Source organism: Nerophis lumbriciformis, linkage group LG01 (genome assembly GCF_033978685.3).
Source record: "Nerophis lumbriciformis linkage group LG01, RoL_Nlum_v2.1, whole genome shotgun sequence".
NCBI lineage: Eukaryota > Metazoa > Chordata > Actinopteri > Syngnathiformes > Syngnathidae > Nerophis > Nerophis lumbriciformis.
Genome location: NC_084548.2, coordinates 77,202,871 through 77,265,370, shown reverse-complemented (window position 1 = coordinate 77,265,370; position 62,500 = coordinate 77,202,871). Strand labels below are relative to the sequence as shown.

The window sequence follows — 62,500 nt, the reverse complement described above, 5'->3', positions numbered from 1 at the left end:
TTAGCTTGTACACAACATGGTTAGCATTAGCTTGTACACAACATGGTTAGCATTAGCTTGTACACAACATGGTTAGCATTAGCTTGTACACAACATGGTTAGCATTAGCTTGTACGCAACATGGTTAGCATTAGCTTGTACACAACATGGTTAGCATTAGCTTGTACACAACATGGTTAGCATTAGCTTGTACACAACATGGTTAGCATTAGCTTGTACACAACATGGTTAGCATTAGCTTGTACACAACATGGTTAGCATTAGCTTATACACAACATGGTTAGCATTAGATTGTACACAACATGGTTAGCATTAGCTTGTACACAACATGGTTAGCATTAGCTTGTACACAACATGGTTAGCATTAGCTTGTACACAAGATTGGCTCCAGTCCTGATCTTCAAGTGGTTGAGGTCCAAATGACAGATGCTATTTATGAGTGGATGGTGAGAGGCTACGTTCACACTGCAGGCGACCATTCACATTGTTTTCTTTCTGTGGAGTTCTTCATACGTCTGGCAACCTTTGGCCTCCTAATCATCCATTCCAACTCCTGGGGTGACCATTCCTTTTGCTATCACAATTATCATCAAACTTTTTTAAAACAGGTTACAGCTTCAAAAAAGTTCCTTCTGATTGCAAAATGGCCTAAAAAACTCTTTTTAAAAACAGAATAAAATTATATATATATATATATATATATATATATATATATATATTTTTTTTTTTTAAATCCATTTTAGAAAATGTTTAATGGATTTGGAATTGGGATGAAAAAGAATGAGGATGCAGGTGTGAATCAGTGTTTTTGTGTACCACTAGTACTGGTACACATTGTCTACTAGGAATGTGTACTACTAGTACTTGTACACATTGTCTACTAGGAATGTGTACTACCAGTACTTGTACACATTGTCTACTAGGAATGTGTACTACTAGTACTTGTACACATTGTCTACTAGGAATGTGTACCACTAGTACTGGTACACATTGTCTACTAGGAATGTGTACTACTAGTACTTCTGCACATTGTCTACTAGGAATGTGTACCACTAGTACTGGTACACATTGTCTACTAGGAATGTGTACTACTAGTACTTGTACACATTGTCTACTAGGAATGTGTACTACTAGTACTTGTACACATTGTCTACTAGGAATGTGTACCACTAGTACTGGTACATATTGTCTACTAGGAATGTGTACTACCAGTACTTGTACACATTGTCTACTAGGAATGTGTACCACTAGTACTGGTACACATTGTCTACTAGGAATGTGTACTACTAGTACTGGTACACATTGTCTACTAGGAATGTGTACTACTAGTACTGGTACACATTGTCTACTAGGAATGTGTACTACTAGTACTTGTACACATTGTCTACAAGGAATGTGTACTACTAGTACTTCTGCACATTGTCTACTAGGAATGTGTACCACTAGTACTGGTACACATTGTCTACTAGGAATGTGTACTACTAGTACTTGTACACATTGTCTACTAGGAATGTGTACCACTAGTACTGGTACACATTGTCTACTAGGAATGTGTACTACTAGTACTTGTACACATTGTCTACTAGGAATGTGTACCACTAGTACTGGTACACATTGTCTACTAGGAATGTGTACTACCAGTACTTGTACACATTGTCTACTAGGAATGTGTACCACTAGTACTGGTACACATTGTCTACTAGGAATGTGTACTACTAGTACTGGTACACATTGTCTACTAGGAATGTGTACTACTAGTACTGGTACACATTGTCTACTAGGAATGTGTACTACTAGTACTTGTACACATTGTCTACAAAGAACGTGAATCTTGCACAACTTACAATTGGACTCAGAAAGGATTCTCCATTGAAATGGATCCTAGGAATATATCATGTGGCATAAAAAGTACAATAAAACCTTTTTCAAAAAGGTTACAAAAGCTCCTCTTGTCTGCTGACAGGATGCACTGTAGTATTATTATTGTATTATTACTGTATTATTACATGTGCGGCCATTAAGTGCAGAGATGGCCTAAAAAGGTTATAAAAAGGTATTTTTTGAGTAGATTTTTGTAAAAGAGGAATCTATTTGCAATGGGAATAAGAATGAGGATTGCGAGGTGAATGAATGCTAAAAAGGGACTTGACCTGTGGTGTGAACGTAGACAAAGTTGTGTTGCACCACCATTCAGATAAAAAAAGGTATATTGACTCTCATGTCATGTCAAATGTCACATGTTGGATGTGTGCATTGTACAGCAAATGTCACATGTTGGATGTGTGCATTGTACAGCAACGTTCACACACTTTGTGGGACATTTTTGCTCTTTTCTTTGACACTGGCACCACTTGAACAAAAAACACTTCCAAGTGTGGACTATGCAAAATGTTTGAGTGTGAGTCCCCCACATGTTTATTATATCATGTACATAAGCACATGTACATGTACACTATGTTGATGATATCATGTACATAAACACCTCTTTTTCTTACACAACTTGAAAGGAGACATTTTGACCTTCTTTCTTGCTCCTGAAAATGTATTTGACGAGTTTTCTTGAAATAAAAAATGTTCCAAGTGGAGTGTGTGGATGATTATTATTTCTCTTCTTAAAAAGTTATTACTGGACAGCAGCACATATGGAAAGAAAATAGGAAAAATACAGCAAAAAGGCACAATATTATATATATATATATATATATATATATATATATATATATATATATATATATATATATATATATATATATATATATATATATATATACTTTAATAATCTCCTTGGGGAAATAAAGGTATCACATTTGATATATGTGTATATATATATATAGTGTATAAATACTGTATATGACAGGGGATGCAAAACAATAGCAATTTTTTTTTAAGTGCAATACATTTTCATAACATGGTCACTACTGCCTAGTTTCTCTTGTTATATTCTTATTGTTGCTTTTTATGTTTATTCTTATTGTTTTATTTTCTATTTTAATTCCATTTATACCCTCATTATTGACTTTTTACTTTTTAAATTTGTTCTGAATTCTGTACACTGCTGCTGGAAGTTTAATTTTCCTGAGGGAACTCTCCTGAAGGAATCAATAAAGTAATATGTAACTATCGAGATCAGTGGTTCTTAACCTTGTTGGAGGTGACGAACCCCACCAGTTTCATATGCGCCTTCACCCAACCCTTCTTTAGTGAAAAATACATTTAAAAAAATTCAAATTCAAGACAAAGTTATATGTTTTTTTTTACTGGTGCACAAAATGAAGTGTGCATGAACATCACCTTGTTCAAAGAACAACACAAACACACTCACAACAAATGACACACCTGCAAATCAGATGGAAAATTAGGGAACATTGTTTGAGGGTATCCATAATACGCCGATAGGGAGAAGTTTTTATTTACACAATGAGTCGGTTGTGTCTTGACCTCCGCCGAACCCCTGAGGCCGACTCACCCAACCCCTAGTGTTCCATCCAACCCAGGTTAAGAACCACTGATCTATATAAATATATATATAGAGGATTTATACATATGTACATTTATAGGTATAAATATGAATATATATACTGTATATAGTTGATATATATATGGTATATATACATCCATTGAATATATCAATATTGAGAGCTATATATTTAATGCTCTGACATGTGTAATAATAATATAATATAATAATAATATTGAGAGCTTTATATTTAATGCTCTGACATGTGTGTAATAATATATGACATGTGTAATAATATAATATAATAATAATATTGAGAGCTATATATTTAATGCTCTGACATGTGTGTAATAATATATGACATGTGTAATAATATAATAATAATATTGAGAGCTATATATTTAATGCTCTGACATGTGTAATAATATAATATAATAATAATATTGAGAGCTATATATTTAATGCTCTGACGTGTGTAATAATATATGACATGTGTAATAATATAATATAATAATATTGAGAGCTATATATTTAATGCTCTGATGTGTGTAATAATATAAGGGCAATGAGCTCAGTGTTTAGTGTTTCATTGCAGAAAGTTTGGGCAGACAGAAAGAAAAAGTTGTTGAGTCTACAAGAGCATCAACCTTCAAACCATTACAGTAAGTGGACACTGTCAATGGTCTTTTGAGCAAGGCACATATGTGCTGGTGCACTTCTCGTCAACACATGAAGTATCACTGACAACATGACACTAATCTAACCTGCTGTGACGTCACCATGACAACATCTCTATTGAAGAAAAGATATCCTGGACAATATTATGTTAATATTATTATAATATTCATGTGTGCTGCATTTTAAAGATGTGCTGTTTGCATTTACACTGGATGAAACAAATGTTGAAAAGGAATTTGACCTTTGCAAGCTCATTATACTATTGGCTAAGTTTTATATTCATAAATGTAAGTTTCTCAATACCGACCTCTTTTTTGTGCCTTTAAAAAAGAATTAGAAATGTACTTTAAAACACTTTCTATCTCTAAAAAGCAAAAAGCTGTGAAAACTATGATGCTGTGTTCCAAATTTAAATTATTTACTGAAAATGTGTGAGCCTATGGCTTTACACTTTGTTATATATATATATATATATATATATATATATATATATATATATATATATATATATATATATATATATATCAGTGACGTGCAGTCACTGGAGGCAGGTGAGGCGGGGCCTTATGTGCCATCATGGAAAGAAAAAAAATGTAAAAAGATACAAAATTAATTAAATTATACTATAAAGTTATTTTCCATTTAACTTCACCAGTTTTAGATTATTTTTATTCAAAATCGCTGAATTTTCACATTTGCCGTTCAAATACTGAGAAGAGACGGTGCGGTGATCAGCAGCCAGTTGAGGCACGTCACTCAGTGCCTCAACATGGATTGCGGACTCGGCTAACTGCTGGCCTGCTGTGCAGTGAGACCGTATTGCTATATGAATTATATTATACATTTCCATAGTTTAGTTAGCTGAGGTATATAATGTACAGTGTATTTTGTCAACAACTGTATGTGTGTAAAGTATTTCTTGTGCTGAGCGATCATAAAACTGCTGCGAAGACGCACTGTGTGAGGCTCGCAGTAATCCCGCCTCCTGGTGCCGGTTAATGCACCCCCGCGCAGAATGCACCCCCCGACAGGAGCACCACACCAACTAAAGCTCACACCCAAACCCTCCACGTGCAAGACCGAATCCACCCAAAAAAGTCACTTAATAAGAAGCCAAAAAGTGCAAAAACAACAACGACTGCAGGGACACAACATTAGGTACACCTGCAGACTGCAGCACGGATTTCATATTTCATTCATTCACAACTCCTCCAACACCAACACCACTGTTCCCGCACTTATAAGTAAAGGTAAGTGTAACGCAGGTGCCAAATGTATACCTTTTTGTATTTGACTGGTATGCTCTTGCTTACTAGTTACTCTTTGAGCGCTGTGCGTGCTTCCTGGTCACGTGACTGCCGCGGTCCAATTAGCTGGGCTTATAAGCCGGTAGCAGGAAGTTGCCAGCTGACAGATCGATTGTTTGCTCGAGGTAGGTTTTTAATCCTCCTTTTTACCTGGAATATTGTGCTAACTAAGTAGAAACTCAAATGCCTCATTTGTAACTTTATAGAGCCGACTACCAGCGCCGGAGTCTCTCATTAAGCTGTTGGTGAGTCCATATTTATGAACATAGCACAGTTAGCATTTATCCCTCTTCGATTGTTTTCATTGCAAGTCTTTGTAGCATATTATCAATCGTCTGTATACAATTAAACCTTTTGATAACTATTTGTGTGTTAAATGTACTTTTAAATGTGTTTTGATAATAAGCATGTTTAGTGCACTGATGCTGCTAATAGTTATTTTGACATTTTATTGCATATTGTGATTTTGATGTTATTGATTTATATTGTACAATATGGAGGAAGAAGATATGTTGGATTTAAAAGAATGTTCCTGGCTCTTACACAGGCCAGGCTTCTCTTGTTTTGATGGCGAGCTAAAGAAAGGAGCATCTAGTCCAAGGAGTATTCTTGGAGGATTCCAGCCAGAAACCCCACCACCTGTTCGGTTTGGGCGGGTAGGAGGCTCTCGAGCCGACCCTTTACGTTTTTTCCCCATCTTTAACCTGCAGTACACGAGCTGTACTGCCATCCTTTTTTTTTCTAAGAACTCTAAGTCTGAACTGAGATTTATTCAGATCCAGAAATATTAATTAATGAAATTAGAATTGTATGTATGTATATAGTCACTGTTGTCCCGATTTATTTCATGTTGAATGGCCATTCAACTTATTGTGTGTATATATCTGCTGTCCCTCACAAATGGTTTAAATACCGTATTTTCCGCACTATAAGGCGCACCGGATTATTAGCCGCACCTTCAATGAATTTCATATTTCATAACTTTGTCCACCAATAAGCCGCCCCGGATTATAAGCCGCGCCTACGCTGCGCTAAAGGGAATGTCAAAAAAAACAGTCAGATAGTTCAGTCAAACTTTAATAATATATTGAAAACCAGCGTTCTAACAACTCTGTCCCAAAATGTACGCAAATGTGCAATCACAAACATAGTAAAATTCAAAATGGTGTAGAGCAATAGTAACATAATGTTGCTCGAACGTTAATGTCACAACACACAAAATAAACATAGCGCTCACCTTCTGAAGTTATTCTTCATTCGTAAATCCTTCGAATTCTTCGTCTTCGGTGTCCGAATTGAAAAGTTGCGCAAGCGTGGGTTCCAAAATGGCCGGCTCCGTCTCTTCGAAGTCATCGGAGTCAGTGTCACTGTTGTCCAGTAGTTCTGTGAATCCTGCCTTCCGGAAAGCTCGGACCACAGTTGTGACCGAAATATCTGCCCAGGCATTTACGATCCACTGGCAAATGTTGGCGTATGTCGTCCGGCGCTGTCTGCCCGTCTTAGTGAAGGTGTGTTCGCCTTCGGAGCTGTGTGAAAAAAGCCACCCGGCCTCTTCGCGTAAACTTCCCTTAACCACTCGCTCATCTTTTCTTCATCCATCCATCCCTTCGAGTTAGCTTTTATGATGACGCCGGCTGGAAAGGTCTCTTTTGGCAAGGTCTTCCTTTTGAATATCACCATGGGTGGAAGTTAGCATGGCAAGCTAGAACCACAGTGAAGGATGACTTCTCATTCCCTGTGGTGCGAATATTCACCGTACGTGCTCCCGTTGTATCCACAGTGCGGTTCACAGGAATATCAGTTGCTGTGAAATACGGTAGTAATCCGTGTGCGGATGGAGAGATTGCGTCTTTTTATGAACCGGATCCTTGTCGCTTAGTAGGAGCCATTTTGTGGTCTTTACAGATGTAAACAGGAAATGAAACGTACGGTGATATCCGCGCGTTTTTTCTTCTTCTTCCGGGGGCGGGTGGTTGCTTACAGTAGAAGAAGAAGCGCTTCCTGTTCTATGGGGGCGGGTGCTTTCCTTGGCGGTTGCTTGCGTAGAAGAAGAAGCGCTTCCTGTTCTACCGGGAAAAAAGATGGCGGCTGTTTACCGAAGTTGCGAGATCGAAACTTTATGAAAATGAATCGTAATAAAGCGCACCGGGTTATAAGGCGCACTGTCAGCTTTAGAGAAAATTTGTGGTTTTTAGGTGCGCCTTATAGTGCGGAAAATACGGTACACGGTGTCAACCAAACTACAGTTTAAGCTCTGCCTTCTCTCTCCAAGTCGAAACCCTAGACTTCTGTTCTGAGCCCATAAAACCCCGTATATACAGTATTGCATTAAATTTGTAGTACGTATAGGTTACATAAGACCATAATAACATTTTTTTATTAAATGTGCTTTTTTGTGTGCTACAGTTTGTATGTGTAAAGTTAAAGATAAGTTAAAGTAGCAATGATTGTCACACACACACACTAGGTGTGGTGAAATGTGTCCTCTACCCCGTGGGGTGATCAAGAGATGAGGGGAGCAGCGGCGCCGCACCCGGGAATCATTTTTGGTGATTTAACCCCCAATTCCAAGCCTTGATGCTGAGTGCCAAGCAGGGAAGAATGCTGGTATGAGCTTTTAAACATAACCCGTTAACTGCTGCCAATCAAATGGTGAATAAGATACTCTTTAGGGTTCATATGTTTGTAAATCTGACTGTGATGAAGTCAGTGCCTCACCAGCCATCAACCTCACCGCACCTCACTGATATATATATATATATATATATATATATATATATATAGCATTCTATTTTAGTTACTTTATTGAGTTTACAACCCCCTGGCGCTGATTTGTACTGTTTTTGTACTTGTTTTGATTATTATTAATTCTCGATTGTTTGTAAATATTGCAATTTATAAATAAAGGTTTATAAAATTTAAAAAAAAAGAAAGAAAATACATGTCATTCTACTATGTGCAATGCAATTGTGTTTTCTTTGAAAGGCTCCTCGCAGCGAAGTTTTAGCAGCACAAAGTATTTAGAACATGAAGTTTTAGCAGCACAAAGTATTTAGAACATGAAGTTTTAGCAGCACAAAGTATTTAGAACATGAAGTTTTAGCAGCACAAAGTATTTAGAACATGGTCTCAGACATGCGGCCAGAGAGACGTTATTTTGCGGCCTGCACCTTAATATGAAAATGTAATGTTAGTGCGGCCCGTCACTTTTATATGAATGATGTTTGACAGTTTTATATGAATGATGTTTGACAGTTTTATATGAATGGTGTTTGACAGTTTTATATGAATGTAGTTTGACAGTTTTATATGAATGTAGTTTGACAGTTTTATATGAATGATGTTTGACAGTTTTATATGAATGTAGTTTGACAGTTTTATATGAATGATGTTTGACAGTTTTATATGAATGTAGTTTGACAGTTTTATATGAATGTAGTTTGACAGTTTTATATGAATGTAGTTTGACAGTTTTATATGAATGTAGTTTGACAGTTTTATATGAATGTAGTTTGACAGTTTTATATGAATGTAGTTTGACAGTTTTATATGAATGTAGTTTGACAGTTTTATATGAATGGTGTTTGACAGTTTTATATGAATGTAGTTTGACAGTTTTATATGAATGTAGTTTGACAGTTTTATATGAATGTAGTTTGACAGTTTTATATGAATGTAGTTTGACAGTTTTATATGAATGTAGTTTGACAGTTTTATATGAATGTAGTTTGACAGTTTTATATGAATGTAGTTTGACAGTTTTATATGAATGTAGTTTGACAGTTTTATATGAATGTAGTTTGACAGTTTTATATGAATGTAGTTTGACAGTTTTATATGAATGTAGTTTGACAGTTTTATATGAATGGTGTTTGACAGTTTTATATGAATGTAGTTTGACAGTTTTATATGAATGTAGTTTGACAGTTTTATATGAATGTAGTTTGACAGTTTTATATGAATGTAGTTTGACAGTTTTATATGAATGTAGTTTGACAGTTTTATATGAATGTAGTTTGACAGTTTTATATGAATGTAGTTTGACAGTTTTATATGAATGTAGTTTGACAGTTTTATATGAATGTAGTTTGACAGTTTTATATGAATGTAGTTTGACAGTTTTATATGAATGTAGTTTGACAGCCTCATACTTGCCAACCCTCCCAATTTTTCCGGGAAACCCCTTGCAGCCCTAACTCTTCCGGGCTAGAATATACACACCAGCTACCACCAAACCTCGCCCCCCCTTTGTGTGTCGGTTGAGGTGGTAGCTGGTGTGTATATTCTAGCCCGGAAGAGTTAGGGCTGCAAGGGATTCTGGGTATTTGTTCTGTTGTGTTTATGTTGTGTTACTGTGCGGATGTTCTCCCGAAATGTGTTTGTCATTCTTGTTTGGTGTGCGTTCACAGTGTGGCGCACATTAGTAAGAGTGTTATAGTTGTTTATACGGCCACTCTCAGTGTGACCTCAATGGCTGTTGATCAAGTATGTCTTGCAGTCATTACGTGTGTCTGCAGAAGCCTCATACAACATGTGACGCTCTTTGTATTGTGAAGAAGCGACGCGACGACAGGTTGTAGAGGACGTTAAAGGCTGTGCCCTTAAAATTGATGTCCGGGTGAAAATGGGGACAAATTGGTGAGAATGGTTGCCCCGGCAGATTGTCGGGATGGGGCACTGAAATTCGGGAGTCTCCCATAAAAATGGTGAGGGTTGGCAAGTGTGTTGCGAGGGCGGGAGAACCATTCAAAGAAGGTGAATTCATTAAAAAGTGCATGTTAGATTTTTTTTAAGAAATCTTTTCTTGCAGCCCAGCCTCACCCACTTTCTGCATCCGGTGGCCCCTGGTCAATTGACTTTGAGACCCCGGATTTAGAACATCAAGTCTTAGCAACTTTTGGGTCATCTGCCAGGCCTGCGCATGACGTCATGATGTTTGCTCACATGCAACGGTGCTGCCCCCTGGCGGTCTGCGGCACAAGTGCAGCCTTCACTGGCCTCTGTGACGTTGTGACGTCACAATTGTACAGCTGCTGACTCGGCACTTAACTTAACTTAAGAGGACGACTCGGGGAGTATTTTAGAGCTGCTGACTCAGCACTTAAGTTAACTTAAGAGGACTACTCGGGGAGTATTTTAGAGCTGCTGACTCAGCACTTTTAACGCGGAGGAATTATCCCGAGTTATTTCCGCTTATCTGGCCCAAGTTCCGCAGACAAGCGGAAGTGGCGTGTAACCAATCAGGTGTTAGGACACGCCCACTGAGTTTGACAGACAAAAACGCTGATTAACTCTAACATGATGAAATAAACTCTAACATGATGAAATAAACTCTAACATGATGAAATAAACTCTAACATGATGAAATAAACTCTTAACATGATAAAAGCAATGATACATGAAATGATTATATTAATCTTTAAATATTGGAATAATTGATGAAATATTGAAATGTACATTTAATAAAGTAATGACATTTATTAGCACATGTAGGTATTTAACTCAAATTTAAATGACTTAGTAACACATTCGGGTAATTACTTAAAGATGTATTTAATTTGTCAGTGTTTATTGTAGTATGACAGGCAGTGCTAGGACGCCCCCTGGTGGCCAACAACCCTCATCTACTAACTTGATGCTGGAAGTCGATCTTTTTCATCCTTTTTGCAGCCATTGAAAACATGCGAAGGCACAAAACCAGCAGATATCATTCACAATTCAACTCATCAGACAGTAAAAACTCGTTTTTGCAATTGTTGGATATGACTTTAAACCATAACCAATATAGTAGATGTACTGTATCAATATAGGTCTTGTCTCAAAGTAGATGTACTGTATCAATATAGGTCTTGTCTCAAAGTAGGTGTACTGTATCAATATAGGTCTTGTCTCAAAGTAGATGTACTGTATCAATATAGATCTTGTCTCAAAGTAGGTGTACTGTATCAATATAGGTCTTTTCTCAAAGTAGATGTACTGTATCAATATAGGTCTTGTCTCACAGTAGGTGTACTGTATCAATATAGGTCTTGTCTCAAAGTAGATGTACTGTATCAATATAGGTCTTGTCTCAAAGTAGATGTACTGTATCAATATAGGTCTTGTCTCAAAGTAGGTGTACTGTATCAATATAGGTCTTGTCTCAAAGTAGATGTACTGTATCAATATAGGTCTTGTCTCAAAGTAGGTGTACTGTATCAATATAGGTCTTGTCTCAAAGTAGGTGTACTGTATCAATATAGGTCTTGTCTCAAAGTAGGTGTACTGTATCAATATAGGTCTTGTCTCAAAGTAGGTGTACTGTATCAATATAGGTCTTGTCTCAAAGTAGATGTACTGTATCAATATAGGTCTTGTCTCAAAGTAGGTGTACTGTATCAATATAGGTCTTGTCTCAAAGTAGGTGTACTGTATCAATATAGGTCTTGTCTCAAAGTAGATGTACTGTATCAAGATAGGTCTTGTCTGAAAGTAGGTGTACTGTATCAAGATAGGTCTTGTCTCAAAGTAGGTGTACTGTATCAATATAGGTCTTGTCTCAAAGTAGATGTACTGTATCAATATAGGTCTTGTCTCAAAGTAGATGTACTGTATCAATATAGGTCTTGTCTCAAAGTAGATGTACTGTATCAATATAGGTCTTGTCTCAAAGTAGATGTACTGTATCAATATAGGTCTTGTCTCAAAGTAGGTGTACTGTATCAATATAGGTCTTGTCTCAAAGTAGGTGTACTGTATCAATATAGGTCTTGTCTCAAAGTAGATGTACTGTATCAGTATAGGTCTTGTCTCAAAGTAGGTGTACTGTATCAATATAGGTCTTGTCTCAAAGTAGATGTACTGTATCAATATAGGTCTTGTCTCAAAGTAGATGTACTGTATCAATATAGGTCTTGTCTCAAAGTAGATGTACTGTATCAATATAGGTCTTGTCTCAAAGTAGGTGTACTGTATCAATATAGGTCTTGTCTCAAAGTAGATGTACTGTATCAATATAGGTCTTGTCTCAAAGTAGGTGTACTGTATCAATATAGGTCTTGTCTCAAAGTAGATGTACTGTATCAATATAGGTCTTGTCTCAAAGTAGATGTACTGTATCAATATAGGTCTTGTCTCAAAGTAGGTGTACTGTATCAATATAGGTCTTGTCTCAAAGTAGATGTACTGTATCAATACAGGTCTTGTCTCAGAGTAGATGTACTGTATCAATATAGGTCTTGTCTCAAAGTAGGTGTACTGTATCAATATAGGTCTTGTCTCAGAGTACCGGTAGATGTACTGTATCAATATAGGTCTTGTCTCAAAGTAGATGTACTGCATCAATATAGGTCTTGTCTCAAAGTAGGTGTACTGTATCAATATAGGTCTTGTCTCAGAGTAGGTGTACTGTCACGACCTTTCACATCACACCCTGACTTATTTTTTTTCTCTTTTGTTGGTATTTTCCTGTAGCAGTTTCATGTCTTCCTTTGAGCGATATTCACCGCACCTGCTTTGTTTTAGCAATCAAGAATATTTCAGTTCTTGCTATCATTCTTTGTGTGGACATTGTTGATTGTCATGTCATGTTGGGATGTACTTTGTGGACGCCGTCTCTGCTCCACAGTAAGTCTTTGCTGTCGTCCAGCATTCTGTTTTTGTTTACTTTGTAGCCAGTTCAGTTTTAGTTTGGTTCTGCATAGTCTTCCCTAAGCTTCAATGCCTTTTCTTAGGGGCACTCACCTTTTGTTTATTTTTGGTTTAAGCATTAGATACCTTTTTACCTGCACACTGCCTCCTGCTGTCGTCTGCATGTTGTGATCACCACAAACCATCGTCGTCTCACACGACGAGTTTCCCACATCTACAAAGCAATTATCTACCTGCTGCCACCTACTGATATGATATGGTATTACAGGGTTACTCTGCCCAGCTCTAGACAGCACCGACACTCAACAACAACAACAACACATTATTTGCAGACTATAATTACTGCTTTGCAAGCAAAAAATATTTTTAACCCAATTAGATGAAACTGCATAATCTCCCCACGGCACACCAGACTGTATCTCATAGTGTGCCGCGGCACAGTGGTTGAAAAATACTGCTGTATGGAATGCGACCTTGAAGAGGAAAAATAGTGCAAATAATTGGAATTGTAGAAGAAGAAGGAAATGTTGTGAGGGAGATGACAGCAAACGCGTGTGAATGATTGCAAGCATCAAAGAGTGAAAGCTTCATATCAAGTATGGATGGATCACTTTAATCCACCTTTCACCTCCCAGCAAATGAAAGCTTCATATAAAGTATGGATGGATCTCTTTAATCCACCTTTCACCTCCCAGCAAATGAAAGCTTCATATAAAGTATGGATGGATCCGTTTAATCCACCTTTCACCTCCCAGCAAATCCTGGCCATCTTTTAGATGCAACATTTAGGATGTGTCCTTTCACTGCCATCAAGTGTGGACTTAGACCTTCATCTCTGAGTCCTATTTGTTCTGGCCTCACGGGACATCTTATATTCCCAATACCGTCAACAAGAAGATCCACAATCCTCACAGGGAGACTTGATGTAGAAACGTCATGAAACAGTCTAATGTGTCCTCCATGTTTACTCTGAATTACTGTCAATGGAAAATGGCCACCGCTGTTATTTTTATGACAGCTTTTTACTGCTAAATCTAGCAAGGTTTTTACAGTGCATGGATAAAAACTGTTATTTTCTAATAATATCTAGTACCGTATTTTCCGCACCATAAGGCGCCCTGGGTTATAAGCCGCGCCTTCAATGAACGGCATATTTCAAAACTTTGTCCACCTATAAGCCGCCCCGTGTTATAAGCCGCATCTAACTGCGCTAAAGGAATGTCAAAAAAACAGTCAGATAGGTCAGTCAAACTTTAATAATATATTAAAAACCAGCGTGATGTGGGCGCGCATGGAGTCGTATATCAACATGGACGGAGCTGCGTGAAAAAAGCCACCCGGCCTCTTCGCGTAAACTTACCTTAACCACTCGCTCATCTTTTCTTCATCCATCCCTTCGAGTTAGCTTTTATGATGACGCCGGCTGGAAAGGTCTCTTTTGGCAAGGTCTTCCTTTTGAATATCACCATGGGTGGAAGTTTCTGGCCATTAGCATGGCAAGCTAGAACCACAGTGAAGGACGACTTCTCATTCCCTGTGGTGCGAATATTCACCGTACGTGCTCCCGTTGTATCCACAGTGCGGTTCACAGGAATATCAAAAGTCAGTGGAACCTCGTCCATGTTGATAATGTTCTCTGGCCGGATCTTTTTTTCAGCTATCTTGTTTTTACAATATGCACGGAAAGTAGCCAGCTTTTCTTGAAAGTCTTTAGGCAGTTGCTGTGAAATAGTAGTCCGTGTGCGGATGGAGAGATTGCGTCTTTTCATGAACCGGATCCCTGTCGCTTAGTAGGAGCCATTTTGTGGTCTTTACAGATGTAAACACACAAAGGAAATGAAACGTAATATCCGCGCACTTCTTCTTCTTCTACGCGGGCGGGTGGTTGCTTACAGTAGAAGAAGAAGCGCTTCCTGTTCTATGGGGGCGGGTGCTTACCTTGGCGGTTGCTTGCGTAGAAGAAGAAGCACTTCCTCTTCTACGGGGAAAAAAGATGGCGGCTGTTTACCGTAGTTGCGAGACCGAAACTTTATGACAATGAATCTTAATATGAATCCATATATAAAGCGCACCGGGTTATAAGCCGCACTGTCAGCTTTTGAGTAAATTTGTGTTTTTTAGGTGCGGCTAATAGTGCGGAAAATACGGTACAATGATAATGCAGCATTTACAAACCACTGATTTTTTACCTGATTGACAGTGCTCTGTAAAAACTCATCTGGAGATTTTCCAGAAAAAACAAATAGCCAGAAATGAACAGTAAAATCTCCAATGTTTTTTTTTTTTTACACAATTACGGTACAACAGTTATTTTTACGGTAAAATTCTGGCAACTGAGCTTCCGGTATGATACTGTAAAATCTATTGATTTTTATTGATCTATAGCGCTCTGTCAAAAACGTTTTTTTTTTTGCAGATTTTACGGTAAAAACTGTCAGCTCAGTCCCATGAAAATGATGGCGTTTTTCATTTGAATGACTGTAAATTGGAAGTCAGTATTTTTACAGTAAAGTTCTGGCGACTGAGCTGCCAGTTTTCTTTACTGTGACATCTACAGACTTTGTTTTTACAGTGCATTCCTGTAAATGGAACACAGTTATTTTAATGAACATACTACTACTAGTAATAATAATAGTATACTGATTTTTTATTTACAGTGCACTGTAAACAAATCTACATTTTACAGTAAAAAAAACCTGGCAGCTCAAAGGCTAGAATTGCACCATTTTTTTCTTTTTACAATGAATTACAGTGAATGTGAAAACCATACAACTGTTATTTTGAGGGCCAAATTGTAACAATTGAGATAGCAGTTGTTTATCGTTAAATCTCCAGACATTGTTTTACAGTGGAAATGGAAAAACAATACAACGATTATTTTTGCAGTAAAATTCTGACAACCACTATTCTACCGTACAATCTACTGTTTTATATCTTCATTTACAGCGCCTTGTTAAAAGATAGCAGTACATTTGAGGGTCAAATGAAGAGTATTATTTGACTAGCAGACTATATTTGTACGCTCACATTCTGGCCACGACGCTGACAATTTTTTCTAACCTGAGGTGGTTTTTACAGTGCATTACTGTAAATGGAAAAACAGTTTTTTTTGTAATATCATTATTATTAATGCATAATTATATTTCTTATCAGAATTTTACTGTCACGTTCAAACACTGAGGACATCTATTAAACAAGACAAAAGGCAAGGAATCAAACAGAGACAGAATTCAATTTGGACTCAATATTGAGGAGAGACATGGCCACTGCACTCTCTGTACAGTCCTGCACCACGCTCTGACCAAGAAGGTTTTCGTCTCCTCATTTATTCAGATGTTCAATGTTCACGCACCAACACATGTCACAGCAGGAACGGGAAGTATGTAAAACAGTCATTGTTTTCGGTCGCTTTGAAGTCCAAGAAGAGGATTTCTCGGGCTTGGGCTCTTCCTGGATCCAGCTGGGGCAGGTGTTGGAGGACAATGGATAACCCCTCCCGTCTCCTGACCACAGGGACTTCAAGAGGGCAGCGGGTCGTAAATAGCGTTGACCTCGGTTACCAAATAGTTGGAAGAGAGTTTGTGAAATATTTCAAAGAGAGTTCGTTTAACACTTCAAAGAGAGTTCCTCTGGAAGTTGAGCAGATCCTGCCATCTGTCCGTGTTGAAATCACAGTGGCGTTTCACGAGCCTTCTTCCTCTTGTTAGGCCTCGAAAGACAGCATTCATAATACAACGTTTCTTTTGTGATAACTTACAAACAATTATTCCAACATTTACCACACACTATACAGTGTTTATTTTGTTTTTTTTACAGTGAAGTCTGTCTGTCAAAAAAAGTTGGTGGAAAAAACAACTTTCCCACTTTACAGGAGTACACTGTAAAAAGATCAGAAGATTTTAGGGTAAAAACCGCTCGCCAGAATTGTTTTGACACCAAACTACTGTCAATGTTAAATCTCTTCTTTTTGCAGGAGAATTCTGCCACTTTTTACTGTTAAATCCACAGATGTTGTTTTTACAGTGCATCCATTTTCTACCGCTTGTCCCTTTTGGGCTGGCTGGAGCCTATCTCAGCTACAATCAGGCAGAAGGCGGGGTACACCCTGGACAAGTCAGTGCACCACTGTAAGTGGAAAATCTCTACCACTTTATTTTCAAAGCAAAATTCTGGCGTTTCAGCGTAAAATCTACAACTTATTTTCCCAGTGCACTCTAACAAGATTTGACGTCAAGAAAGTGGCAGCTGAGTCCTCAGAATTTGAGCATAAACTCGGTGGCCTAGTGGTTAGAGTGTCCGCCCTGAGATGGCTAGGTTGTGAGCAGGGCCGGCCCGTGGCATAGGCCGTATAGGCAAATGCTAAGGGCGCCGTCCATCAGGGGGCGCCACGCCAGTGCTACAAATGTTAGAGAGAAAAAAAAAAAAAAGAGAAAAAAAGGTGGTACTATTATTTCTAAATACAAAAAATAATCCCACGTTAATTAAAATGCAAAGTAAAGCCTATTTATTAGAAATATTATTTGTTACAACATCCCCACCCCCCCCGCACGGTGCGCCCTCTCCCTTCCCGTATCATGACTCTTTTTGGACGTCACCACATCAAAAAATCAACACAAGATGTCAAAACGGCCAAAACTGTCAGGTGCCCAGGGAAGAAAAAAGAGAAAAGAAGAGGAGGAGAAACGAGAAAAAGACAAGAGGTAGCAGGTAGGTAACGTTAGCCTACATGAAATTATTTGTCTGTTACAGAATGTGATAGTAACCTGGCTTTTTAGCATTAAGCTAATGTTACATGAGTCGGCAATTGCTAATCAATAAATAGCTAGTTCTGTTTTAACGTCGGGTTAATATTGTGGAGGGGGCTAAATTGTTATGGAAAATAATAATGTAACGTTAGGTAATTACAGTACTCCCACCTTACATTCCTCAGGGACATTTGTATTAGATCTTTTAAGCAGGTGTTTTTTGTTTACATTGTTATTGCCTTCTGGTTAGCTAATGTTTGCCCTGCAGGTAATAGTCACTTTTCCACCCCTTTATATATTAGGTATAGTTGTAAGTAAAAAAAAAAGGTCAAAGACAAAGCTATTCGGGTTCTTGTGAGTATATACACTTCACTGCCGATGTGGGGTGGGGGCGCCGCCACCTAAAATCTTGCCTAGGGCGCAAGATTGGTTAGGGCCGGGCCTGGTTGTGAGTTCAAACCCCGGCCGAGTCATACCAAAGACTATAAAAATGCGAGCCATTACCTCCCTGCTTGGCACTCAGCATCAAGGCTTGGAATTGGGGGTTAAATCACCAAAAATGATTCCCGAGCGCAGTCACCGCTGCTGCTCACTGCTCCCCTGAACAAGGGTGATGAATCAAATGCAGAGGACACATTTCACCACACCTAGTGTGTGTGTGACTATCATTGCTACTTTAAAAATAACAGTGGTACACATTTGTAATCCACATTCATTCGCTGTAAAAAACACTGCTGAAATTCTGGCGACAGAAAATATAAAATCATTTTTACATGTGAAAAATGAGAGTGTATTCCTGTAATTGTAAAGCGTGTGCGTGTTTGCAGGAGGAACCAGACAAGGGCAGCCTGACGAGCTGCTGATTAGACATGTGACCTCATCACACATTTGAAAAGGTGTGATTGCAGCTGAAAGGATGAAACGGGACCTTGAAGGAAGAGACGAATGATTGGGAGGAAGCTGATTGCAGCCAACAATGTGGACAAATAGGATTTGCATGGCCAAGTGTCTGCTGTCCTTGAGCAAGACTTGAGTCGTAGCTCCTGCGTCACAGAACAATATAGTCATTTTATTACAAGCTAAGGGTAGTCAATGTACAGCTTGTACCCTATTTTCATGGCATCATCCACTCAATTTGACAAGAAGAACAAGTTTCCGCACCGCAGCTAGACACCTTGTGAAATGAGTTATTTACACAGAAGTATTTTGTAAATGTTTATTTACATACCTTAAAGGTGTCTGTAACATGGCAGTAAAACGGCTGATCAAACAAAACAGAAGTCATGGTCATGGACACTGTTAGAATAATTATATATACGTTATCACACTTGCTCTAGTTACTATCGATTGTGCTCAAGCTGTACTTTTTCTTCTCGTGCAACTTGTTATCTTCCACTGCAATGTGAGGAGTGGCCTCACCACACATGTTTCTGTCTTTCACAGCCTGCTAACAGCCAAGGACGAACCAGCACCTCAACGAAGATAAGGCGACAGCAGGCAGACAAAGCAGAGACAGGGCGCAATCACAAGGCCCCCAGCACATTTCCGTTGTGAATAATCAGGTATTGTGCGTACTGAGCTGCTGCTGGCATAATGTGTGACCCCTCCCTTTTGAAGCCATGTAACTAGGGAACTCCCAAACTGAATAAATAGAGGAGCACGTGGGCTGTGCCTCAGAGCATAGGGTGAGACTGTAACTGAGTGTGCAGGGCCATACCTTCTCCTCATGAGCAAAATTTAACTCTGTCTCTGCCTGATTCCTTGCTTCTTGTTCTGTTTAATAGATAGTTCGGTGCTTAAACCCGACAACACACTAGCTGCGCAAGCTAGCTCTCCAATCAAACAGACTCAATAACTCCACGGTGACGTTTTGCTGACCTTACTGAGGAATTTGTGTAAGTGAAACAATAGAAAAAGAATGCCATTGTAAGTTAATAATACTAACACAGACACTTGTAAACATGTTAGCATATTAGCTCATGCTAATGCCGCTAGCTTGATTACATTACAAATATGCATGAAAAGACTCGTCCAGACATCACACATGGGATGCTTTAGGAAGTAAGAATTGTTTTAGTTATATTGTAAAACGTACAAACGTTGTTCGGAGTGATGAATGAAGAATTATTTCGAGCAAAACCGCCACGGATGCTAATTTCCGGTTACTTGGTTAAAACAGGAAGTATATTTTCAACACCTGCAGTGAACAAAGTCGTCCAAAAGATGGCGCCACAGCACAACAATAACACACCATTTCAGTCCTTGGCTTGGTAAAAAGTATTGATCACAAAACATTACGGAAAAAAAAACATTCATAAATTAGCCGCTCCGTTTTATAAGCCGCAGGGTTCAAAATCTTGGCGAATGAACAATATATTTACTAAAAACACACATCCAATGAATGAATTAAGAATATATTTAGTAAAAACACACATCCAATGAATAGCTAGCATGACATTGCTAGCATATGTATTTATGAGGCCTGGAGTCCTTCTCCAGCGAGGGCCGCATAAATACAAATTGGAGGCTGCAGGGGCCACTTTGTTCTACAAAATCCCTGTTGGGGTGATTTCCACACGTGAGAGCAAAAAAAAAAGGTTTTGATTTCCCTCGACTGGCTGCTACTTACTGCTTGTTTGCCGCCAAACACTCAAGTCAACAGGAAGCGGAAAAGGCCGTTAGGTGTAGACATTTATTTTGAAGGGTCGCAGCAGATGTGCTTGCCATGAGCGCTAATACAAAAACTTTGATTATTTCCGCTCGCTTTCCTCCCAGGCTAATAAACAATGGCCTCGTTAAGAAGCATTTCCACACAGACCAGCGATGTTGAGCCGGGTGTTGTGGGTGTGGACGCTGCTGCTCTTTTGTTCGGAGCGCAGTCGTCACACACCCGCTGCTTTATGTCAAGCTGCTAATGAAGCTAGCGTTAGCATAGCTGTCACGTGATCAGCCCTTATGGCGCGCTGATTTATGAGCAAACAAAATGTCGCCTCGCCTCCAATTAGATACAAGACACACTTTGAGACAATCAACTACAGTTACTGTTTATATATATATATATATATATATATATATATACACATATGTATTTATATACATATGTATATATACATATGTATGTATATATATATATATATATACACATATGTCTGTGTATATATATATATATACACAGACATATGTATGTGTGTGTATATATATATATATACAAATGTGTGTATATATATATACATATGTATATGTATATATACATATGTATGTGTATATATACAGTACATACATACATATGTACATATATATATATATACATACATATGTATATATATATATTTATACATGTGTATGTGTATTTCTACAGTACATACATACATATGTACATATATATATATATACACATACATATGTATGTGTATATATATATATACATATGTGTATACATACATACATATGTATATACATATGTATGTATATATTCAACTACGGTATTCCAAATTCCACTTAAGTGTTATTTGTTGTTCAGTTTTCTAATAAACTATGACTGAATAGCATCTATATTTCTCCTACTTGTGTTTAAAATAAAATGTTATCCATCCATTGATTTCTACCTTCTTGTCTGTTATATTTTTGCTATTTCACTTGCCAGATGTATCCGTGTTACAGAATAGGAAACATTGATAATTTGGCTACAATAAACTTGGTTCATGTCCCATGTTGTGAAAAGGTTCAAATTAGCCTCCAATGTGGCGTTTTTGCAATTATCGATCGTACAGAGGGTGAAACTATTTATTGGACGTCTGGCAACGTTGTATTGTGAATGTGACCACGCCCCTACATGATGCAACACTGCCACCCAGTGGCCGTTAAAAGAAGTAGCAGTGTGTTGAACAGGAGTTCAAATATTTTCATTAATTGATGACATATTCTTGATCAGTTTACAGTACTAAAAGTTATTAAAGGTATATGACTCTTGTTGATTTATGGCTCAAAAAAGAGACAAGTTAAGTGCAGAGTAATTCATTGTCAAATAGCAGAAGAACAATACAAAACAGCCGCACGCTGTGAAAAGAGAAGTGGTTTAAATAAAAATAATAATGTACATCCACCTTCCCAGCTCGCACTTCTCCATGACAGAAGCAAACATAAACATACATTTGTAACATACAGATCTTATCATTCTAACATGGATGCTGTATTGCTTCTTTTTTTAAGGCAACTAAGCACAATCATTCCCGTAACAGATGGCTTTTTTAAAAAATGAATAAAGGTACCCTGCCAAAAAAGAAAATGTTCCTCTAGTTACGTGCTCAACTTCATCAAAGTCTTCTTTAAAGAAACCTTCCCGCCAGCAGATATGGAAGCCCATTTGTCCTCGTTAAAATAAATCCACTTAAGATTAATGCTAGAGAGCTTGACACTCATTTCTGTCAAATCAATTAAAATGTGAGTAAATAAACATTTGTCATCCATTCAGACAATCAGCATTTGGAATTATTGTTGCAAAAAAACTTTTAAAACTTGCTTTACATTCATTTTAAAAGACAGCATGTGGGATGTTTAGCGTGTAGTTGGAAGCAAGCGCTGTGAAAAGATGGGAATGTGATCCCGTCGTCACCGCGTTGCCTTGACGACGAGCATGACATAAGGTGCTAAGATGTTGCGGACTCTAACCTTCTTGATCCAGTCTTTGGTTCAGCAGCACTTGGTGGCAGCAAACACATTTGGAGAAAATCCCTGAAGAGCACTTGCTTCTTGTCAAGTGTCGAGTGGGGGGGGGGGGGGGGGGGAGAAGCTGCTGGTTGAGAAAAGAAGGAATGTGTCCTCTTCACCCCAGAGAAGAGTCCAAAGTCCAGGTGGAGGTGCAGAGCAGTGAAGGCAGCAGGAAGCAATCTTCTCCAAAAGGAAGTCCTTGGTTCATCTCTTGGTGGACTTCATGTAGGTGGGAATAGATCCTCTGGCTGTGAGGCCTTCAAAGCGCTTGTAGGTGTAGTTGATGAACACCCAGTCCTTGTTCTTCAGGTCCGTGTCCGAGTGGTTGGACACTTGAGTGGCTGCAACACACAAAGGCAACACTTCAAGTTCTAGGCAACGACTCCCATGCAAACCTACACTTTGTCTGCTAAATAGGAAAGGATAGATAGATAGATAGATAGATTGTGTTTGTGTATCTAGCCAGCTGAATTAGGGGAGTTTGAATAATACACAATGGTTGGTAACAAGAAACTGACCTGTTTATTCAAGGATAAACACAAAATAGACAAAATGATACATGACAAACAGAAATGGCATCATTGAACTAGGGCTGGGCGATATGGCCTTTTTTTAATATTGCCATATTTTAAGGCCATATTGCGATACACAATATATATCTCCATATTTTGCCTTAGCCTTGAATGAACACTTGATGCATATAATCACAGCAGTATGATGATTCTATGTGTTTTGATTGAGACTTTTATTAGTAGGTTGCACAGTGAAGTACATATTCCGTACAATTGACCACTAAATGGTAACACCCCAATAAGTTTTTACACTTGTTTAAGTCGGGGTCCACTTAAATTGATTGATGATACAGATATATACTATCAGATATATACTATCATCATAATACAGTCATCACACAAGATAATCACATTGAATTATTTACATTATTTATAATCCAGGGTGTGGATGTAAGTGTCAAAAAGACAGCCAAAAGAGTTTGATATGAGAATAAATCTAAAGTTAAAATATAGGGTAGAAATGCACCCATTTGCAGGAAATGTAGTCTTGATTTTCAACATTTTCTTTCAAGGCTTGCATGTCTACATTCAAACATTCTTCTTCATACTGCATTAATATATGCTACTTTCAAACTTTCATGCAGAGAAGGAAATCACAACTAAAAAAATCACTAAATTTTTTCATACGGTGTTGATCTGGAAATTTTTGCCTCGGCATTTTGATGGTGTGGACGTGTGGCACCGAATGGAGATAAGCGTCTCGACAGACGTCACAATATTTGAACAATGATGACGAAAACTGTTTTCTCTGTCGTGTCCGTGTGTCGAAAATTGTTATGCGCTTATTTTTTTATTTGATTTTGTGCGCGGCATAGATTTGCTATGCACAGAGGACGCTTGAACAGTGCACAATTGCACAGGCGAGCACCTTAGAGGGAGCGTTGCTCGCACGGCTGCGCTAGCATCACAGCTAACGTTAGCCATGCTGCTACCTCTCTGCTCGGGGAGGACGTATACGTATGTGACGTATGACGTGACAGTATGTGACGTATGACGTGACAGTATGTGACGTATGACGTGACAGTATGTGACGTATGACGTGACAGTATGTGACGTATGACGTGACAGTATGTGACGTATGACGTGACAGTATGTGACGTATGACGTGACAGTATGTGACGTGTGTAAGAAGGTGCGCTTCCTGTCTGTGAGAGGGAGACACAGGAAAGAGTGAGAAGAGCCTGTCGTGTAATGCCAGCAGCTAAAAGCAACTGCGTGAGAATTCACAGACCTGTGGATGTGTTGAAGGTGTGCTGGAAAATGCGGAACGGAAATTAGGGAGCAGCAGAAAAGTGGAATGTATTATTTAAATCGGTGCGTTGGAAAACACGCACCGGAGTTTTTTTAAAAACTGGATCTGGATCGGCATTTTCCCATGCCTTGCTGATACGCAATTTTTGGCAAATATCGGCAGCCGATCCGATCCAAATATCGGATCGGGACATCCCTACTCCAGAGGGGGTATATATATATATATATGTATATATGTATGCATGTATGTATGTGTGTATGTGTGTGTGTATGTATGTGTGTATGTATGTATGTATGAGTCAACCAACCAATTGGTGTGAGGATATCAGAAAAAGTCAACCAACCAGTTGGTGTGAGGATATCAGAATCTGGGAAGTCATCAAAGTTTGAAGTGTCATCGATGCTTTTGATCTCAATGGGGATGGCTGCTGGTCTCTCCCTGCACAACAAGACAGTTGTCATGGTTACCTGTTTGCTGTCAACTGATCCTCACAGTTGTATTGTGTTTCCAAATTAGTATTCAAAGTGTTGACTTGCTACTTTTGTTTAAGCACTGGGTGTGTTTCATAAAAGGAGGTGTGGTCAGCCAACACGGTCACCACATTGTCATCCTTGCTCTTTTCTTTCAATCACTTACTACATATAATCTAATACATCATCAAGTACTATCTATCTACATATACAACAATACATACACACACACACACACACACACACAAATATATATATATATATATACACAGTATATATATATATATATATATATACAGTATATATATATATATATATCCATCCATCCATCCATCCATTTTCTACCGCTTATTCCCTTTGGGGTCGCGGGGGGCGCTGGAGCCTATCTCAGCTACAATCGGGCGGAAGGCGGGGTACACCCTGGACAAGTCGCCACCTCATCGCAGGGCCAACACAGATAGACAGACAACATTCACACTCACATCCACACACTAGGGCAAATTTAGTGTTGCCAATCAACTTATCCCCAGGTGCATGTCTTTGGAGGTGGGAGGAAGCCGGAGTACCCGGAGGGAACCCACGCAGTCACGGGGAGAACATGTAAACTCCACACAGAAAGATCCCGAGCCCGGGATTGAACCCAAGACTACTCAGGACCTTCGTATTGTGAGGCAGATGCACTAACCCCTCTGCCACCGTGAAGCCCTATATATATATATATATACACACACATTAGAGATGCGCGGTTTGCGGGCACAACCGCGGAGTCCACGGATTATCCGCGGATCGGGCGGATGAAATTAAAAAAAATTAGATTTTATCCGCGGGTCGGGTCGGGTCGGGCGGATGAAAAAAAAAAAAAAAAAGATTTTAAATAGATTCAGGCGGGTGGCAGTTAAACCAATTGGTAAATATATATACATAGTTAAATGTTGTTACCCACATACGAAAAACGAGCAGGCACCTGCAGCATATGCCACAACAGAAGAAAAAAAAAAAAAGAGATGGACACTTTTACGGAGCGGAGAAGGGACGCCTCGCCGGGGTCCGGGACCGAGGCCCCTTCCCCGAGAGGGCCCCACCGGGAGCCGAAGCTGAGGCGATCCGCGAGAAGGGCCCGACGCACGTCCAGGGTCACCACCGCGCCCACCGCACCGACACCCCGCCTCGTCCGCCTTCGCCGCAGCCGGCGTCACGCGCAGCAGGTAAGCAGCTTACCTGCCCGCCATCTCCGTGGCCGGGGGCTCGTAACAGGGGTCACTCCGCGCGCTCCGCCCGCATAGCTTACCTGCCCGCCACCCCTGTTGCCGGGGGCTCGTAACAGGGGTCACTCCGCGCGCAGTGCGCTCACGAAAGGGGTGGGGCTCACCCTGGTTGATATAGACAGCAGGACGGTGGCCATGGAAGTCGGAATCCGCTAAGGAGTGTGTAACAACCCACCTGCCGAATCAACTAGCCCTGAAAATGGATGGCGCTGGAGCGTCGGGCCCATATACCCGGCCGTCGCCGGCAGCGAGACGCACTTGGAGGTGCGCTCAGCGCGGCTCCCATATGATTGCGCACTGGTGTGCGTCTGGGCCGTGACAGCGTGCCACGCGAATGTCTGTGCTGCATTGGATCAGTCTCCTTTCTTTAACAGGCAAAAGCTTTATAACCTCACTAATGCCTTGCATCGTCTATATTAGATATATAACAACGGGCGGGTGCGGGCGGGTGTGGTTCTGATCAAATGTTACATCGGGTGGATGGCGGATGGTTGACGACTTTCTGATGCGGTTGCGGATGAAATAATTGCCTATCCGCGCATCTCTAACACATATATATACGGTATATATACATATATATATATATATATACACACACATATACACATATGCATATATATATATATATATAAGTAAATAATGTGAAATAACTGAAAACATGTTTTATATTCTAGTGTCTTCAAAATAGCCACTCTATGCTCTGATTACTGCTTTGCACACTCTTGGCATTCTCTGCATGAGCTTCAAGCACACCTGTGAAGGGAAAACCATTTCACGTGACTAACTCTTGATGTGAGAAATATACACGCAGGAGTGGATCCAGTTATTAATGTGAGGAATATACACGCAGGAGTGGATCCAGTTATTAATGTGAGGAATATACACGCAGGAGTGGATCCAGTTATTAATGTGAGGAATATACACGCAGGAGTGGATCCAGTTATTAATGTGAGGAATATACACGCAGGAGTGGATCCAGTTATTAATGTGAGGAATATACACGCAGGAGTGGATCCAGTTATTAATGTGAGGAATATACACGCAGGAGTGGATCCAGTTATTAATGTGAGGAATATACACGCAGGAGTGGATCCAGTTATTAATGTGAGGAATATACACGCAGGAGTGGATCCAGTTATTAATGTGAGGAATATACACGCAGGAGTGGATCCAGTTATTAATGTGAGGAATATACACGCAGGAGTGGATCCAGTTATTAATGTGAGGAATATAGGCATATACACGCACGGATCGCTAGATAAGAATAAATCTCCCAAATGAAGCTTATAAAGGGTTTAAATGTGTTTTCCTAATTGTGTTGATAATACAGTTGATCTAGTACATTACAATCTAGATCTAGAAACACTGTCAGTAATACCTGATATGGTCGTAGTCCACGCCCTCAAAGAATGGATTGGACTTGATTTCGTCCACACCAGCAGCACCAATCCTGTGTTCCTCTTCACAGCAGAACCTGCACGCACAATGTCCACTTTATCATCACACTCAAACACATCCAACCTCACGCTGTGCCAGGTCACACCTGAGGATGAGGTCTTTGGCCTTCTCTGAAATAGGCACTTCTGGAGGAAAGGTGAGCGTCTCGCGCCAGTTCATCACCTTCCTGTACGTCTCCTGGGGGGTCTCGGAGCAGAAGGGGGGATAACCTGAAGACACGTACATGGTACATGTTCATGAGCCCCCAGGTGAGGCTGCGTGCGGGATGAAGACTTACCGATGAGCATCTCGTACATGATGACACCCAGGCTCCACCAGTCACACAGCTTGTTGTAGCCGTTCTGCATGAACACCTCGGGGGCGATGTAGTCCGGTGTTCCCACCGTGGAGAAAGCCTGAGAGGACAGAACCAGGTTCTAAGAGCCCGCAGCTCATTTTTATGGTACATTAAAAAAAAAGAGGTGTAACAGAGAGGAATGTGACTTTTTTTTTTCTTCAAAACTTTCACTGCTCAAAATCAATGTTGCTATTATTAAACACTCCAAATCTCCAATAAATCTAATCTTCCACTTTCAGAAATGTTTTGGGGAAAAATATTGTATATGTAAAAACAAAGGTTTTCTTTGACAAAAAAGGGCTTAAAACATAAATAATAATTAAAAAAAACTTTAACCTGAAAGTTGAACTAAAAGATTCAAACATTCAAAGAAATAAAACAAAAGAGATGTATGACATATTTTCAACAGTTTAATAAACTTTATGGATCCCCAACACCTTTTAGTGGGATTTCTTTTTTTGAAAACTCATTGTTCAAAAAGTCCATCCAATTTCTGCCGCTTGTCCCTTGCTCAAAACGTAAACATTCTAAATCAATGTTCTGAATTATTCACCAATTTAAAGGCGAATTTTGCAGAATATTTGAATATTAGCCAAGTATTAGTGATATTGTTTTTATAAATGCTAACGCAGACAAACTATTTATAGCGGCGGCATAATCACTTCCTGCGTCCCCATATTGACATCATCGACTGATCAGCTGCTTCCTCGCTTCCCTGCTCCCTGGAGATCATAAATCATGCACCTCACCTGGATAGTATAAGGCTGAGGACGCATTCGCGACAAGTTGGTATGCTTTGACAGCCAATTTAGACCCGGGAATGATGAAAACGACACAAAAAAAAGCCTGGACCACCCACCCTTTCTCCGTGAGGATTGTGAGTCATTCTTCATCTAAATGGGGATATATAAACATCCTGGCAGTCGGCATCCTAATGAGAGCAGACCTTGTACAGTAAGTGATTGTTTTATTATGTTTGTTGTCTCCCTTTAAGTCTGCAGTGAGTAATAATCAGTGAGGAATTAAAAAAAAAAAAAGTGAACGTCGTGATTAGTTTTTTAAATTAATGCGTTGAGTATGCTTAAAATGGTCAAATACTTAAATATTATAAATGTTACTACATTACAAATATACCGTACTTACATCATGTATATCCATCCATCCATTCATTCATTTGCTACCGCTTGTCCCTTTCGGGGTACATCATACATCAAATATGTTATTATGAATGTTACTACATGACATATATACTTACATCATGTATATATTACATGTTATTATGAATGTTACTACATGACATATATACTTACATAATGTATATATTACATGTTATTATGAATGTTACTACATGACATATATACTTACATCATGTATATATTACATGTTATTATGAATGTTACTACATGACATATATACTTACATCATGTATGTATTACATGTTATTATGAATGTTACTACATGACATATATACTTACATCATGTATACATTACATGTTATTATGAATGTTACTACATGACATATATACTTACATCATGTATGTATTACATGTTATTATGAATGTTACTACATGACATATATACTTACATCATGTATATATTACATGTTATTATGAATGTTACTACATGACATATATACTTACATCATGTATATATTACATGTTATTATGAATGTTACTACATGACATATATACTTACATCATGTATATATTACATGTTATTATGAATGTTACTACATGACATATATACTTACATCATGTATATATTACATGTTATTATGAATGTTACTACATGACATATATACTTACATCATGTATATATTACCGTACATGTTATTATGAATGTTACTACATACATATATACTTACATCATGTATGTATTACATGTTATTATGAATGTTACTACATGACATATATACTTACATCATGTATATATTACATGTTATTATGAATGTTACTACATGACATATATACTTACATCATGTATATATTACATGTTATTATGAATGTTACTACATGACATATATACTTACATCATGTATATATTACATGTTATTATGAATGTTACTACATGACATATATACTTACATCATGTATATGAAACATTAATGGAGGTGTTTGGATGTTTTTAAAGGCTTTATAGGCATAATGGGCTCTATTGTAAGCAGACGTTTGATCGCACTAATTTAATACCGTATTTTTCGGACTATAAGTGGCAGTTTTTTTCATAGTTTGGCCGGGGGTGCGACTTATACTCAGGAGCGACTTATGTGTGAAATGATGAACACATTATAATATTATTTATCTCATTCACGTAAGAGACTAGACGTATAAGATTTCATGGGATTTAGCGATTAGGAGTGACAGATTGTTTGGTAAACGTATAGCATGTTCTATATGTTATAGTTATTTGAATGACTCTTACCATAATATGCTACGTTAACATACCAGTTGGTTATTTATGCCTCATATAACGTACACTTATTCAGCCTGTTGTTCACTATTCTTCATTTATTTTAAATTGCCTTTCAATTGTCTATTCTTAGTGTTGGCTTTTATCAAATACATTTCCCCCAAAAATGCGACATATACTCCAGTGCGACTTATATATGTTTTTTTCCTTCTTTATTATGCATTTTCGGCCGGTGCGACTTATACTCCAAAAAATAGGGTATTTAGAATGCATTAAAAAAATTAAAAATACATCTGTCGTCATGTCTTTAATAATGATTGTGAACGATAGGCAAAATTCCCAAAAAAGGGCAGTTCCCCTTTAATATTCCCCAAACTTGATATATTGTGTTGGTTTTAAAATGAAAAAATATCAAAACGGCATCCTTTGTCAGTGGACACCCCTGATCTAGGATGTGGTCTATAGCCAGGTTTCAAGATGTCAATAAAAAACAGGAGTGTCACTGTAAAGAAACACCATCTTGTCTTGCAGCTCACCACCTTGTAAATATTTTGCTATTGTGATGTTTAATGAGTCTCAGGTTTGGCGGACACGTGTTAGTTAACCTCTAATATTCATAATAGCCAATACATTTGCAGACATTTTGTTGCAGAGTTCATACCAGCTGCCTCCTGTTCCTCTTCCACGTCTCTGCTTTCCTCTTGGAGTTCATGTTCTGAAAGGCTGTGGACAGACAAGCAGGCAGTATTACAACTAGGGAGCATCAAACATTGAACACATCATTATATGAGGAATGATGTAGGAAAAATAGCAGCGATAGATGACCAAACAGTGTGGCAACACTACTTGTACTGTTGACGGGTTAGGGTGAGCAAATCAAGCGCTCCCTTTCATAAATGTCCTCTGAGCTCATTGTAAACAAACATGGTGTTTCAGATGAGTACACCGTTTGCAACAAATGTTCCACAAATATTGCGTGAGGAGGGGGAAAAACACATCAAACCTTATTAGCCAGACGTTTTTTGAAAGCCTACAAAAAGGCCTGTTCTGCTAAGGAAGAAAAGTGTGCTCACACTACAGTTAACATTACATTTGAAAAATAAATAGGAGTCTTGAGAAGCAGGACGTTAAGAACAAAAGAATGATAAAGCTGTTATGACTCAATGACTTGTACAATATGGAAACCAAATGTTTGACAGACTTTGTTCAAAGAGTATTAAGAACCAACATACATATGCCAAATAATGACTCCTAACACCATATGAAAAGAAACCAGAGACAGTATTTAACTACAGTTAAAACTAAGGCTGGACTAATATGGCAAAAATTAGGTTTATTTTTGAGTTATATTGTAATCATGATTATTCATTCATTTGAAAACAGGAGTACTGTACCACCAAAACAACTTGAAATTTCATTTTTGGATTTTTTTCTTGCCCTGATGTGGGATCTGAGCTGAGGATGTCATTGTGGCTTGTGCAGCCCTTTGAGGCACTCGTGATTTAGGGCTCTATAAGTAGACTTTGATTGATTGATTGAAAAGAACAAACAAATATGAATTAGTAACAAATAAACAAGTAAAATAATAAGCTTTTCTCAGGTTGACAAATGAGATTCGAGGCCGTTTAATAAACTGCTGTCCTGTTTGTACAAAAGCCAAAAGCAGTGAAGTTGTCACGTTGTGTAAATGGTCAATAAAAAGAGAATACAACAACTCCTTTTCAACTTATATTCAATTGAATAGACTGCAAAGACAAGATACTTAACGTTCGAACTGGTAGACTATAATTTGTTGCAAATATTAGCTTCTTTGGAATTTGATGCCTGCAACATGTTTCCAAAAAGCTGGCACAAGTGGCAAAAAAGAGTGAGAAAGTTGAGGAATGCTCATCAAAGACTTATTTGGAACACCCCACAGGTGAACAGGCTAATTGGGAACAGGTGGGTGCCATGATTGGGTATAAAAGCAGCTTCCATGAAATGCTCAGTCATTCACAAACAAGGACGGGGCGAGGGTCACCACTTTGTCAACAAATGCCTGAGCAAATTGTTTAAGAACAACATTTCTCAACAAGGAATTTAGGGATTTCCCCATCTACACTCCGTAATATCATCAAAAGGTTCAGAGAATGTGGAGAAATCACTGCACGTAAGCCATGATATTACACACCTTGGATCCCTCAGGCACTACTGTATCAAAAAGCCACATCAGTGTGTAAAGGATATCACCACATGGGCTCAGGAACACTTCAGAAAACCACTGTCAGTAACTACAGTTGGTCGCTACATCTGTAAGCGCAAGTTACTCTACTATGCAAAGCCAAAGCCATTTATCAACAACACCCAGAAACGCTTCGCTGGGCCCGAGCTCATCTAAGATGGACTGATGCAAAGTGGAAAAGTGTTCTGTGGTCAAATTGTTTTTGGAAACTGTGGAGCAAAGAGGAAAAGAAGCATGGGGACTGTTCTAGGGTGAAAGTGTAAAAGGCAGCATGTGTGATGGTATGGGGGTGTATTAGTGCCCAAGACATGGGTAACTTACACATCTGTGAAGGCACCATTAATGCTTTAAAGGTACATACAGCTTTTGGAGCAACATATGTTGCCATACAAGCAACGTTATCATGGACGCCCCTGCTTATTTCAGCAAGACAATGCCAAGCCACGTGATACAAGAGCGTGGCTTCATAGTAAAAGAGTGTGGGTACTAGACTGGCCTGCCTGTAGTCCAGATATTGAAAATGTGTGGTGCAATATGAAGGCTAAAATATGAGAAGGGAGACTGTTGAACAACTTAAGCTGTACATCAAGCAAGAATGGGAAAGAATTCCATCCATCCATCCATTTTCTACCGCTTGTCCCTTTCGGGGTCGCTGGAGCCTATCTCAGCTGCATTCGGGCGGTAGGCGGGGTAACCCTGGACAAGTCGCCACCTCATCCACTTCAAAAATGTGTCTCCTCAGTTCCCAAATGTTTACTGAGTGTTGTTAATTTCAATTTCCTTTATTTAACCAGGTGAAGACTCATTGAGACTAAAATCTCTTTTTTAAGAGCGACCTGACAAAGAGGGCGGCACAAACAAAGTTACAATAATAATTACAACAAGACAATACAACAGAACAGCTCAAAAATAATTTCAAACGATTAAGTAATAACTCAATTTAAAGGCAAGTACATTTCCCAAAAGAACTGCTTTCTCCATCTTTTAAAATGGACTTAAACTCCCCCAAAGTGATTAATTCTGGTAGCTTCAGATCTTTCTGGATGTCATTCCATGACCAGGGAGAAGCACAACTGAAGGCTGCTTTTTCAAGTTCTGTGTTGGCTCTAGGAACCAACATGTGGAGGACATCCTGTGAGCGTAGGCTAAAAAGGAAAGGCCATGCAACATAGTGGTCAAAATGCCCCATGTGACAACTTTTTTGCCAAAAAAGAAGTTTCTCAGTGTGAACATGAAATATCTTGTCTTTGCAGTCTATTCAATTGAATATAAGTTGAAAAGGATTTGTTGTATTCTCTTTTTATTGACCATTTACACAACTTCACTGCTTTTGTACATTGATGTTACATCCATGATGTCGTTCACAACAACACAAGCAGATGAGATGTGTTGTGGCAGCATGGATTGTTCTTCCGAGTTTAGTGGCTGTGTCCACATTGTTTAGTTCAGGACGTGTTTCAGGGATGAATGACACATTATTTCCCCAAACAAAGGTTCCTTCTCCTCACAATGACAACATTTCACTCACATTTATGTCAAGTTCCTTGATATTCTGCGTTTAATAGCGATTGCGTGCTATTAGCCAATTCCGTGATTACATATGCCTTACTTTTTTGTTGAGTTTAGTGATAATTGATTAGGCATACTAGTGCTGCGTCAAATAAAACGTAAACGCACGCTTACTCATCCATTTCACCGTATCAAGCTCAGAAATTTGCATGCACATAGCCCCATTATTTATTCCTTTTAATGATATTTTGATGATTGTGAGAAAAAGAGATTAAAATATGATGAATTGTAATGCTCATGGACGACTACAACGTAGCTTTAATTGTTGCTTGTACCAAACACACAAACACATGGTGCGTCCCCCAGGCAGGATAGAATAACTTCTCAAAATGATTTCATATCTGAAGAATTTGCAAGCATTGTGTTATTTGATGTTATATATGTATTGACAAGACTTCCATTTTTCAAGTTGACGTCAATCTTTGAAAGATTTGCACATAAAGCAAGGCTGTGGTTTCAAAGGTGACTAGCAGCTGTCCTGCACAGGAGGAAGGTAACATTGAGAGCAAAGGAAAAGTGTTGCCTGACTTTGCTTACTGAGGTCACTGGGCAAGCTATGGTTCAGGTTCTTGTAGAATTCTGTGCGGTGCGCCCTCTTTAGTCCCGTGCACAGTCCGAAGTCAGACAGCTTCACGTGACCCTGAAACCACAACACATGGTGTAATTGTACACTACTTTTGTACAAAGTCTACATCGCAGCTCTGTCCTCATGATGTCCTTTATCCTATTATTAATATTGAAGTCTATTTTGTGGACAGACAAGTAGGAATGTTTGTCAAACACTTTCATTTGTTACACCTCAACAAACTAGGAGTGTCCTGATACAACTTTTTCACTTCTGATACGTACTCAGTGTATTGGCCGATACCAACATTGATCCGATGCGAAATTGGCAGAAATCCTACACAGTTTCATTATTTGGTAGTGTGGAATGTTAGGAAAGGCTTGGTCAAACAGATCAATAGTATGTATGAAAACCACTAACCTATTTATTTATGTATGGAATGGATTGAAGTTAAGTGGAGTGATAATTATTTTTTGGCAACACCTAGTAGTAACAATAACTCACGACGCAGTAATTTGATTTATACGGACACGTGTGTTACTGGACTTTCTAATACGCTTCTGCCCTGCAGATTTTGTATGCGTAAGCAACTATAATTATTTGATACTTGTTTAAGTTGACAAATGTGCTGTTTTAAACTGCAATATTGTTCAATTAGCATTAATTAAACATTAGCATGTTTACCTTTTGTAAAAGACTTGAGAAAAACAGAAGAAATTGTGAGCTTATTTGGATGTTAACTTTGCACAAGTCAACATTCCAACAGAGATGTTACAGGCAAGCTGATATTATTTGATACAATCACCCCCATCTTTAAATGCCTTCATTACAGATGACTTGTTTCCTCCTAATTGCATTGAACAACAACTCTCAAGTGATGACAAGACAGGATAACTCACCCTGGAGTCCAGCAGGAGGTTGTCTGGTTTGATGTCTCTGTGGATGAAGCCTAGCTGGTGGATGGAATCGATGGCCAGGACCGTCTCTGCGATGTAGAACTGAGTGGCCTCTTCTGTCAGAGTGTCTTTCTTCATCAACAGGGTCATCATGTCTCCTACGGGAATAAGGACAGCAAGCATGACAAGCATGATGGTGACAGTTAGCAGTGTGACTCCTACCCCCAGGCAGAAACTCCATGATGAGGTAGAGGTTCATCTTGTCCTGGAAGCTGTAGAACATCTTGACCACCCACAGGCTGTCTGCCTCCACCAGGATGTCCCGCTCAGCACGTATGTGACCCACCTTGGACCATCAAAGGGGACATTAGAGGGAGTAATGGCTGCTTCGACTGTGCCTCACCTGTTCTTTCTCCAGCATGTCGGCTTTGCGAAGGATCTTCATGGCATAGACATGGCCGGTGTCCTTTTTCTGTACCAGGCGCACCTGCAGGCCAACAAAAAGATGACGTCTCCAACATCAAGTCTTTAGCTAAATACATTTGGGACTTTACCTCTCCAAAAGCTCCACGGCCGATCACCTTCAGCGACTCAAAGTCTTCCAGACCGAGTCGGGTTCGCTTCAGACGAAGAAACTCGGTTTCTTTCCTGGCATGCTGAGAACGGCGAATGCGTTTCTGCAGGGAGCACAATGACGAACAACTGACTTTGTTAAAGCTCCTTTCATCATCTATAGTTTCTGCAGGGAGCACAATGACAAACAACTGACTTTGTTAAAGCTCCTTTCATCATCTATAGCTCAACCAAAGTGCTCCACAACAATGCAAGAAAAAGACAAGAGCACATAAGAAATAGAAGAAAACATGAAGTTAATATTTGAACACGTCTGGACAATAAAACAATATCAATATATACGTAATCAATATCAATAACCAATATGTTCAATCATTTTTTTGCCCCACCTAGGTGGTGTTAATGCCCCCCCCCCCCCCCCTTGCAAGATGTTTGCATAACATTTGGTGCATATAAGTCAACATGTTTGTTTACGCTGAGCTCAGAGGAAGTTGACAACTTCCTTTGAGGTAGGAGAAAAGAGTGTTTGATTTATTCACACTAACGCACCTAGTGCTTTATAAATAAACTTGATTTGATTTGATTAGTACAGGTCATCTCGCCTCATTGGAACCTCAGAGTAGGGCTTGGGCGATATGGCCTTTTATTAACATGTGGATATGTTTAGTCCATGTCACCATACACCATATATATGTGGATCTGTTTAGTCCATGTCACCATACACCATATATATGTGGATATGTTTAGTCCATGTCACCATACACCATATATATGTGGATATGTTTAGTCCATGTCACCATACACCATATATATGTGGATATGTTTAGTCCATGTCACCATACACCATATATATGTGGATATGTTTAGTCACGATTGGCTATTTAGCCTTAGCCTTGAATGAACACTTGATGCATATAATGACAGCAGTATGATGATTCTATGTGTCTACATTAAAACATTCTTCTTCATACTGCATTAATATATGCTACTTTTAAACTTTCATGCAGAGAGGGAAATCACAAGTAAAAGTGTATTTATTAAACAGTTATTAAGCAGTGGCACAAACATTCATGTCATTTCAAAACAGAAAGTGCAAGATTGTCAGAGACATTTTAAAACAAGCTATTAGTGCCCTTTTGTGCATGATGTCACTAAGATGACATATCTTCGTATATATACATATCGGGGCGGCATGGCGTAGTGGGTAGAGCAACCGTGCCAGAAACCTGAGGGTTGCAGGTTCGCTCCCCGCCTCTTACCATCCAAAAAAAAAAATCGCTGCCGTTGTGTCCTTGGGCGGGACACTTCACCCTTTGCCCCCGGTGCCACTCACACCGGTGAATTGAATGATGAATGATAGGTGGTGGTCGGAGGGGCCGTTGGCGCAAATTGCAGCCATGCTTCCGTCAGTCTACCCCAGGGCAGCTGTGGCTATGAAAGTAGCTTACCACCACCAGGTGTGAATGATGGGTTCTACATGTAAAGCGACTTTGGGTACTTAGAAAAGCGCTATATAAATCCCAGTTATTATTATTATTATTATTATTATATCAAAACAACACTAAATTAAAGTGCACTTTTTGTACAGAACGCCACTACAATAGTTTAAAACTAATAAAGTGCACTTTTGTGCATGATGTCACACAAGATATTTCAATAAGTGTCAAATAAAAATGAGTTGCATAATAGGAAATCAAATAGTGTTCGTCCTTCGCTATGTGGTAGGTTCCTGCGGACGTTATCTCCTTCTGTTGTCGACTTTTTTTTTTTCCATACGGTGTTGATCTGGAAATGGTTGCTTCGACATTTTGTTGGCGTGGCAGCGAACGGAGATGTAGACATATACTGTGTATACCAGTGCTGCTACTTTTTGTAGCAACGCTTTTGCCGCATAAATTCAAGATTCAAGATTCAAGAATGTTTATTGTCATATGCACAGTTAAACAGACAGTTTGCCGTACAATGACAATCTTACTTTGCTAGTCCACCCGTCAACAAGTCACACGGTACTTAGCTCAAAATAAAAATGTATATACAAGGCACAGTAAGTAACATAACATCATTGCACATTCTGATTGACAGTCAACAGTATAAATTGTAGGTGACATTTGGTCACAGCAGCAGTTCAAGTGTCTTTAGTGATCAAAGGTGAAAAGTGTCTACAGTGATGGTTCACAGTTCGGGGGTGGTCATGGTAGCTGTCTGGGGGGGGGGGGGGGGGGGGGGGGGGGGGGGGGAGATCTAGCATTCACAAGTTAGCATTCACAAGCCTGATGGCCTGTGGGTAGAAACTGTTTGTCAGTCTCGTAGTCCTGGATTTCAGGCTCCTATATCGTCAGCCTGATGGTAGGAGGTTGAAGAGACTGTGTTATGTCCTTTATGATGTTGTGTGCTCTCCTGGTGGCCCTGGTAGAGTACATGTCCTGTAGTGCTTTCTTTATTGTTTGTTGGGTGTTGTGATCCCAGGTGAGGTCCTCGCTGATGTGGGTCCCGAGGAATTTAAAGGTTTTCACCCTGTCCACCTTTGTCCCCCCTATGTACAGAGGTGTGTAGTGGGTACTCCTTCTCCGTGGGTCAATAATCATCTCCTTGGTCTTGTCTGTGTTCAAGGAGAGATTATTATCCTGATACCAGGCCACCAGTTCCACTACCTCCCTTCTGTACGCTGCCTCAGCTCCCCCGGTGATCAGTCCGACGACCGTAGTATCATCTGCAAACTTGATGATACTGGTGTTGTTCTGGGAGGGCACATAGTCGTGTGTGCAGAGGGTGTACAATAGGGGGCTCAGCACGCAGCCTTGGGGGTCCCTATGCTTAGAACATTTGTGCCTGATGTCTGGTTGCCGATTCTGACTGACTGGGGCCGGTTTGTGAGAAAGTTCAGGACCCAGTCACAGAGAGCCGGTGTCAGATCAACAGTGAGGAGTTTAGCAGTGAGTTTTTGTGGGATGACCGTGTTAAAAGCAGAGCTGTAGTCGATGAATAATAGCCTGGCATAGGTGTCCTTGCCCTCTAAGTGGGTGAGGGTGGTGTGGATGACGGTGTTGACTGCATCCTCAGTGGATCGGTTCTGCCGGTAGGCAAACTGTAGAGGGTCCAGTGTGTCTGGGATGGTCTTCTTGATGTGTGACATGACTATCCTCTCGAAGCACTTCATCACTATTGGGGTGAGTGCAACAGGGCGATAGTCATTTAGACAGGTCACAGTGTTTTTCTTTGGCAGGGGCACGATGGTGGTGGTCTTGAAGCAGGTGGGCACAACAGCTTGTGCTAGTGACAAGTTGTATATGTCAGCCAGCTCTGATGAACACACCCTGAGGGCCTGGCCAGGGATGTTGTCTGGGCCGGCTGCCTTCCGTGGGTTTGTTCTCCTCAGAACTGTACGTACCTCTGCTGTTGTCACAGTGAGTGGTGGGTCCTGCGTGCGTTCCGTGGTCAGAACCCCTCTCTGTTGGTTGGTGTTGAGGACCTCGAAGCGGACGTAGAACTCATTCAGCTCATCTGGCAGTGAGCGTTGGCTGTTTGTGACCCCCCTGCTCCCCTGCTTGTAGTCTGTGATGTGTTGCAGGCCTTGCCACATGCGCCGGGAATCTGCGGTGGAGTAGAATCCACCGCAGACATGCCCGCTCCACTGACTTGGACTGAACATCACAGTTAATCCAGGGTTTTTGGTTTGGATATATTTTGTATTGTTTTGTGGGCACAATGTTTTCCACACATGTGCTGATGTAGCCAGTTACACTGGAAGCATATTCCTCTATGTCCACAGTACCATCATCCCTCTGACAGCAGTTTTGAACATGTCCCAGTTTGTACTCCCAAAGCAGTCCTGAAGCACTAGTTCAGTGTCTTCATTCCACACTTGAACAGTTTTTCTCACTGGGGGGGGGCTTGCTTGAGGCGTTGTCTGTACGCTGGATATAGAAAAGCTGAGATGTGATCAGATAGTCCAAAGTGTGGTCTGGGTACAGCCTTGTAGGCTCCCCTCACGTTGCAATATATTTGGTCCAAAATGTTTTTTTTCCCATGTAGGAAAGTTCCCAAACTGATGGTATTTCGGGAGGACACTCTTTAGGTTGCGGTGGTTAAAATCCCCAGCGACCGTGAACGCAGCATCGGGGTGTGCGGTCTCTTGTTTACTGATGACGTCATGCAGCAGCTTTAGCGCTGTAGTGGAGTCCGCCCGTGGGGGGATGTAAACACACAGTATAAACACTGCACTGAACTCCCTTGGCAGATAAAAAGGTCTGCATTTCACCATCAAAAACTCAATGTTGTCCGAGCAGTGTCTTTCAACCACATGTACGTCCGAGCACCAGCGGTTACTCACATAAACACAGACGCCGCCGCCTCTCGCCTTTCTTGAGGCCTTTGTCCGGTCTACACGGTAGACTGAGTGTGTTGCTAGCTGGATAGCAGAGTCTGGGATGTTGTCAGAAAGCCAGGTTTCCGTGAAAATAAAAGCACAGCATTCTCTCAGTTCACGCTGGGATGTAATCCTGCTTCTCAGCTCATCCAGCTTGTTGTTGAGCGAGCGCGTTAGCTAGCAGCAGGCTAGGTAGTGGTGGTCGCGTAGCTCTAGCCTTTAGCCTAGCATGTAGCCCCGCTCTCTTGCCCCGCCGCCTTGTTGCTGTTGTTGTTTTGTGGTTAGCTGGCTCTCGTCGTAGCAGAAAGTTGAAGTCCGTCAGACTATAAGTGAGCTCATGGTGAGCTTTTCCAATGTCCAGAAGTGCATCTCTGTTATATCTCACTGTTGCGTGCAAAAACTTTAATAAATAAACTATAATAAATAAAAAACGTAAATGTTGTCGGGAGGACGACGCAAAGACGTCAGCCACGGGGGGGGGGGGGGCGCCATCTTGTTTGTTGAACAAATGTTGAAAATATTCCCGCTTGAAGCCAAACCACCGCCAGACGACGGACCCCGTGCTGTTTTTCTTGGTAATTATTTCTTCCTCCATTTGTTACCAGATTCGCACCTTAAATGATAAATGGGTTATACTTGTATAGCGCTTTTCTACCTTCAAGGTACTCAAAGCGCTTTGACACTACTTCCACATTCACCCATTCACACACACATTCACACACTGATGGCAGGAGCTGCCATGCAAGGCGCTAACCAGCAGCCATCAGGAGCAAGGGTGAAGTGTCTTGCCCAAGGACACAACAGACGTGACTAGGATGGTAGAAGGTGGGGATTGAACCCCAGTAACCAGCAACCCTCCGATTGCTGGCACGGCCACTCTACCAACTTCGCCACGCCGTCCCTTCTCTCTCTCGTATTACCACCCGCACCTCATCGTTAGCATCACAGCTAACGTTACCATGTCGCTACCGCGGGAGTGTGTGACGTTGCACACGTGACGTGTGTAAGAAGGTGCGCTTGCAGTCTGTGAGAAGGAGAGACAAGAAAGAGTGGGAAACGCATGCAGTGTAATGCCCGCAGCTAAAAACAACTGTGTGAGAACATATACTCCAATATCACCATAGAGTCATTTTCTATATCGCACAGAGACAAACCTGCGATACATCCAGTATATCCATATATCGCCCAACCCTACAACAGAGCTATCTTTTATCAGCGTGACGTCATAATTCCTCATATCGTGACCTGTCCTCCATCTAATGTGCACCTCTAGAAATAATTGATAAGCAAGAATAGATTGCATATACAATTGAGAGGGAAGGAAACATTTTCATTTTTGATTGCGCGTCAGACTCTGATACACAACAGATCAAAAGTAGGATAATAGATGCAAAATAGTTGATCTTTATATGGCCAACACTAGATGATGATGTAAAATGTTGGGGATATCTATGAATCAAGCATTATGGAAATGAGTGGGATATGATTGACACTTTGCAAAATGTTTAGTTTTGAGGTGTTAGCAGAGAATATTAGTTGAGACTCACCTCTTCATCAGCCAAGCCCTCCTGATCCATCACTTTCTCCAGTTTCTGCTGCCTGACAAGACAAAGACAACAAGACTTTCATCTTCCACACAAAGACACAATCATGTTTGGGCTTTCACGTCATATGAATTCTTCACATTTTCAATCTTTGATCACAATTTTATACGACAAAAACACAGGATGACACAATATCAATGGAATATTTCCTATTATTGGCTCTGATTTCAATCTTTTTGTTTTTCCTCTTTAGGTTCTCCTGTGTTCGTATTTATCCATTTGTAAACAGTAACTAAATCTACAAAATAATTTTTGACATAAAAAAATATTGATCTTATTAATCGACCATATACTGATAATTAACTTGGTATCATTAATGTGGATATCTGTATGTATGTTGAGTTGCTTTAACAGGGGAGGTATGGCGTAGTGTTTAGAGCGGCCGTGTCAGAAACCTGAGGGTTGCAGGTTCGCTCCCCGCCTCTTGACATCCAAATCGCTGCCGTTGTGTCCTTGGGCAGAACACTTCACACTGGTGAATGAATGATGAATGAGTGATATGTGTTGGTCGGAGGCAGCCTCGCTTCTGTCAGTCTACCCCAGAGCAGCTGTGGCTACAAATGTGGCTTACCACCACCACCAGGTGTGAATGAGTGATGGCTTCCCACTTCTCTGTGAGCGCTTTGAGTGTCTAACAATAGAAAAACGCGGTTTAAAATCTAATCCATTATTATTATTAACAAGCAAACATTTGCATAAATCAAAGCGATTGTTCAGTCTCATGTTAGTAGCATTAAAAACTTGAAAATGATCTCTTTAAGCTACACATATTAATGATTAAAAAAATGATATTGACCATTAATCGTGATTAAATACGAATTAACACCCAACAAAATGAGATTAAAATAGTCAATTGCAATGACAGCCCTAATACTAAATGATGAGATTGATCTGCTTGGAACACATCCCTTGTCATTTTGTAAACTTGAGTTGAAAAAAGTGGACGTTTAGGAAGGAAATATTGAGGTGAATAATGAGCGTGGCATAATAAGTTAAACGACAACTTCAGATTGTTTTCTTTCTTTTACTTTGGCCCAAAATAGCACAAGCACATTCTGAAAATGTACATATCACAAATAATCCTAATAGAGCAAATGTTTGTTTTACGCTGGGTGGAGGGGGAGGAGTCACAGTCCCACTTTACCTCTTGCTCACCCCGGTATAAACTATTTGCTTGCCTAACAGAATTGCTATTGTGACATCAGCAGTTTCACTTAGCAAACTCTGCATCTTTGACATCCCTGCTTAAATAGGTCCAACATTCATAACACTGATTTGGATTCATTATTGTTTGGACCTAAGCTGACTCTGGCCAGATCCTTGTGGTTGGCTGAGCTGCACACAAGGATGTGGGCTGGAAGTCATTGCAAAGTCCTTCCAAATAGCAAGAAATAATGAAGCAAAGAGGATTTGATAGATGTGACGTGTTTGATTCAAACAACTCGTGTGCTGACATTGTTGCAAATTATTTGCCACATGGATGGAATATGAATTCTTTCAAAGATGAACAGTGAAGGCATTTATTGATGGCAAGGATGTTCTTCCGAGCGGGTTTGTATTTCCCAGCGTGGCTCTCATCAGCGTCACGGCTTGATGTCCATGTGAGTGCTTGAAGTAGCTAAGGCTGAAACGACGCGTCGACGTAGTCGACGTCATCGGTTACGTAAATACGTCGACGCCGTTTTTGTGCGTCGGCGCGTCGCATATTTACGTCACTCTACTTTACTGTCATGGCGGAGCGCAAAGCAGACGATGCGAGCGAGGGGAAAAAAGCACGCCAAAAGTCGTCAAAAGTGTGGGAGTATTTCAATAAACGGCCTAATAATGTTGTTGTATGCACACTGTGTCGAGCGGAAATGGCCTATCATAGCAGCACAACGGCTATGAAGGAACATTTGAAAAGAAAACCCCCGACAGCGTTCTTGCCATCACCATCAACAAGTCAATCGTCCGCGTGCGTATACGTTGTCATTATTACACAAAAACATGAATGTGTCATTTGTATCTGCGTTGTAAATTCATAAACTAAGGCACCGTTTCGCTCTGAGAGGCGCGTTTGGCGTGCCTGTTCAGTGTTTACAAAGACGCGCTCCTCTTTAACGCTGTGGAGAGGCGGCGGCGGCGAGCGAGCGGCGAGGCGGGGTGCGCCGGGAGCGACGCCGCAATCGTGCCCAGGTGCGCGATCCGCGCAGTTGGAAGAGAAAAGACTGTGTAAAATTAAAAGATTGTAAACCTGGCAAAGCCGTCTGGCGTTCAGTCTGTCGGTCCTGAAAGAACCCCACGGCACAAGACGTGTCACAAACGCTAACGTTAATTAGTTGTGCAAATACCTTTTACAACATTAACAGTTACATATACTATGTACAAACCAACAATTAACTTTCACTTTAATCATACTATCATTGTTGTTTTATTAAGCAAAATAAGCAATACTTTTACTTTTGTTGAAATGTTTACACTGTACACTTTTTTGTATTGGATGTTTAGCTTTATTTTTGCACATTTTAGCAAATAAGCAATACTTTTACTTTTGTTGAAATGTTTACACTTGTTACAGAATATTTCCGTTTTGCACTTTTTTGTATTGGATGTTTATCTTTATTTTTGCACATTTTTAAGCAAAATAAGCAATACTTTTACTTTTGAAATGCTTATACTATTCCAGAATATTAAGATTTGCACTGGATGTTTATTTTTATATTTGCACATTAAAAAGCAAATAAGCTACTTTTAATTTTGTTAAATGTTAAAAGTTTTAAATGTTTACATTGTTACAGAATATTTTGTCATGTTGTTGTCAATGTTGACTGAGTGGCCATACTTTTTTTTTTGTAAATAAAAGCCATGCCTTTTGAAAAAAACTGGCCTACATTTATTTTTTCCTCTTCATTTTAAATTAAAAAAAAATCGGTAAAAGGAAAAATAATCTATAGATTAATCGAAAAAATAATCTATAGATTAACCGATTAATCGAAAAAATAATCTATGGATTAATCGATAGAAAAATAATCGTTAGCTGCAGCCCTAGAAGTAGCACCTCATTCAACATAAGTGCTTTATCCAATCACACACAAGCATTTGCCTTCTCAAATACATCTCCCATTGAGAAGTCCACATCCTTGTGTGGAGCTCAGCCAACGACAAGGATCTGGCCAGAGTCAGGTTAGGTCCACATCCTTGTGTGGAGCTCAGCCAACGACAAGGATCTGGCCAGAGTCAGGTTAGTTTGGAGCGTTTGAAAGCAAAAGCAAACATCCTGCATGCTTATTTGAGTCAACATTGCACATTTGCTCTTTTATTACACTTTTTTTTGTAATAGTATTCTCAGAATGTGGAGCAGGCCGCTAAAAATGATTTGCGGGCCGCACTTTGGACACCCCGTGCTCTATGGCTAATATTTTTAGCCAGCTGTCATCATTCAACATAAGATTATAGCACTTTTTGCCTCCACACTGGACATAGTTCCATGATTACCTCATCTCTCTCTCCTCGTGCTGGGCAATGAGGTTGCTGTAGAAGCTCTCCAAGGTGACCTTGGCCATGGTGACACGTTCCTTGGTGTGGTTACTCATGGAGGAGCAGGAGCTCTGGGCCGTCATTGCCATGCTGTTACCTGAAAGCACAATAGGAATTCAGTTCCTAGCACAGACTATGATATCATATGAAGACTGGCGGACCAAAAGAGGAAGGAAAACAAGAGGCAGTTATGAAGAAACAATAAGGAAATGTGCAAGATGAAGGTGGAGCACAATAACAGGTCTATGAAAAGAGGAACAGGTCAAATATATATTCATCTTGGAAGCATGTTTGGGAACATTTATTACACACGGAGGATTTCAGACATGATACAAATCCCAATTCCTTTCACTCATGACATGAGCAAGTCAGGAAGTCAAGACCAGACATGACCACATTGAAAAAGATTTTTTGGACAGGAGTTCATGGAGAGATATTTCCTGTGACTGTACCAAGAGTGACAATACAGTAGGCTCATGTCCAACTTTCTTACATTATTGGAGGCTCACTCACAGCCTTTCACGCTTGACTGTAAGAGTACAACTGTACATAATACTCATGATGTGACCACGCCATCGTAAGAGTACAACTGTACACAATACTCATGATGTGACCACGCCATCGTAAGAGTACAACTGTACATAATACTCATGATGTGACCACGCCATCGTGAGAGTACAACTGTACATAATACTCATGATGTGACCACGCCATCGTAAGAGTACAACTGTGCATAATACTCATGATGTGACCACGCCATCGTAAGAGTACAACTGTACATAATACTCATGATGTGACCACGCCATCGTAAGAGTACAACTGTACATAATACTCATGATGTGACCACGCCATCGTAAGAGTACAACTGTACACAATACTCATGATGTGATCACGCCATCGTAAGAGTACAACTGTACATAATACTCATGATGTGACCACGCCATCGTAAGAGTACAACTGTACATAATACTCATGATGTGACCACGCCATCGTAAGAGTACAACTGTACATAATACTCATGATGTGACCACGCCATCGTAAGAGTACAACTGTACATAATACTCAAGATGTGACCACGCCATCGTAAGAGTACAACTGTACATAATACTCATGATGTGATCACGCCATCGTAAGAGTACAACTGTACATAATACTCATGATGTGACCACGCCATCGTAAGAGTACAACTGTACATAATACTCATGATGTGACCACGCCATCGTAAGAGTACAACTGTACATAATACTCATGATGTGACCACGCCATCGTAAGAGTACAACTGTACATAATACTCATGATGTGACCACGCCATCGTAAGAGTACAACTGTACATAATACTCATGATGTGACCACGCCATCGTAAGAGTACAACTGTACATAATACTCAAGATGTGACCACGCCATCGTAAGAGTACAACTGTACATAATACTCATGATGTGATCACGCCATCGTAAGAGTACAACTGTACATAATACTCATGATGTGACCACGCCATAGTAAGAGTACAACTGTACATAATACTCATGATGTGACCACGCCATCGTAAGAGTACAACTGTACACAATACTCATGATGTGACCACGCCATCGTAAGAGTACAACTGTACACAATACTCATGATGTGATCACAGCATTCTGGCTTGTTGATGGGCTCATATTGCCCATCTCATTTGAAGCTGAAATATTGCTACAACTGGACATTTGGCTTTGTAATCATATTTTTCTTCTTTTGCGGAACTTCTAGTGTTAGCTAGCGGTCCTGGTCTCTGCCCACCCAGACAAAAACAATTGTGAATGACTGAAAAGAGGGCTCACTGTGTTCAGTTAATTCAACTGTTAAATAAAGGAGAGCCATTCAGAGTGAGTCGTCTTCCTCCCTGTTTGAAGCCAAAGACCGCGAGGTTCAACAATTCTGATAGGCCAACATGTCTGTCACTCAAATGCCGCTGACGGCGTAGAACAAAAGAAAAAACCTCAGCCTCTGGCGGGTACGTGATGGCACTATTTAAAATGATGCCCATCAATCGTACAGCCCTAATCCAGAATAGCCACATTTTGGGATTGTGACAAAGCTCTGACACCATTTGGCAAGTTTACACTTCACCTAATTCCCCTGCAAAAAAATGAGGATAAATAAAATGTTACTAAAAACTAATATAAGTTTACATTTATTTGTGAGTCTACCAAGTATCTTTAAAATTGATCAATTTGCCTGGTCGCTTGTTTTGTGGTTAGGGTTATGTGAGTAAACCAGCCATGTTTACTCACATTTTCTCTCACTTCCAATGCTCATTTCATCCACTCAATCAATTAAAAACACACTGGAACTGTCAAAGCAGTTGTTGGAGCCTATCTTTATTATTCATCATTTGGACAATGCTAAATCAAATAATGCCAATGATGATGAATTATTGAATGTTTTAGATGAATTATGATTGAGTGTGATCACGCATGATGAAGGAGAGCTTCATGTTGAAGGACTGACACTTTATCTAGCGCTAATATTTTCATTATTCTGAAGTCAACCACGGAGAATAATTTTGTTTGTGAAAATAAATGATGATCATTTGGAATCAGCGAGTGCTTATTAAGTATTTAGTGAGTCATAGACCTCCTCCTCAAGACTACTCTACCTTTATTTTTTACAACTTTTTTTAACGCAAGAGTAGCCCTAACACCATTTTTTCCCTTTTTCTTTGTTTAGCAAACTTTCCAATGATACCAACTTTTTTTTAAATGGGGTGAATATTAGTAAAAGTTATGACATTTTTAACAAAAAGCACACACCTAAAAGCTGGAGCCCCGTTGACTTTGCATTAAAGATGTTGATTAGTGCATTTTCAGTCAATTTAAAAGTCAATTTTAATATTTATCATAGGAAAATAATACTTATATCACTGGAATCGTCTTTACATGACATGTCTGTTAATTCTGGTCTCATGTAAATCAATTATTTTTTACAATTTAACACATTTACTTATGTCATGCACACAGTAGATATGGATATTCTTATGGAAATTACACATTGTTTTTACTACCTTTATTCACTCATTATAAATCTAGATCAAACATTAAAAAGCAAAAAAGTGGGTAACATTCAGCTTTGTGGGAAAGATGAATGTATATACCGTATTTTCCGCACCATTAGCCGCACCTAAAAACCACAAATTTACTCAAAAGCTGACAGTGCGGCTTTTAACCCGGTGCGCTTTATATATGGATTAATATTACGATTCATTTTCATAAAGTTTCGATCTCGCAACTTCGGTAAACAGCCGCCATCTTTTTTCCCGGTAGAACAGGAAGCGCTTCTTCTTCTACGCAAGCAACCGCCAAGGTAAGCACCCGCCCCCATAGAACAGGAAGCGCTTCTTCTTCTACTGTAAGCAACCACCCGCCCCGGAAGAAGAAGAAGCACGCGGTGCATGCTGGGATATGTGACGTTTCATTTCCATTTGTGTGTTTATGTAAAGACCCCAAAATGGCTCCTATTAAGTGTGTTGTCTGTCTAATTATAAATAATGCAGACGAGGCGTGTTAACTGAGTTCTCAACGTTTACTCACAGCGTGCTCATAACCACATTCTAACTGCCAGCATACAACAACGCTTCTCAGGGCTACCGCGCATGCTCGTCACTATCGTTGCATGCTGGGTAGTGTAGTTGTTATATTTGCTAGCTCATAACATCACATTGAGAGACACGCTTACGCGCTTAATTCAATACTCGCCGTCATTCCGGGTGGATTGACAAAAGACCTCCAGCCGCTAGATATTGGTGTCAACAGGGCATTCGAAGCTAGACTGCTAACTGCGTAGGAACAGTGGATGACGAAGAAGCGCGCGGTGCATGCTGGGATATGTGACGTTTCATTTCCATTTGTGTGTTTATGTAAAGACCCCAAAATGGCTCCTATTAAGTGTGTTGTCTGTCTAATTATAAATAATGCAGACGAGGCGTGTTAACTGAGTTCTCAACGTTTTCTCACAGCGTGCTCATAACCACATTCTAACTGCCAGCATACAACAACGCTTCTCAGGGCTACCGCGCATGCTCGTCACTATCGTTGCATGCTGGGTAGTGTAGTTGTTATATTTGCTAGCTCATAACATCACATTGAGAGACACGCTTACGCGCTTAATTCAATACTCGCCGTCATTCCGGGTGGATTGACAAAAGACCTCCAGCCGCTAGATATTGGTGTCAACAGGGCATTCGAAGCTAGACTGCTAACTGCGTGGGAACAATGGATGACCGAAGGCGAACACACCTTCACTAAGACAGAGGCAGCGCCGGACGACATTCGCCCAACTTTTCAATTCGGACACCGAAGGAGAAAAATTCGAGGGATTTATGAATGAAGAATAACTTCAGAAAGTGAGCGTTATGTTTATTTTGTGTGTTGTGACATTAACGTTCGAGCAACATTATGTTGCTATTGCTCTGCACTATTTTGAATTTTACTATGTTTGTGATTGCACATTTGCGTACATTTTGGGACAGAGTTGTTAGAACGCTGGTTTTTAATATATTATTAAAGTTTGACTGACCTATCTGACTGTTTTTTTGACATTCCCTTTAGCGCAGCGTAGGCGCGGCTTATAGTCCGGGGCGGCTTATTGGTGGACAAAGTTATGAAATATGCCATTCATTGAAGGTGCGGCTAATAATCCGGTGCGCCTTATAGTGCGGAAAATACGGTAGATAGGATTTTACTGTCAAATATACACGTCAGACTGGATGTAATACATGAGGACTGACTCCATGCTGGAAGAAAGCAGGATGACATAACTCGCTAAATCCCAACATTTATGTGACATATCTTGCTAAATCCCAACATTTATGTGACATATCTTGCTAAATCCCAACATTTATGTGACATATCTTGCTAAATCCCAACATTTATGTGACATATCTTGCTAAATCCCAACATTTATGTGACATATCTTGCTAAATCCCAACATTTATGTGACACATCTTGCTAAATCCCAACATTTATGTGACATATCTTGCTAAATCCCAACATTTATGTGACATATCTTGCTAAATCTCAACATTTATGTGACATATCTTGCTAAATCCCAACATTTATGTGACATATCTTGCTAAATCTCAACATTTATGTGACATATCTTGCTAAATCCCAACATTTATGTGACATATCTTGCTAAATCCCAACATTTATGTGACATATCTTGCTAAATCCCAACATTTATGTGACATATCTTGCTAAATCCCAACATTTATGTGACATATCTTGCTAAATCCCAACATTTATGTGACATATCTTGCTAAATCCCAACATTTATGTGACATATCTTGCTAAATCCCAACATTTATGTGACATATCTTGCTAAATCCCAACATTTATGTGACATATCTTGCTGAATCCCAACATTTATGTGACATATCTTGCTAAATCTCAACATTTATGTGACATATCTTGCTAAATCCCAACATTTATGTGACATATCTTGCTAAATCCCAACATTTATGTGACATATCTTGCTAAATCTCAACATTTATGTGACATATCTTGCTAAATCCCAACATTTATGTGACATATCTTGCTAAATCTCAACATTTATGTGACATATCTTGCTAAATCCCAACATTTATGTGACATATCTTGCTAAATCCCAACATTTATGTGACATATCTGGCTAAATCCCAACATTTATGTGACATATCTTGCTAAATCCCAACATTTATGTGACATATCTTGCTAAATCTCAACATTTATGTGACATATCTTGCTAAATCTCAACATTTATGTGACATATCTTGCTAAATCCCAACATTTATGTGACATATCTTGCTAAATCCCAACATTTATGTGACATATCTTGCTCAATCTCAACATTTATGTGACATATCTTGCTAAATCCCAACATTTATGTGACATATCTTGCTAAATCTCAACATTTATGTGACATATCTTGCTAAATCTCAACATTTATGTGACATATCTTGCTAAATCTCAACATTTATGTGACATATCTTGCTAAATCCCAACATTTATGTGACATATCTTGCTAAATCCCAACATTTATGTGACATATCGTGCTAAATCCCAACATTTATGTGACATATCTTGCTAAATCTCAACATTTATGTGACATATCTTGCTAAATCCCAACATTTATGTGACATATCTTGCTCAATCTCAACATTTATGTGACATATCTTGCTAAATCCCAACATTTATGTGACATATCTTGCTAAATCTCAACATTTATGTGACATATCTTGCTAAATCTCAACATTTATGTGACATATCTTGCTAAATCCCAACATATATGTGACATATCTTGCTAAATCCCAACATTTATGTGACATATCTTGCTAAATCCCAACATTTATGTGACATATCTTGCTAAATCCCAACATTTATGTGACATATCTTGCTAAATCCCAACATTTATGTGACATATCTTGCTAAATCCCAACATTTATGTGACATATCTTGCTAAATCCCAACATTTATGTGACATATCTTGCTGAATCCCAACATTTATGTGACATATCTTGCTAAATCTCAACATTTATGTGACATATCTTGCTAAATCCCAACATTTATGTGACATATCTTGCTAAATCCCAACATTTATGTGACATATCTTGCTAAATCTCAACATTTATGTGACATATCTTGCTAAATCCCAACATTTATGTGACATATCTTGCTAAATCTCAACATTTATGTGACATATCTTGCTAAATCCCAACATTTATGTGACATATCTTGCTAAATCCCAACATTTATGTGACATATCTGGCTAAATCCCAACATTTATGTGACATATCTTGCTAAATCCCAACATTTATGTGACATATCTTGCTAAATCTCAACATTTATGTGACATATCTTGCTAAATCTCAACATTTATGTGACATATCTTGCTAAATCCCAACATTTATGTGACATATCTTGCTAAATCCCAACATTTATGTGACATATCTTGCTCAATCTCAACATTTATGTGACATATCTTGCTAAATCCCAACATTTATGTGACATATCTTGCTAAATCTCAACATTTATGTGACATATCTTGCTAAATCTCAACATTTATGTGACATATCTTGCTAAATCTCAACATTTATGTGACATATCTTGCTAAATCCCAACATTTATGTGACATATCTTGCTAAATCCCAACATTTATGTGACATATCGTGCTAAATCCCAACATTTATGTGACATATCTTGCTAAATCTCAACATTTATGTGACATATCTTGCTAAATCCCAACATTTATGTGACATATCTTGCTCAATCTCAACATTTATGTGACATATCTTGCTAAATCCCAACATTTATGTGACATATCTTGCTAAATCTCAACATTTATGTGACATATCTTGCTAAATCTCAACATTTATGTGACATATCTTGCTAAATCCCAACATTTATGTGACATATCTTGCTAAATCCCAACATTTATGTGACATATCTTGCTAAATCCCAACATTTATGTGACATATCTTGCTAAATCCCAACATTTATGTGACATATCTTGCTAAATCCCAACATTTATGTGACATATCGTGCTAAATCCCAACATTTATGTGACATATCTTGCTCAATCTCAACATTTATGTGACATATCTTGCTAAATCCCAACTTTTATGTGACATATCTTGCTGAATCCCAACATTTATGTGACATATCTTGCTAAATCCCAACATTTATGTGACATATCTTGCTAAATCCCAACATTTATGTGACATATCTTGCTAAATCCCAACATTTATGTGACATATCTTGCTAAATCCCAACTTTTATGTGACATATCTTGCTGAATCCCAACATTTATGTGACATATCTTGCTAAATCTCAACATTTATGTGACATATCTTGCTAAATCCCAACATTTATGTGACATATCTTGCTAAATCCCAACATTTATGTGACATATCTTGCTCAATCTCAACATTTATGTGACATATCTTGCTAAATCCCAACTTTTATGTGACATATCTTGCTGAATCCCAACATTTATGTGACATATCTTGCTAAATCCCAACATTTATGTGACATATCTTGCTAAATCCCAACATTTATGTGACATATCTTGCTAAATCCCAACATTTATGTGACATATCTTGCTAAATCCCAACTTTTATGTGACATATCTTGCTGAATCCCAACATTTATGTGACATATCTTGCTAAATCTCAACATTTATGTGACATATCTTGCTAAATCCCAACATTTATGTGACATATCTAGCTAAATCCCAACATTTATGTGACATATCTTGCTAAATCCCAACATTTATGTGACATATCTTGCTAAATCCCAACATTTATGTGACTGCCATGTAAAAAGTGAGACTTGTTGAGAAATAAATGCGACACGAGTGAAATAAAGAGCAGTGGGACGACACGACGTGGAAGGAAAGGAGAAGTCAATACTATAATAATAATAATAATAATAATAATAATATGTATTATTCATGGCCAAAGAGCAAAGAGCATAGTTAGAGTCAAAGAGTAAATATTATAATAATAAATGTAAGAGTCAAAGAGTAAATATTATAATAATAAATGTAAGAGTCAAAGAGTAAATATTATAATAATAATAATAACTGTAAGAGTCAAAGAGTACATATTATTATAATAATAATATAAATATAAGAGTCAGAGTAAATATTATAATAATAATAAATGTAAGAGTCAAATAGTAAATATTATAATAAAATGTAAGAGTCAAAGAGTAAATATTATAATAATAAATGTAAGAGTCAAAGAGTACATATTATAATAATAATAAATGTAAGAGTCAAATAGTAAATATTATAATAAAATGTAAGAGTCAAAGAGTAAATATTATAATAATAATAACTGTAAGAGTCAAAGAGTACATATTATTATAATAATAATAAATGTAAGAGTCAGAGTAAATATTATAATAATAAATGTAAGAGTCAAATAGTAAATATTATAATAAAATGTAAGAGTCAAAGAGTAAATATTATAATAATAAATGTAAGAGTCAAAGAGTACATATTATAATAAAAATAAATGTAAGAGTGAAATAGTAAATATAATAAAATGTAAGAGTCAAAGAGTACATATTATAATAATAATAAATGTAAGAGTCAAAGAGTAAATATTATAATAATAATAAATGTAAGAGTCAGAGTAAATATTATAATAATAATAAATGTAAGAGTCAAAGAGTAAATATTATAATAATAATAAATGTAAGAGTCAAAGATTAAATGTAATAATAATAATAAATGTAAGATTCAAAGAGTAAATATTATAATAATAATAAATGTAAGAGTCAGAGTAAATATTATAATAATAATAAATGTAAGAGTCAAAGAGTAAATATAATAATAAATGTAAGAGTCAAAGAGTAAATATTATAATAATAATAAATGTAAGAGTCAAAGAGTAAATATTATAATAATAATAAATGTAAGAGTCAAAGAGTAAATATAATAATAAATGTAAGAGTCAAAGAGTAAATATTATAATAATAATAAATGTAAGAGTCAAAGAGTAAATATTATAATAATAATACATGTAAGAGTCAAAGATTAAATGTAATAATAATAATAAATGTAAGAGTCAAAGAGTAAATATTATAATAATAAATGTAAGAGTCAAAGAGTAAATATTATAATAATAATAAATGTAAGAGTCAAAGAGTAAATATTATGATAATAATACATGTAAGAGTCAAAGATTAAATGTAATAATAATAATAAATGTAAGAGTCAAAGAGTAAATATTATAATAATAAATGTAAGAGTCAAAGAGTAAATATTATAATAATAAATGTAAGAGTCAGAGTAAATATTATAATAATAATAAATGTAAGAGTCAGAGTAAATATTATAATAATAATAAATGTAAGAGTCAAAAAGTAAATATAATAATAATAAATGTAAGAGTCAGAGTAAATATTATAATAATAATAAATGTAAGAGTCAGAGTAAATATTATAATAATAATAAATGTAAGAGCCAAAGAGTAAATATTATAATAATAATAAATGTAAGAGTCAAAGATTAAATGGAATAATAATAATAAATGTACGAGTCAAAGATTAAATGTAATAATAATAACAAATGTAAGATTCAAAGAGTAAATATTATTATAATAATAAATGTAAGAAAAAATAAGTGAAAGAGTAAACGTTACCTGCTAACGTTAGCCGCTTAGCTCCTTAACTCGCACAGTGCGTCAAGTAAGCCTGGCTGCTCCACAAAGTGCAAAGCAGCCATGTTTGACAGCACAAGTCGCTTTTATTGCTCGTCCGCGCAACAAAAGGTGAAGTTTAAAAGTGTTTTTGTTTTTGTTTAAGGCAGCTTGACAGGAGTTGACTTAGCTAACTCGCGTTAGCCACTTAAAGAGCAGCGAGCGGCTAAGTGGAGACATCTTCAGCGTCTTCACTTGGACAAAACACTTCTACACTTTTCAAAATCACTCCTTTGTTTTTCATCAACACATAAAAAGTACTTCTTTGAAGATCTATTACCTTTATCGAAGGTGTTGTGTCGGCCCTTTCTTCCTCGACTCAACTGCGTCCAACGTGTCATCAACACTTTCATGTGGCTGCGACACCTGCTGGCGAGACTTGGGACTGACGGCTCTTTCCAGGGAGTCGCATCTTGACGAGCCGCTCCTTTCAAAGAGCCGTTCAAAAGACTGCCTCCTTATTTCATTTCATTCATTCATATATATACACACATATATATATATATATATATATATATATATATATATATACAGTATATAAACGACTGAAAAAGCCGAGAACACTTTTTTTTCATCTCATAATCTCGTTTTTTGTCCCATAATTATGATATATATTTTTTTCTGTTTCATGCCCTTTTTGTTAAAGAAAACAATGTTTTTTTAATTGCAAAAACACAAAATATGTCATATTTTCCCCAAAAATGTTTCCATTGTGTTATATTTGATGTGATGTTATTGAAGCCTTTAATACAGTAAGTATTCTTTATTACTTTTCGAGTTATGACAGTTAAACAAAATTCCACTGGGGACCAGAAAAGGCCCCCACTCAAAAAAGTGTTCAAATAAGTCATGCATCATTTTTTTTATTTTCAACGCTCAAACCTCTAGATCAACTTCACATCTATCTGATGATTATATGTTTTGATAATTGTGGCATGTTTTCTTTTGTTTTATGCCCTTCATGTCGAAGAAAACCTCGTTTTTTTATCCCCCATAAAATATTTGTAAGTAGAATATTTCATGTGAATGTATTGAAGCCTTCAATAAGTCAGGATTTTAACAACCATACTTGCCAACCTTCAGACCTCCGATGTCGGGAGGTGGGGGTGGGGAGCGGGGGGGGGGGGGGCGTGGTTAAGATATATATATATATATATATATGAGAAAAACTTGACTTTCAGTGAATTCTAGCTATATATATATATATATATATATATATATATATATATATATATATATATATATATATATAAATAAAATAAATACTTGAATTTCAGTGTTCATTTATTTACACATATACACAGACATAACACTCATCTACTCATTGTTGAGTTAAGGGTTGAATTGTCCATCCTTGTTCTATTCTCTGTCACTATTTCAGAACACACACATTATACAAATATACATTATAAAATCAATAAGAAAACGGGAGCTCTAATTTGGGAGTCTGAATTAGGATCAGAAGTTCCTATATAAACATTGCGTACTCACGTCGCCTTTTTGTATTGATTACTGCAGCTGTGCACGGGATTCATTCACAAATACAAACTACAACTCACAAACACTTTCGAGTTAGGCTCCACCATCAGAATGTGTACTTAAACTTATAAAGATCACATGGATATTATTCAGTGAGTTGATTCACCAAAACTAACCTGTTATACAGGAGGAAAAAGCACACAGGACGTTTCAATTGTTCACAGACTGGTCGCGCTCATCAGAATGACAAGACACTTCCGGTCTGCAGGTGATAGCATTCAATTGGGAAGAAACGCTCTACTGCCCCCTACTGACCAATGTGAATACTGATAAATGTGTAATGACAGCTCCAAAAACGAATTCAAACCACAAAATAAAATAAATAAATCAACACAAAAATGTGACACATTATGGGTGGGTCACATATGCATGTACAGTAGATGGCAGTATTGTCCTGTTTAAAAGTGTCACAACATTGCTGTTTACGGCAGACGAAAACTTGACTGCTGTTGTTGTGTGTTGTTACCGCGCTGGGAGGACGTTAATGAAACTGCCTAACAATAAACACACATAAGAAACCAAGAACTCACCCTCGATCATTCTACAGTTATAACGTGATTGGGCAGGCATGCTGTTTATATTGTGGGAAAGCGGACGTGAGAACAGGCTGTCGACACGTCATTTAGGTCCGCATGGAGCTGGAGGGGGCGTGGCCTCCAGCTCCGCCTGAATTTCGGGAGATTTTCGGGAGAAAATTTGTCCCAGGAGGTTTTCGGGAGAGGAGCTGAATTTCGGGAGTCTCCCGGAAAATCCGAGAGGGTTGGCAAGTATGTTAACCCTTTGATGCATAACATATGCACACCCCTTTTAATGCACAACATGGCTCCAAAATGACCCGCATCAATTTCCCATGTTATTTCATGCTGTATCTTTTGAAATCAATGTATTTTATCATTTAATCATTCAAGTATTTTTTTTAAATCTTGTTTTTGATTACCACAAATCATTATTTATATTTTTCCTACCATACCTTATGAACAAAAGTATTTTTTGTAATACTACATCAAGTTTACACACATGGGTCAAAAATGACCCATTATCCAAGTGCGATTTAAAAATGGATGAAGGCATATTACAATAATATTTGACTTCAAATACTTATTTTAGATGTGATTGGGGCCAAACAATCATACATTTATTATTTGAAACCTGTTTATTTGTCATTTTGGCAAACATCTGGCGGTAACAAAAATACATTTGTGAATTAGACCAACGTAAAATAAAATGGTCAATTCAGTTCTTATGAGTCTTTATTAGTTAGTAATCAGATTCGTCACATGTAGCACACATTACCACTGTGCGTTTGTGCTCCTTGCACACAGGCTTCTTGCACTGCGAACACCAGCTGCTGACTTTTCTGTCTTTGGCAGATGGGCAGATGGCACACCTTTTCCTCTTCACCGCACCCTTCTGTCTTATGTCCTCTTCTGGTTGGGTGGTGACTTTGGTTTGTTTTTCTATCGCGCATCTTCCCATTGCCTCTATGATATGCTTTTGGAGTGTGGGTGTGCCCTCCATGCGCCTCTTCATATGTGGCATGACCAGCTCTTTGCCCAGCTCCTTGATGAATAGTCGGCGTGCATTGGTGACACCACCCATGTAACCAGGGTGTTCTGCACTGAAGTTGGTGTGGTTTTGAGGGTGGCAATATCCAGCATATTGTACCAGAGCACCATGGGCCACCTCCGTGTTCTCCGCTTGCATGTGTAGGTGCCAACCATCTGATCTGTTGTGTCCACTCCTCCTTTTGTTCTGTATCACTTCTGGTTTCTTCTTCTGACTGTCATCCACTGCTTTGTCATCATGCTTTGTGCTCAGAAGGAATTAATTCCTCTTTCTTGACACTTCTCCACGTTTTCCCTTTAGCTGCGGCTGCTCTTCGTCCCTCTAAGTTGGTGCATTTTAGAACCTCCTCAATGATATTGTCACTGATGAACATATCCCATGCATCTTTTGGTGAAACAGCTCTTGGTCCGGGTGTAGGTCCTGGGCAGCTTCTGAGCCTCAGAATGTTATGGCTTCTTGTTCTGCTGGAAATGGGGGGATTCTCATTCCAGTAAGACCCCTTTTTACTCAGTCTATTGGACTGGGTCTGTGCTTCCTCTTCTGAGGATTCATCATCAGATGAGTCTATGTCTTCTTCATCTAGGAGAGCTGGATTTGAAGACACACCCACATCTTCAGCTTGATCCTGGGGCACATAGTCCGGGTCATCATCCTCAGATATTTCAGACTCCGAATCATTTCCAATCGCCTCCTCATCTGGTTCTTCATCCAGCATCCTTAGAACCATCTCAGCTGTAAATCTTTTAGCCATACTCTGGATAAAGCAAATCAAACATACAAAACTGTAAAATGCACATCAATCTAAATTTCTATCTTGAGTTTTATGTTGGTGACCCAGCTATAAGATTAGTTTAGCTAACAAGAATATGTCAACAGTTAGCTAATAGTATTGCAAATATTTCCCTTTCTGACAAGTGACGCACTAAATTATGCCAACCCTTTCACAAGGCATCAAATATTTTCTTAGGTAGAACAATTGTAAAAGAACTTACTTACTTATCAGGTGAGTAGTTGTCCGCACCAAATACATTCCTAATTGCAAACATGTTCAAATTCAAAAGGTTCCTACCAAATGTCACAGTGAATGCAGGTGGGTCATTTCTGACAGATGTGTGTGAAGTTGATGTATGAATACAAAAGCTCTGCTTGTTCATAGAGTAAGAAAGGAAACATAACAAATATGATTTTAGCTGAACAAAAACATGATATTTACTGAATATATGTGATAGTAAACGATAAAATACATTTATTTGAAATATATAGCAAAGCAACGCTCAGGCTAACATGAAATAACATAGAAAATAGATGTGGGTCATTTTTGGAAGGGTAGTACTACAATAATCATTTTTATTCAAAAATTATGAAGAGAAAGAATAAAATAACAATGTTTAATGACCAAAAACAAGTTAATTGAGGAATACCTGGAAAACTGAAAGATTACATTCAATTATTGCAAAGAAACAGATAATAAAAACTTGGTTGGGTCACATTTGACCCATTTTATGCATCAAAGGGTTAACAACACTGATTTTGATTCATTATTATGTTTTGAGCAACAACAGTTTTAAAGCAAAAAAAACAAAAAACAGTCTGCAGAGCAGTTTTGTGTTATTAGTCAACATTGCAACTTCTTCTTGTTAAAATTCACCTTTATGCTTTTTTATTCCCGTTTTTTTTCTGATCTATCTTCTACTTCATGTGCTGAAGAAGTGGAAGATTACTGAAGGTTTCCAGGTTGAGTTCCCACGAGCGATGAAAGCACAGAAAGCGTTGCTGCCACATCCTGTGAACTCTGCTTTTCTTACGGCGGTTGTGCGACTGGCAGCAATGCTGTAAGTCTGTGGTGTGACATGATGTTTTGGCACATGCAGCAAGGATCCCCTCCCTCAGACGGATCCACTTTGCTTTTTCTGCACTCAAAATCACGTATCTTCACATTACTGACAATCTACAAGTGTTAGTCCCACCATGTATGTACAAATCATTGTATGGTTTACAGTATATGACATTATGGCCTTTATAGACGGGAGTCAAAAGGAACTCTAATGTATACTCAATCAGTAGCTTGTGCTGAAATGAACTGAGCAAAGAACGAACAATGCACAATTTGAGATTATTTTGCTTTGTGGCAATATTTCACCCTGCTAAAATAACAATTCTGTTGCGAGATGTCATCTTCACAGGCAACAAAAAGACCCCAAGGGTTTTAAAAAAAAAGTAGTCTTTATTTGAAATTATTTCTTGCTCACCAGCAACAGACTGTAAACCAGTGTTTTCACCAAATAGCAGCACAAATAGCAATATGTTGCACTTTCAACATGACAAAATGTTATTATGTACAATACAGTATATGTTGCACCTTGAACATGACACAATGTTATTATGTACAATACAGTATATGTTGCACTTTCAACATGACACAATGCTATTATGTACAATACAGTATATGTTGCACTTTCAACATGACACAATGTTATTATGTACAATACAGTATATGTTGCACTTTGAACATGACAAAATGTTATTATGTACAATACAGTATATGTTGCACTTTGAACATGACACAATGTTATTATGTACACGCATGCAAACAACTAGTGCTTCTTTGTCTTGGCCTTTTTCTTCTTTTCCTGGTATTCCACAATCTTTTGGTGAAAGATTCCTACAAGAGAAAACAGCAAGTGGAATTCATGTGCTCGTCACAATGTTTACATACTGCAATTTAGGGATGGTCGATGCGGCCTAGAACAAACTACGGCCCGCAAGACGTGATGACTTAGACAAATCATTTCACCCTCAGGTAGATTGCATTTGTTGTAATAGTCAGACAATCTTGATGCTGCTATTATGTCGCCATTAGGAAGACAACGTGAGAAATTCAGGTGGATGACTTCATTATAGCATGAATTGAGGTTTGCACAGCATTTACCTATATGACCCAATGCAAACAACCTTCCCTTGTCATGGTGCAAAAAAAACCCCCCAAAAACATTAAAAACAACCATCACGTCCAGGCACCATGAATAATTATAAATTATACCCATTTAAATGTTTATCGCATTTTAGCTGCTTGATATTTCTGATTGATTACAAAACTTTAAGAAAATCGTCACAAAAGTAAACAAGGTAGGGGTCCTATCATGTATATGACACAGTGATGATTAGTCACCTTGCTGGGGTCCTATCATGTATATGACACAGTGATGATTAGTCACCTTGCTGGGGTCCTATCATGTATATGACACAGTGATGATTAGTCACCTTGCTGGGGTCCTATCATGTATATGACACAGTGATGATTAGTCACCTTGCTGGGGTCCTATCATGTATATGACACAGTGATGATTAGTCACCTTGCTGGGGTCCTATCATGTATATGGCACAGTGATGATTAGTCACCTTGCCGGGGTCCTATCATGTATATGGCACAGTGATGATTAGTCACCTTGCCGGGGTCCTATCATGTATATGACACAGTGATGATTAGTCACCTTGCTGGGGTCCTATCATGTATATGGCACAGTGATGATTAGTCACCTTGCTGGGGTCCTATCATGTATATGGCACAGTGATGATTAGTCA

General features: G+C 38.6%; 2 protein-coding genes and 1 long non-coding RNA gene across 5 annotated transcripts in view; 1 reads left to right on the top strand and 2 right to left on the bottom strand.

The window, feature by feature from the left end:
- The first annotated feature begins 5,456 nt into the window (after positions 1–5,456).
- Positions 5,457–19,556, top strand: LOC133612554 (uncharacterized). Its single transcript, XR_012051136.1, has 4 exons — positions 5,457–5,567; positions 5,649–5,687; positions 5,990–6,098; positions 18,644–19,556. It is a non-coding gene; the product is annotated as an uncharacterized lncRNA (long non-coding RNA).
- A 2,258-nt stretch (positions 19,557–21,814) lies between these two features.
- Positions 21,815–56,225, bottom strand: stk38a (serine/threonine kinase 38a). 2 transcript variants are annotated; one of them, XM_072914775.1, is made up of 14 exons: positions 56,094–56,225; positions 45,555–45,693; positions 42,024–42,075; positions 36,092–36,214; positions 35,941–36,024; positions 35,760–35,883; positions 35,541–35,695; positions 34,605–34,716; positions 30,948–31,009; positions 27,818–27,935; positions 27,626–27,749; positions 27,461–27,556; positions 24,691–24,785; positions 21,815–22,864 (listed from the first exon to the last, which is right to left on the bottom strand). In XM_072914775.1, the coding sequence occupies exons 1-14, from the start codon at positions 56,164–56,166 to the stop codon at positions 22,728–22,730; spliced, it is 1,494 nt and encodes a 497-aa protein (XP_072770876.1). In that variant the 5' UTR covers positions 56,167–56,225; the 3' UTR covers positions 21,815–22,727. The 2 variants fall into 2 exon arrangements, with proteins under 2 accessions (XP_072770876.1, XP_072770878.1); XM_072914777.1 differs by having other exon boundaries at positions 34,614–34,716.
- Positions 56,226–61,121: 4,896 nt separating this feature from the next.
- Positions 61,122–62,500, bottom strand: part of LOC133614817 (DENN domain-containing protein 2D-like) — a 68,244-nt gene continuing 66,865 nt past the window's right edge. For both annotated transcript variants that reach the window (XM_072914769.1, XM_061973120.2), the window contains one exon: positions 61,122–61,580. In XM_072914769.1, the coding sequence (XP_072770870.1) occupies positions 61,513–61,580 (68 nt within the window). In that variant the 3' untranslated portion in view covers positions 61,122–61,512. The remainder of the gene's footprint in view (positions 61,581–62,500) is intronic.

What these genes read in the sequence shown, in the direction of transcription:
- stk38a (XM_072914775.1), bottom strand. Translation starts at nt 56,166, where the DNA reads ATGAAAGTGTTGATGACACGTTGGACGCAGTTGAGTCGAGGAAGAAAG. An exon ending in GCCGTGGAGCTTTTGGAGAG is followed by an intron (nt 36,025 to 36,091) that starts GTAAAGTCCCAA and finishes GTTGGCCTGCAG; the next exon opens with GTGCGCCTGGTACAGAAAAA. An exon ending in GCCAAAGACCTCATCCTCAG is followed by an intron (nt 27,557 to 27,625) that starts GTGTGACCTGGC and finishes TTGTGCGTGCAG; the next exon opens with GTTCTGCTGTGAAGAGGAAC.